The sequence below is a fragment of the Nymphaea colorata genome, unplaced genomic scaffold (assembly GCF_008831285.2).
Source record: "Nymphaea colorata isolate Beijing-Zhang1983 unplaced genomic scaffold, ASM883128v2 scaffold0001, whole genome shotgun sequence".
In the NCBI taxonomy this organism is placed as follows: Eukaryota; Viridiplantae; Streptophyta; class Magnoliopsida; order Nymphaeales; family Nymphaeaceae; genus Nymphaea; species Nymphaea colorata.
The window spans coordinates 974921-1044392 of NW_022204507.1; the positions used below are offsets into that span (position 1 = coordinate 974921).

The 69472-nt window shown below is 37.8% G+C and overlaps 1 protein-coding gene across 9 annotated transcripts; it reads left to right on the forward strand.

The window, feature by feature from the left end:
• The first annotated feature begins 22763 nt into the window (after positions 1–22763).
• On the forward strand, positions 22764–60746 carry LOC116267847 (senescence-induced receptor-like serine/threonine-protein kinase). Of its 9 annotated transcripts, none has more exons than XR_007572161.1 (9): positions 22764–25588; positions 25683–26039; positions 26111–26335; positions 27068–28100; positions 28182–28229; positions 28962–29094; positions 53728–53866; positions 60227–60287; positions 60403–60746. XR_007572161.1 is itself a non-coding variant. In XM_050075325.1 (7 exons), the coding sequence occupies exons 3-7, from the start codon at positions 26231–26233 to the stop codon at positions 28970–28972; spliced, it is 393 nt and encodes a 130-aa protein (XP_049931282.1). In that variant the 5' UTR covers positions 22764–25588; positions 25683–26039; positions 26111–26230; the 3' UTR covers positions 28973–29257. The 9 variants fall into 9 exon arrangements, 1 of the variants encoding a protein (XP_049931282.1); XR_007572157.1 differs by having other exon boundaries at positions 22764–24872; positions 25152–25588; positions 26111–28100; XR_007572158.1 differs by having other exon boundaries at positions 22764–24872; positions 25169–25588; positions 26111–28100.
• Positions 60747–69472: the final 8726 nt, after the last annotated feature.

A 69472-nucleotide genomic window follows, 5' to 3' on the forward strand; every position in this document is an offset into this window, starting at 1 on the left:
ATTTAACATCAAAGCTGGATTGTATCGGGTTCAGTGTGGTCGAAGTCCGACTGCGATTCGGTCCATTGACATCCTCGTTTTCCTGGGAGAAAGCATTATCAAGAGTGCAAACAGATCGGCTATCCGTTTTTCTCTTTGTTACCGATCCAATTGAGATCCAATTTTTTTATGGATTTGACTGATCCAAATCCCCCTTGTTTGATCCCCACAGGAGTAGGTTCCGAAGGGGAAGGAGCGTGTCTCGGAAGATAAAATAATTTCAAAAGAGAAACTTTTAGAAGCGGATTTTTTTTTTAATTTTCAAAAAATTAATAAACTAAAATTACTACGTAGTCCTTAACAGTGACACTCATAGCTTTGGATACGTCATTATACAAAAAAAAAAAAAAGGCAGTCTGCCCAAGGTTTTGAACTTTCCAAGCACCTGGTTTTAATGCATTCCTCAACTCCAACTTGCCTAGAAAAAAGTTAGGAAATATGTATATGAGAATAATTGTGCATACGTCCTTTTATTTCTTTTATATATATATATATACACACACAAAAGTTCATTAAAGGTTCGGCCCACGTAGGACGTGGGTTTTGCCAGGTCCTGTGGGCACTTCATCCCCCAACCTGGGATACACCAGTATTACCTAACGTCCTTTTTTTTAGAGAAACGAAAGATATTTGCAGTTCGTATGTCGAATATCTTCTTTTAGTCAAAAGTTAAACACGATCCACTTGGCTGAAGTTCTACATATTTCGAAAGTGAAAAATGAGATTAAAGAATATTATCTCAGGCAGTACTAGATCTTATTAGTTAATTTGAAAAAGATACATAACTTTCCTTGACGTGTGCGTCTCAATTTCATTGCATAATCCGAACTTTGGTACCATTTACAAAGTAGAACACTATTTATTGGTTTCTTACTAATTCGCATTTCACAAGTTTGGGACTCAAGAAGGGCTCCCAATTTCTCTATTATTATGTTTTAAATTAGGCTTTTTTTGCATTTTACGGATGTATTAATTGAAAATATTGCTGGCGGTAGAGTCTGATCTCGGTCACCTAATTAATGAAATGGTTATAGGATATCACTACAACATATATGAGCTTTAGAGGCATTTACAATGTGCCATAAATACCCTTAACGCGGAAAACACTGCGCTACATAGAGAATGTACGGACAGTGATTCTAGTCAGTACCGAAGTTTTTGAATGCCATAAATCGGCATCTGTTGTGGCACTTGAGTGGTGCTACTGAAAGGTTTTCAGTGACGCTTTTCCAATGCCTTCGTTAAGGGTGGCAACAGGGCGGCCCTAGAATTGGGCACCAGGCCTGCCCAATAAGTCTTCGGGCCAGGCCAGCCTGAGTCGGCTCGAGTCAACCCAATAATTTATTTCCTAAAATTATTGTGTATGACTGTAATATTGGAGATCGTCATGCCTGGAAGTATGAGAGAACACACTTTTGCTGATAGTGTATTCGATACTGAGTCATTCACAGCATTACTATACCTTTCTTATTCATTGCTGTCAAGAACTGGACACACGGCAGACCGTTGGCATGAGAAACCCACACATGCCGTTGTCAAGAGCTGGACCATGGCTGACCGCTGGCATGAGAGACACGATATACATGGAAATGCCATACATAGAAATTTTGTAATAAAAATCAATTCTTACCATTCTCAACCTAGTCGTTAACAATCTAAACGTTAACATTAGGGACGTTGGGAATTATTGTATATATTCAGTTTTACACTCTTTTGTAAAGTAATTCAAAATATTACAATCATTCAACGCCTTCCTCTATCGCCACTCTCCTTCTCTCACGGTGCTTGGCTTCTAACATGGTATCAGAGCATTGAAGCATGAACGTCGAAAGAGCAAAAATGAGCGATGCACTTCATGGTGACTCCACTGGTTCAGATTCACACCAGGTGATGTCTAATCCTTTTTACATTCACCATTCAGATAACCCTGGAAATATGTTGGTGCCGCAACCTCTCAATGAGGACAACTATGGTACATGGAGTAGGGCCATGTCTATGGCTATTTCGGCTAAAAACAAAACTGGTTTCATCGATGGTTCAATTACGAAACCTGTGAAAACAGACCCATTGTATCCGCATTGGGTTCGATGTAACCATCTTGTGTTATCGTGGATTTTAAACTCCATTAGCAAAGATATTGCAACCAGCATTATTTATGCTACCACAGCAAGAGAGGTCTGGCAAGATCTAAAAGAAAGGTTTAACAAACGTCTTGCCACTAGGATATATCAAATCCAAAGTTCCATCTCTCGTTTACAGCAAGAAACTATGTCGGTGACCTCATACTTCACCAAAATGAAAGCTTTGTGGGATGAGTTGGGATCGTATTCTCCACTTCTTGAATGCTCATGTGGGGCGATGAGAGTCTATTCAGACCAGATTCAAAGGGAAAAAAGTATTCAATTTTTGATGGGGTTAAATGACTCCTACAATGCCATTAGAGGGCAAATTCTTCTCTTAGACCCTTTGCCAAATGTGATGAGAATTTATGTGTTAATCTTGCAAGAAGAAAAGCAACGGGAAGCTAGGTTCTTGAGTACACCAAATGAAGGGACTGCTGCCTTAGCCGTTTCACAAACAACCCATGACAAGGTTGCCAATCGCGACACCACCAATTTCAGATTTCAGAAAGGTCGAGGAAGTCGGCAAGCTAGACCCACATGCAGTCATTGCGGTGGCATAGGTCATGTCAAAGAAAAATGTTTTAAGCTCATCGGATATCCTCCAGGACATCGATTCTATGATCCAAACTTTAACCTGTGGTGGCAGCCAATGTTACATCAAATCAAATGGCTCCCAACGAGAGCATACATGGGCCAAATAGCATTGGACAAAACCTTAAAGAGGCAGCCCCAGCTTTTACGATGGAGGAGTACCACAAACTGCTATCACTAGTCAAAAATCAGACACCAAACGTCAACTTTGCAGGTAACGCTACCACCTCAAAACTTGAATATTCTCCTTGGATCATTGACTCAGGAGCAAGTCAGCACATATGTACTGATCAATCTATTCTCAAAGAATTAAGACCTTGTGATACACCGGTGACACTACCAAACGGTAAGGTGGTTTCTGTTTGTCATATTGGTAAGGTGTTGCTACCTAATTTTGATATTAACAATGTGTTAAATATCCCATCATTCAAAGTGAATCTCTTGTTTGTTAGCGAGCTAACTAAAAACATGAATTGCTCTGTCACATTTTTTCCTAATTACTGTGTTATGCAGGACCTGGCGTCGAAGACGATGATTGGTAGAGGTGATGTAAGGGGAGGACTGTATATGCTTCAGCCAGAGACAATGGAACAAAACTCCTGCTTAGCTGTTTCCAGCCACGAGCTTTGGCACAAAAGGCTAGGACACCCTTCTTTGACGCGTTTAAAGTTAGTTAATGATTATCTTGATTTGAACCTTAAATTGAATGAACATTTTGTGTGTGATGCATGTCATCGTGCTAAACAGACTCGTTTAAAGTTTGATTTAAGTGAGATTTCGTCTACTCGCTCTTTTGATTTAATACATTGTGATATTTGGGGGCCGTATGCCCAAGCTTCTCTCTCAGGCGCGCATTATTTTGTAAGCATTGTAGATGACTTCTCTCGTGCAACATGGATTTTCCTAATGAGACACAAATACGAAACTTTGCATGTCATTAAAAGTTTCTTTTTCATGATCAAAACTCAATTTGATTGTCAAATAAAAACTTTACGTTCCGATAACGGATCTGAATTTTTTTCTCAAGAAATAAAAGATTTTCTGTGCCAACAAGGGACCGTTCACCAACATAGTTGTGTGGGAACACCACAACAAAATGGTGTTGTAGAACGTAAACATCGGCACTTACTTGAGGTAGCTAGGGCATTACGGTTTGAATCAAATCTTCCTTTTCGTTTTTGGGGAGAATGCATCTTGACCGCAACCTACTTAATTAATCGTATTCCAACACCCAACACAAATGGAAAGACGCCTTTTGAAATTCTTTTTAAAAGAAAACCGCCTTCCAAACACCTTCGTACTTTTGGCTCCCTTTGTTATGCTACCAAAATAAGTCCCAACAAAGATAAATTTGGGTCAAGGGCATATAAATGTATTTTTATAGGTTATCCGGATGGACAAAAGGCCTACAAAGTGTATGATTTAGAATCTGATAAAATTTTTACTAGTAGAGATATTGTTTTCTACGAGTATATATTTCCTTTTCATGAAACAAAGGACTGTGAGAGAGAAGTCGTCCTCCCTATGCCTTGTGATTTAGACGAAGATGCGTATGAACATCTTTCAAACTTACGAAACAACACACCTTTGGATAATGACCAAATCGATCATCAAGATCCTGATAGCCACCAAAATGATAGTAGACCAAATTCAGTTGAAAACACTTCTCCTCAACGGGTTCTGGATGTCGATAGAAATGAGATTCAAATTGCTCCACCAAGATCAGATCCCACCAACGTTGAGCCGGTTAGGAGGTCCACTAGAATCCGAAAATCCGTTCCATGGCTGAAAGATTTCCATTGTTCTCTTGTTCCATCACCATCAACCAATCACGTCTGCACGCCAGGACAAAAGAAAGGAACCAGGTATCCTATATCAAGTTACACCTCTTTTCAACACTTTTCTACTTAAACCCCTGCTAAATGAAGGAGAGAGAAAGAACAGGTGAAACAAACTGCTTCCTTTTTCTTAGCTTAAGAAGCCTTCTTATTTCGAGAATTTCTTCAATATGAGAGTCCCGATACTTGTTATTTTGTTCCTTGTTTATCAGCTTCTGAACAGACAGAGATGCTAAGGCCGATCGGCTTTACGAATCTTATTTCTCTCCATCCTTTTTTTCTCAGCTGAAACCATGAACGGCCCCAATCACCTTTACAATCATCCACAACTTGTCATTGCGAACCTCCAACTCCGCAATGATCTTAAATCTGCCTTTCTGAATTTTTCCCTTTCAGCCACACTTTTTTCCCTTTAACTTCATCCATTTTCATGATGCTAAACATTTATGCTATAATATGTTAATATTTTCTTTGGCATGTATATATAGTCTCTTTTTTAGTCGATGCCATTGCCATTTGTAATTTACTTATTCAGGGACAGCTCTCTCTCCGTGTCGGCATTTTTTTTTGCAATGTTTTTCCTTCTTCTGCTTTTCTCTCTCTCTCTCTCACACACACACACACATACACAACAACGACGAATAGTATATTTAGGAATTGTACCCTTTTGGAACAACTGGAAACCATTCCTAAAAATATAAGTGGTTGTTCCTAATATGTTCCTAAAAATGGCATTCCTAATTATTATTAAGAATGGTCACGACTGTTCCTATCAGAAACAATTTTTCATACGTGTTCCTAATAGAGAAATTTTCAACTACATTGCAACATGGATGTAGGACCAGTTACCTCGGTCGTTCTTATTACTTCATTAATCAATTTTAGAAACAACTCCAACTATATATATATATATATATATATATATATATATATATAGAGAGAGAGAGAGAGAGAGAGAGAGAGTTATTAAACAAAAAATTGTGCAAAAAGTTTAATTGATAATAATATTACCGGCGAAAGGCCGGAATTAACTTCTAGCCGGCAGAATTCGCTCGTTCTTGAATATTTTGTTCGTCTTTTTGAGGCGAATTCAATAGGCTGCTATTCAGAATCAGATCAAGGCCAGAGTGTATACTTTTCTGTAATTTTATGCTGCTGGACCGAGATACTAAGAGGAAGAGTCCGAGCCAATTGTTATTGATTTCCAAGGCTCTTCCATCGTAAGAACTTAATGAAACTTACTTAGATTAAGCCAAACGATTGAAAAGATGCTCCAAGACGTGTAAGAGCTGATCTAGGTTAGTTTTCACCGTGGATCTTCCGCCCTACTCTCGGGTATGCCGAGGGAAGAACAGGGATGAAGATGAATGCATCCCTAGACCTTTTCTTGTCGCAAACTTAAGAATCAAGAGGACTAACCTTTTCAGTCGTCGTTGTCGAAGCCGGTGGGGATCCAACGCCTTCAACCTTTCCTTCTCACGATTCGGCCTCTCAACTTCCTCGGGTTCAAGAAGAAGGTACCGAAACCTGGTTTTCTAAAATCAAGTGGGGGACTTACCGTGGACAAGAGGAGGGACCGCCGCCGGTAGGGGTGATCCGCCTAAAGCCTTCAACCTTGTACTGAGGCCTTCAATGACACCGGATCTTCAAGGTACGTTTGGAGGAAGTGGAGACGCCGCGGGAGCAAGGGGGCGCGAGGAGGAAGAAGACACAAGTCCGCTCGGGAGAGGGGAATTGAGGGAGACGAGAGGGAGAGACCTCGAGAGAGGAGAGAGAAGGAAAACGCCCAAATGGCCAAAATTCAATTCCATAGCATTATTTACATGATTAGAAACTGTTTGCATCCCCAAAATTTTCTTCTGGTTTGATTTTTCTAGTGCTCCAAAAAAATAATGTTTTATTTTGAAAATGAGAGAGAAAGAGACTCGCCCGTTGGTACGAAGATTGATTGTTCCCAGCGCCTTTGTCGGTGGTAATCTTTCCAAGGACTATGTTTATTTTTTATGCATTTCATTTTGACTTAAACATCTTTTTCATTCTATATGCGGTGTAGAAAAATATTGAAAGTTTGATGTTTCAAACTTTTGAAAAGGTTCTTGAAAAATTACTTGAGAATGTGAAATATTTCGGGAAAAACTAGAATTAGGAAATCTTTATAAATATCATTTGAAAAACTTGAAAAATCATTTTGAAGTCACTTTAGTGTTCTCTTAAGACTTTAAGTAGGTTTGAGGTTTTGCTCTAATTCGGTTACTACCTAATTAGAGCTCAATCTCATCTTACTTAAGTTCTTTGGAGTAGTGCTTGTAGTCATTTATGATGTTAAGTGAATGTGGATGCACGAATGCATTGATCCTATATGATTATAAGAGAAAATCATTTATTTATACCATAACATTCATCTACAAACATTCCTACCACAACATACATCTAAGATTTTTGTTTTAATAACTATCATATATAAGAAGGAAAAGTTTTTGAAAATGGATTAGGGTTGTAAACCATCAAGCATGAATGTAATATTGGGTCATTACTTGATTTTTGGTCTTAGTGAAATCGACAGATAAAAAGATCATGATAGGAAAATGCTAAAACGAATGGAAAAGATAAAATACTCTCATAAAAAAAAAGAGAGATAGAAAATGATGTACATATACGTGTACATACCATCACATATGTACACATATGAAAGTTTGTAACAAATGATATTGATTTGGATAGGAAGAGTGATTTTTAGATGAAAAGAAAAATACATATACATATGTATATGTGTATGAATATGAAAATTTGTAAGAGAAGATATTTGTCTTGAAAAGAGAAATAAAAGATTCTAGAAGGATAAAATAAAACACATATATACATGTATTCATATATATATGAAAATTTGAAAAATATGGAAACGCAGAGAGAGGAAAAATGAAATCATCATGTGCACATATATGTATATAATATGTACAAACATACATATCTTCATGAGATTAAAAATCAAGACATGATTTGAAATAACCGACTTCAAGTTTGATGTAGGCCGAAGGGGAGATTGGACTCATGTAAAAGTCTAAGCTAAGTCTCTAAAGCCACATTAGAGAGGGTTCTTCCAAAAATATTTTGAAAAACATGATTTCAAATATATGGACATAAAACATAGTTATTTCGTTGGTTACAAGGAAATATGTTTTTTCTACCATTGGGTATGGATAAAAATCGAACCACATGATAAGGTTCTCATTAGGGTTTTTAATCGGATGGTTAGAAAGGAAATTAGCGCAAAATGACATGAAAATGCATATTAACATATACATATTTGTGAGGGTTTTCACCGGGTTGGACAAGTTTCAACCTCAAAAATTAGCATAAGAATAAAGAGTCACAAACCACACTCTCATTCTCACTGTGCATTCACATATAAATGGAAAATCAAACAACTATGCATAGATAATATCCTAAAACAAAACAATATTCAAGAAATGAAAAAGAGTATGATTCAATCACAACATGAAATATCATCTCATTTTCTCATGCTCCCAGTGCACTCTAGCATAGCTTTTGACTCTAAAATAGAGATTTGAGAGCTATGTCATATGGCCATGTGGAGATGAAGAAGATAGAAAATGAGGAAACCAAAACAAGACCACATTCAATAGAAGTGAGAACAAGCTTCAATCATAAAATGAAATATCATCTCATCTTTTCATGCTTCCGGTGCACTCGAGCATAGCTTCTTGACTCTAAAATAGAGATTTGAAAACTATCTCTTATCGTCATGGGGAGATGAAGAAGAGAGAAACAATAGAAAGAATGGAGTGAGATGTTAGTTACATACCTCTAAAAAAATACAATTTGAGGGAAAAATGATTACCCTTGCTTCGAATGATCCTAGACTCACCTTGAATAGAGTCCAAGGTGATGAAAAAGAGGTCTCTAATAAATCTTTGTTGCTCCCTCGAAGAGTTGTAGCTTGATGAAGTTGCTCCATGTTGGAAAAGAAGAAAAAAAATGAAAAGGAAAAAAGAAGAAAGAAATGGATGAAGGGAGTTGAAAACTCTAAGTTCTCATGTGAGAATGCATTAGAGCTTCTCCAAGGGCTAACTCATTGCCCAAGAGGGGGATAATAGGGGTTTTTATGGAGAGTTTGGGAGTCAAAATTCAAAATTTGATTTTTTTGAATTTCATAGCATTTTCATACTAATTTCAAATAATTTTGAATTATTTTCAATTTTTTGAAAAAAAAATGTTTGTATTAAGTATAATTGGTAATTAGGCCTGCAAATTCATTTTTGAGGTGTAGGTAGGCTAATGCCCATTTAAAACATTCAAAAATGCCCTTCAACAGTTGATTGTTGAAGAAAATGGGGCCTGCGCACTAGGCAGGCCCAGAAGGTGTCTTGATAACAGGTGCGTGCAGGCAACGCATAGCGTGTTGCCATGCGAGCCCTGAGCGCGATCGCATGCTCACAAAAAGCGGTCGTGTGCTCGCAAAAAGCGATGCGCGATCGCACAATTGTTTGTTGCATGACTGCGCGTCGCGGGACGCGCAGATACCTTTTCTTTTTTAAAAAAGTATTATGAAATTAAGTGAAATAAAATAATAAAATGAGCATAAAACTCCTTTTCTTTTTTGTTTAATTTATTTAAAAAGTGTATAAAATTGGTTTTTTCGTTATAAAAGAGTGGTCGGCTTTCAAAAACATATTTTGGTGCGAGGACAAAGTGTAAAACAAGAGAGAGGTCTCTACACGCTCGCTCGATGCTTATAGCACCAGACTTTGTTGTTTTGAACTTAATTTTGGATTTTGAATTTCAAATGCTTGATTTAGATCTGAACTTGGGGTTTAGATCTAATTTGGATCCCAAAAATTGGGTTTTGTGTTTTCGTAAAAGAGTGTAGCATTTTGGAAAAATTTGGGGTGATTACAGATGCCCCTCTTTATTATTAAACTGGTGTTAGCCATACTTAGTGAAGCACCCTAGATTTTTCAAACAAAACATGTGTAGAGTGATGTTTCATCTTAAATTGCAGGTTTAACCCCTTACCTACATGAGTTTGCCATATATTGAATTCAGGTTTAACCCTCCTGAAATAAGTTGCTTTGGCTTGCATTGTAGGTTTCACCTCATACCTATGTGGGTTGCCCTCACATTGCAGGTTTTACCCTTTACCTGCATGGGTTTGCTCTCAAATCTTGATCGATAATTGAAAAAAATGTCTTAGTGTAATTGTCATGTTTTACGACTGGGAATAATTGAGATTGAATGGTAGATTGAATGTGAAAACATAAATATTTGACATTGATTGGAAAATGAATACAAGAGGACATGGCATAGAATTTCTTGAGGTAAAGGGCATTAACAGGATCGATAAGTTCCACCCAATCAGCATTAATTAGTCGATATGAATTACGGGGCAAGGCTTAATAACATACGGGCCTTCCTAGTTTGGTGCCTACTTACCACGTGGCCGTCCTTTGAGGTACACCACAGATTGTAAGACTAAGTCATTCACTTTGAACTGTCTCTCAATAACTAACTTGGCTAACTGTTTGGCCACCCTTTGGCGATAAGCTTCAGCGTGCTCAGCCGCTTTTAGCCTCTTTTTATCTAGCAAATCGAGCTGCATTAGCCTTTTTTACTGATATTGATTTAGAGGAAGCTCTATAAGAGAAGCAAACTTCAAAACAGGTTTCAACACATGTGATGGTAGAACCACTTCCGTTCCATAGACTAGTCCTACTGGAGTAGCATTTGTTGTTCGCATAGTGGTGCGATATGCCCATAGAACGTTATGCATCTTTTTATGCCAATCTCTTCTAGTTTCTACTATCCGTTTCGAGATACGGATCAGGATCTTGTTGGTAGCCTCCACTTGCCTATTGTCTTGGGGGTAATAAGGAGCTGAAAAGTGATGCATGATATGGTATTTGCTACACAACTGCCTCATCTTTTCATTCTTGAAATGAGTTCCGTTATCAGATACTATATTATGAGGGACCCCAAATCTGCAAAGAAGATTTTTGTGAATGAAGGACACTACATAACACATTTCCACTGTTTTGAGTGTGACGACTTCTACCCATTTGGTAAAATAGTCTGTTGCAGGAAGAAAATACTTATGGTCATTGGAAGCTGTAGGGGATATTGGTCCAACTACATTGAATGCACACATTGAAAATGGCCAAGGAGATGTCACAGAATGCAAGTGAGATGCTGAAACATAGATTACTGGAGCAAGCAGTTGACATTCTTTGTATCTTTTGACAAATTGGTAACAATCTTTTTGCATAGTTGGCCAATAATATCCTGCTGAAATTATCTATTTAGTGAGGGGTTTGTAACCAATATGGCCCCCACAGTCTCCTCGATATGACTCTTCGATCATGTCCTATGCCTCATCCTCATCAAGGCACTGAGAGTATTCAGTACTAAATCCACATCTATATAGTACCCTTGCAAGAATAAAGTACCTCGCTGACATACGTTGAATTGCTTTTTGTTCATTTTGGGCATTCTAGTCATAAATTCTTTGCTTTCAATGTACCTTTTAATGTCATTATACCAAGGCGTATTCCCCTCTTGGATATGATGAACATGCTTCACCATTTCAAAAACACTGTGTTCTAATCTTTCAATTTCAAAAGAACAATTTCAAAAGAACGGATTGCTTTATTGGTTTGAAAGGAGATGGTGGACCCTAGACTATCGAGACCATCCACAATAGAGTTACATTCTTTTTTTATGTGAGCCAGTTGTACTTCTTCAAACTGACGGATTAAGGAGGAAGCGATCTCTTGATATGGAACCAACTTTTCGTCTTTGACTTGCCATTCTCCATTCACCTGGTTGATGATAAGCTGAGAGTCACCAAAAACATGCACCCTTTTCACTTGAAAACTCAATAAACAACGAAGTCTTTGTATGAGGGCTTCATATTCAGCCATGTTATGGTACATGAAAAGTCAAGTTTCAAAGAATACGAGATCATTTCATCTTCTGAAGTGATGAGTAAAATGCCTATACTTGCTCCCATCACATTCTTGGATCCATCAAAGAACATCTTTCACACTGGGACTGATTTCAATCTTAAAACATGTTCATCCAAAAAGTCATCATTAGTTTTGATTTTCTCGTATTAGAGAAAGTCTGCTAACTGATCGACAATTGCTTGTCCTTTGATTGACTTTTGGGGCACATATTCAAGATCATATTGCATCAGCAAAACTTGCCATGTGGCAATGCGTCCATTAAGAAAGGGCTGTTTCAAGATGTACTTAAGAGGATTTAGCTTGAACAGTATCTTGACCTCACAAGCTAACAAATAATGTCTCAACTTCTGATACATCCAAACCAATGCGAAACAAGTTTTTTCAATCAAAGAGTATTTCTTCTCGTATTGGTGTTAATGTAATAAATTACATGCTCGATGCATCTCTCTTCCTCATATTGTACCAAAAGCCTGCCACATGTTGACTCATTCACTGTTATGTAAAATAGCCATGGTCTACCCAACACTGGGGGTTTTAGAATTAGCAAATTTAAGAGGTATTTCTTGATCTTTTCAAATGACTGTTGGCACTCAAAACCCCATTCAAACTTGACACCTTTCCTCAACAATTAGTTCAATGGTTCACATCTCATTGGTAGATTGGAAATGAATCGTCTAATGGACTGGATTCACCCTTGCAAACTTCGTAGTTCCTTGATATTGGTAGGTGGTGGCATATTGATGATTGTTTTACCTTTGGTGCGATCCATCTCGATCCCCCTCTTACTGACCATGAAACCCAAAAGTTTACCAGATTCAACTCCAAACACACATTTTTGAGGATTCAAACGGAGCTTGTACTATAAGAGTCTCTTAAACACCTGGGTGAGGGTCTCAATGTAGTCTTCTCTTACCTTGGATTTGATCAATATGTCATCGATATATGCATCTATGATTTTCTATATCTGGTAATGGAAGATAGTGGCCATGGCCCTTTGATAAGTTGCTTCAGCATTCTTTAACTCAAACAGCATCACCGTGTAACGAAAAGTGCCTCATGGTGTAGTAAAAGCGCTCTTAGGTTGATCCTTGACTGCTAATTTGAATTGGTTATATCTTGAATATCCATCCATAAAGGAGAACATGACATGACCTACAGTTGTGTCTACCAACAAATCAATATTCGGAAGTGAATAATCATCTTTCGGCATGGCCATGTTCATGCCTCGAAAGTCGATGCGTAATCTAACTTTGCCATTTTTCTTGGGGACCACTACAATTATTAGCCAACTATTCGGGATCATTGACGGCACGAATGAATTTTGCCTTTAGCTGGTCTTCTATCCTCTCTTTTACAGGTCATTCTAGTTGATGATCAAGCTTGCACAATTTTTGTTTAACTGGTTTGCAACTAGGATCTAAGAGCAAACGATGTTCAACCAACTGGGGGTCTAAGCCTAGCATATCTTCATAAGTCCAAGCAAAAGTTTCTTGGTTACTTATAATAAAGTCCACCAATCTTTTCTTCTTGTCTACTGACAAACTGGTACCAATTTAAAAGATTTTAGGATTCTCATTAGTTCCAATGTTAATCTCTTCAATTTGATAATTAACTAAGGATGAGGGAGGTTATTGTTTTTTAATCTGAGTGAATTCTGGTAATTCTGACTCGGGTACTGTTATAGATTCCATTTTACTAGATGCTTCTTTGACAAATGCTTTTTGAGGGAACTTCTGAGGAAAAAGAACAAATTGAGACATGTTGAGTTCCGACATCCTGTAAAGAGGAGGATAAAGGAAAGAATTGGACAAAATTACAATTGACAACAAAAGATTACTTGCATTCCATATAAAAAAAAAGTTCTTAGTTCATAGAAGGAGTCTTCTCATGAGACCAGACAAAAGAAGTTTAAGATTATAAAATTCACAGGAGGTTTTGAAACAAAGTTAAATACTATCAGCGCACAAGTTCTTCTTCAAATTTCTTCATGATATCCCAATCCTCTAGTGTTCATTTGAAAAGGGATACTAATCGGCTACAAGATGCCATTTTCGTTCTTCCCGAGACTAATAAATGGACGATAGCCACCTTTCAGAAGCAACTGAAATCCCTTAGGGTTTTTCATGAAATGAACATACAAGGGGTATTTCTGATAACTCAGATGACTACTTGAAACAGTATAAGCACTCGCGAATGATTCGCCTAGTTCCATGTTCTGCATTCATTATTCCAAAGGTCTGTCCTTCACTGTTCTTATGTTGGGCACATCCGCCGAATCAATTGGCCTAAGGATCATTGGTTGCACCAACATTTCAACTGGATCCTCAACACATTCGGTGATGATTGATGTGCCAAACTTCCATTTGAGGCATTAATGAAGAGTGGATGGGATTCCTCGTACTTGGTGGATCCAAGGTCGTCCCAGAAATAAGTTATATGATGGTGATACATCCACCACATGGAATACAATGCAATGACTGGTGTTTTCAATGATCACGTTTATGTCGAGGGTACCTTTGTTGTTCATGCCTCGACCATCGTATCCATAGATATTGATATCATCAGAGCGATATTTGTCTTCATGAAATCCTAAAGCTTTGGTCGTGAGATCAAGACAAATGTTTAAGTCACTTCCTCCTTCGATCAATACATGTGACACAGTCATCCCATTGACCTTAGACAACGATATAAAGAGCATCTACATGGTAATATCCCCATTTTGGGATGTCTTTTTCTAGAAAGATAATTGACTGGACCTTAGAGGCCCGAATCCAATCTCTCTCAACCATGCATTTTTTCAAGGGTTGGACCTCATCCCCTTAGGATGGATCTTCGTCTGAAGAGTCATCTGATGATTCATCATCGTCGCCTCGTAGAATAAAAGTCTTTGGGATTATGGAAAGTTTTTGGACTTTCTATCTTACCATTCATCATAGCAATAAAATCCAGAGGTTTCTTTCCATGATTTGTCATCATGACTTTGTGTGAACTGCTTCCATCACAAGGTCGGATGTGCTCCTATGGATGATCTGGTAGTGGAGTGTCTATGGTGATCATGGCTACTGTTGTCTTCCCATGATCATGAAATGGATTCTTGAATACCTCAGGGATGCTATCATCACCGATTTTGAGATCCTTGTCGATGAAGTCTTGGATAATGTTTTTGAGGACAAAACAATCCTCAGTGCCATGACCAGGGGCATGTTGAAACTTACATAATTTCTCTTTATCTTCTCTTATCATTTTCGAAGACTTTGATACTTTTGGCAAGACGATAGTTTCTTTGGCAAAGAGGTATTGCAGGATCTTTTCACGGAACTGACTGACGGAACTGACTGAGAGGAGTGAATTTCCGGTCATAACCCCAGCCTGGATGTTTGTTTTTCCTTTCATCATTGCCTTTGAGAAACTGCATGTTCTTCTTGTGATTGACTTCTTTTTCATGCTTATAACTGTTTTCGTTGTCCTTTTAAATGTCAACATTAGCAATGAAGTGTACAGGCAACTATGTCATTCCTCCTTTGTTTCCATCTTTCTTGTACTTAAGAACGATGATTCCATCAAAATCGCCTTCCTCAATTCTTTCTTCTATTGAATTTGTTTGCTCAATCAACTCGGCAAATGTCTTGATCGATGGAATAGACTTTTCAATGGCTGGGTAAGATTTTTTCTAATGAGTGACAAAGCTTGTGTTTCAGAAATTGGCTCCTTCATCTTGTTGCATTGAATTCTTCACTTGTGGATGAATTCTTGAGCCTTTTCTCCTTGTTTTTTATGGAGACTGCAGATGGTACTGAGGGTTGGAGCCATAGGAGCATTTTGCTCAAATCTTTCGATAAACATGTTAATTAATTTGTCAAATTCCTTTAGTTCGACTGAGTTGACATTTTCTTTGTACCATTATGCGGCGATGCCTTTAAGACTTCTTGAAAAATAGCGAAACAAAACTCTGTTATTTGTCCGAATTTTGTAGCAATCATTGAAGAAAGTTGAAAGATGAACGTGTGGGCAGGTGGTTCCATCATATTTGATGAACTCCTTGGGCAAGTCTTTCACGTCTTCGTCCCCTTCAATACCAAGGTAGTAATCCTAACATGAGTATGAGTGTTTTCCTTTTCTCCTGAGTTCAAGATTATTCATTCTTTTTTTCATTTCATAAAACATGCACTTAGTTAGACTTTCATCATCACTTGATTCGACTAATTATGACTTTGTCTTTTTCTTCTTTCAATTGATCTCTTTTACTTTATCTTTAGAACTGTCACTGTCGGAGCTACTGTTGAGGATGTGCTTCTTTGTCTTTTTGTCTTTTTTGATAGGCTTTCTCTTTCTTTTGGGTTTCTCCTCCAAACTTTCAGTGGTGACAGGGGCAGGTGAGTTACTTTTCAATGTAGTTTCTTTTCCCTTCTTGCTTTTCTTTGTTGTCTTTTTCTTCTTGAGAGTAAGCAGTTCGAGTTTTTCCTCCTTACTGGTTGCTGAATCTGAACCCAGATGATCTTCATCCTGATCTATAGGAGAAGATTTGTTGTTTTTCTTCTTTCTCTTATGCTTGGCAGTTTTTTCAATTTCTGATTTTGGAATAACCATCAGGGCCTTTTGTTCTTTTTGTTCCCTCATGAATCACTACATAAACATCTGGAACATATGGTAGCCTTCTGGTTTGATTGCTGGGATGCCAAATGTTTCTAGCCTAAGCTCGGAAGATGAAGTCTCGTTCTGAGGAGCCTGCTTAGCTTGTGATCTGGTCTCAACCATCATATTGGCTTTCAAGTATTCACCTTGTGAGACAGGAAAATGAGAGTCATTAGAGGGAAATGATGACAAAATGAAGGTTCATATTGCATTAAGAGTTTTTAAAAGTTACATCCAAAGAAAACACTAACAAAGATGACAACGATTGAAGACGACATAAGGAGTACAAAGTTGACAACATAAACTTTTCAGGAATGATGGATGGTGATCGGTTGGCATCGCACCACTCAGCATATTTCTTCTTTACCACTGGGCATGTGAACCAAGTGTATGATATTTGTGTCTTCCATTCTTATCGAACTCTGTAAACAATGCCGCCCATTGATGAGAACCGAGGTCGAATTTGGGAATAACTCCAATTGATGCATGCAAAGAAACCATCTTCTGTTTCAAAGAGTACTGTCTCATGCATCCATCAGCACAATAATCAACTATGAAATAAGGGCCCAAGAGTGTAGTACGATCATGATGATGGTGAGTGTATCAATGCGGACCATGACGACGATCACAATAGTCTCAAATTATCTCATCTCCGTCCAACTGCTTGATCAAACAGCGGTTGTTCTAAGATTGTCAATGATCCATCAATGTTTCTGAATAGACTGGCTTGGGATCCCACGTGCTTGAGAAACCATAATTGCAAAGCATATGTTCATCTTTTTATAAAGTCGGTATCTCCAATGGTGAAGCGGGTAAGTCCTTGGTAAAGAAAAACCAAAACTGTCATTGCTACTGACAAGTGTCAGGTCCTACTATGCCCCCATATCAGAAAGATTTGGGAATACGAACATCTAGGAGGTCACTTCCATCGGTGAAAAGTGTCACCCCCCTGTGCAGAGCATCATACAATGTTTAACTCTTCCTATGACTTTTCAAGGTAAAGTGGAGGGTTCAACATAGACTCCAAATTCTTCATACAAGTTTTTTAGGTTGATGTTTTGGCTCTCATGGTTTTCTACTAGGGGCCAAGTTTTTCGTGAAGTATAGTAAGCTATAAAATCATTTGCATTAACTTTGGTTGGATTCATGGGGAACTGTTTTTTTAATGGTTCATTTGGGTCACAAGTTGAGGTGGGAAGGTATAGTATTTCAGCAAATTCATTTAATAACACTATCATTTCTGTTCATGGAAACCAAAAAGAGAAGGTCCTTGGGTTCCATCGCTCAGCGATTGCATGCACCAAACTTCCATCCACTGTTTGCATTCCTCCGGTTGCCACTGTCTCTAGCCTACATTTTTCAAAGTATGAAGGAAACATCCGAGAGAAGGTGGGATGCCAAGACCGATACCATTCGGGAGTCAAAGGTTTAGACTCAAGAGATATGTAAGTAGACTGTTTAGGTCCTTCCCCAAAGAAGATGTGATCATAAAAGAAGGTGACACCACGTTGGAAAAAATACATCTTGAATAATGACTCAAAAGAGTAGAGATTAGATTAGTGAAAAAAATTGACTATGTTGATAAAGACAATATGAAGTAAAGGTATATAATATGGTTATAAAACATCACACAAGGTTTTATGTACATTCATATGTCATTTGAAATAGTTTTGGACAAAATGGATATAGGGACTTAATTGAAATAATTTTGTGACATAATAATCCAATGTCAAGTTATGCTTATATACTTTAAACGAATGACTCAATGTCAGCATAGATTCTTCCTTAAACAACTAAGGGTATGGTTCATCAACTTCTTCTTGATCACTCATCGATATACCACAAATTACCACTCATAGTACTAACGAGGGGGCTTTCCCGCCCAAAGTGTGGTCCAGTTGTAATGCCTAGTCTTGTGCTACTGCCTAAGACCAAGCCCGACAACATGATGACCGGAGCAAATAGGTATGAGGAATTTGGAAACATAAAAAATCATGCAAAATCAGTTGTCTTTAATGCAATGTTTCCTAAGATGATGATTAAAATAAATAGAAAAGCAAACATTATTTTCAAACAACTTTTACATTGAGGAGGGTTGTATTTGATACTAAATGTAAGTGAATATGATTGATTCTTCTCAATTAGTCTTAAATGCAAGAAAGCAAACACAGTCGCCAAACAATGTAATGAAATGCCGATGATGTCAAGGCCAAAGTAGGGGACATGCTTTATCATCGACAATATGTGAGATGTTCAAATAAATGGAAATACATCAATTATAAACATAGCCAAACGATGACGGATCCCATCACGGTCGCCATTTGTTCGCATCCCAAAATTTTCTTTGGGTTTGATTTTTGGTGTGCTCCAGAAAAAATGAGATTTAATTTTGAAAATGAGAGAGAAAGGGACTCGCCCGACGGTACGAGGATTGACCGTTCCCGATGCCTTTACCGGTGGTAATCAATCCAAGGGCTATATTTATTATTGATACATTTTATTTTGACTTAAACACCTTTTTTATTTTATATACGGTGTAGAAAAATATTGAAAGTTTAATGGTTCGAACTTTTGAAAAGGTTCTTGAAGAATTACTTGAGAATGTGAAACACTTTGGGAAAAACTAGAATTGAGAAATCTTTATAAATATCATTTGGAAAGCTTGAAAAATCATTTTGAAGTCACTTTAGTGTTCTCTTAAGACTTTAAGTAGGTTTGAGGTTTTGCTCTAATTCGGTTACTACCTAGTTAGAGCTTTATCTCATCTTACTTAAGTTTTTTGGAGTAGTGTATGTGGTTATTTGTGATGTTAGGTAAATGTGGATGCATGAATGCATTGATCCTATATGATTAGAAAAGAAAATCATTCATTCTTACCATAACATTCATCTACAAACATTTCTACCACAACATACATCTAAGATTTTTGTTTTGATAACTATCGTATATAAGAATGAAAAGTTTTTGAAAATGGATTAGGGTTGTAGACCATCAAGCATGAATCCAATATTGGGTCATTGCTTGATTTTTTGTCTTAGTGAAATCGGTAAATAAAAATATTATGACAGGAAAATGTTAAAACACATGGACAAGATGAAATGCTCTCATAAAAAGAAAGATAGAGAGAAAGAGAAATAGAAAATGATGTACATATACGTGTACATACCATCACATATGTACATATATGAAAGTTTCTAACAATGACATTGATTTGAATAGGAAGAAAGATTTTTAGAGGGAAAGAAAAATACATATATATACGTATATGTGAATGTATAAGAAAATTTGTAAGGGAAGATATTTGTCTTGAAAAGAGAAATAAAAGATTCTAGAAATAAAAAATAGAACACATACATACATGTACTCATATATATATATATATATATATATATATATATATATATATATATATATATATATATATATATATATAAATTTGTAAAATATGGAAACCTAAAAAGAGAGAAAAGAAAATCACCATGTGCACACACACACACATATACATATCTTCATGAGACTAAAAATCAAGACATGACTTGAAATAACCAACTTCAAGTTTGATGTAGGCTGGAGGGGAGCTTGGACTCATGTAAGGGTCTAATCTAAGTCTCCAAAGCCACATTAGAGAGAGTTCTTTCAAAAATATTTTGGAAAGCATGATTTCAAATATGTGGACATAAAACATAGTTATTTCATTGGTTACAATGGAATATGTTTCTTTCACCGTTGGATATGGAAGAAAATCGAACCACATAATAAGGTGATCATTAGGGTTCCTAATCGGATGGTTAAAAAGGAAACTAGCACAAAATGACATAAAAATGCATATTAGCATGTACATATTCGTGAGAGTTTTTACTAGGTTGGACAAGTCCCAAACTCAAAAATTAACATAAAAATAAAGAGTCTCAAACTACACTTTCATTCTCACCGTGCATTCACATATAAATGAAAAGTCAAACAACTATGCATGGATAATATCCTAAAACAAAACAATATTCAAGAAAAGAGAAAGAGCATGATTTCATCAGAACATGAAATATCATCTCATCTTCTCATGCTCTCGGTGCACTTGAGCATAACTTTTGACTCTAAAATAGAAATTTGAGAACTTTCTCATATGGCCATAGGGGGATGAAGAAGATAGAAAATGAGGAAACCAAAACAATGCCACATTTCATAAAGAGAGAACATGCTTCAATCGTAAAATGAAATATCATCTCGTCTTTTCATGCTTCCGGTGCACTCGAGCATAGTTTCTTCACTCTAAAATAGAGATTTGAAAGCTATCTCATATGGCCATGAGGAGATGAAAAAGAGAGAAACAATAGAAAGAATTGAGTGAGATGTTGGTTACATACCTCTAAAGAGAATGATTTGAAGGAAAAATGATCACCCTTGCTTCGAATGTTCCTAGACTCACCTTGAATAGAGCTCCAAGGTGATGAAGAATTGACCTCTAAGAAATCTTTGGTGTCCCTTCGAAGAGTTGTAGTTTGACGAAGCTTGCTCTAAGTTGGAGAAGAAGAAGAAGTGAGAATGCACTAAAACTTCTCCAAGGGCTGGCTAGTTCATTGCCCAAGATGGGGATAATGGGTGTTTTTATAGAGAGCTTTGGAGCAAAAACTCAAATTTTGATTTTTTTATTTCATAACATTTTTATACAAATTTTAAATAATTTTGAATTATTTTTAATTTTTTTGAAAAAGAAATAGGTTTGAAATGAGTATGATTGGCTATTAGGCCTGCAAATTCATTTTTGAGGTGTAGGTAGGGTTAATGTCCATTTAAAACATTCAAAAATGCCCTCCAATTGTTGATTTTTGAAGAAAAATGGGGCCTGTACACTAGGTAGGCCCTGGAAGGCATCTCGGCAGCGCGTGCGCGCAGCTCGTTATCGTGCGAGCACTGAGCGTGATCACACAAAAGGCGACCACGTGCTCGCAAAAAGTGACCGCACTCTCGCAAGCACGGTTGCGCGGTTGCTCGATGCGTGATTGCAAAAAGCGACCACACGCTCGCACACACGGTCATGCATTGCCCGATCGCACGCGCTTGTCGCGCAGTCACGCGACTACGCATCGCGTGACGCTCAGATACCTTTTCCTTTTTTTTAAAATATTATTAAATTAAGTGAAATAAAATAATGAAATGAGCATAAAACTCCTTTTCTTTTTCGTTAAATTTATTTAAAAAGTGTATAAAATTATTCTTTTCGTTATAAAAGAGTGGTCGGCTTTCAAAAACATATTTTGGTGCGAGGACGAAGCGTAAAACAAGGGAGAGGTCTGTGCACGTTCGCACGACTTTTTTAGCACAGACTTTGTTGTTTCGAACTCAATTCTGGATTTTGCGTTTCCAATGCTTGATTTAGGTCTGAACTTTGGTTTTAGATCTAATTTGGATCCCAAAAATTGGGTTTTGTGCTTTGATAAGAGTGTAGCATTTTGGAAAAATTAAGGGTGATTACGAAACCGATTGAATTAATCAAGATATACAAAAAAAATGATAACATCATCCAATTAGTTCTAGATATAGCTGGAGCTCCATCTACATCTTCATCTTCTTTAATGGCTTTGCACCCATAAATGCCGCTTGATAGCTTTTCACCTTGAACTCAAAAATAAATTTAAGTTGTTTATACCAATTACACATTTGTCTTGGCTACATCCCAGCAGGATAAATGTCTTAAGGACTTTAGAAGACTCGCTTCTGCGGAGAAAGGTTCCTGAAAACGGTAGCTGCAAAGCAGATGCCAGCAGTCATGCTGCAAAGTAGATGCCAGCAGTCAAGGTCAAGAAGGCCTGGAAGGATTCCAGCAACCTCACGACAATGCTGGTATGTCTTAAAAAAGGTATGTTTAATTGGCACGATGTAAATGAAACAGAAAATGCTTTCTTTTGCATATCTAATGATCTAAAGTTCTTTGTAACCTTCAAAAACTATCAAATCTGGATTTTCAAAACTAAAACAACTGAGATCTAATTCTTGATAATATTGGATTCTATCTCAAAAATATGAAAAAAGGAATGCATCTTCAATTTTCACATATCAAAGAGAATATGAGCTTAATCCCTTCAGCAAGTGCTAAAGGCGTGTACAGGACTGACAACTAATAGATAACACAGCAAAGACAACTTTGAGCACAGCAAATGTGGATCAACAGGGAGAGCTAAGCTGGGCTTAAGTATGATAAAAAAAAAAATCAGTAATTGATGGACCTGGTGAAGCATTGTCGCCATTCCAAATCCAGGGTTCAACTAAATAGATGCCAAAATGGTAGAATGTCAAAGCAAAAGCATTAATTTGTGGCATACAATTCCGACTTAATCAGGTTGAAGAGAGTTCTTTCAAAGTTCTCAAGGGAGAGTTGATTGGTTCAGGTTGATTTGGAATTTCTAGTTTCTTACCCTGAAAGCAGCCTGTGAAGATCAAGAACAATAGCTGCCTCATATTGACACCAGATTTCAAATTTTCTCAGTTAGTTCCTCCTCCCTTACAAAGTTTACTTAAACCCCTGCTAAATGGCGGAGAGAGAAAGAACAGGTGAAACAAACTGCTTCCTTTTTCTTAGCTTAAGAAGTCTTCTTATTTCGGGAATTTCTTCACTATGAGAGTCCCGATACTTATTATTTGTTCCTTGTTTATCAGCTTCTGAACAGACAGAGAAATGCTAAGGTCGATCGGCTTTACGAATCTTATTTCTCTCCATCCTTTTTTTCTCAGCTGAAACCATGAACGGCCCGAATCACCTTTACAATCGTCCACAACTTGTCATTGCGAACCTCCAACTCCGCAATGATCTTAAATCTGCCTTTCTGAATTTTTCCCTTTCAGCCACACTTTTTTCCCTTTAACTTCATCCATTTTCATGATGCTAAACATCTATGCTATAATATGTTAATATTTTCTTTGGCATGTATATATAGTCTCTTTTTTAGTTGATACCATTGCCATTTGTAATTGACATATTCAGGGACAGCTCTCTCTCTGTGTCGGCATTTTTTTGCAATGTTTCTTCTTCTTCTGCTTCTCTCTCTCTCTCTCTCTCACTCACACACACACACACAGAGTTGGGGTTTTCTTCATACCTTAGTCATATCTTAGTTAACAGATGTCCGTCTTTGACCAGCTTCTCGATGAAAGCAAAAGAACAAAGAAAACCTCGACAAAAGGGACCAACTTTAAGGGAACGAGATCAGGATTGTGCTTGGAAAATATCGACGGCATTGATTATTATTTGATATTTTTTCATTTATTCTTTATGTCCACTCTCATAGTGAATTGATCTTAAGTTATCTTTGTGGTAGCAATGTTAATTTGTGGGAATGTTGTCTGTCCTTTTTGTGCTCTCATATTTTACTTGGTTCTCTATTACATTTCTCTAAATTACAGTCATTCTTGCCATAGACCTGAAGCTGAAGTTAGTTCTCGGTGTCAACAAATTATTATTAACTGCAATTTCTTGTTGGAGCTAGAATCTTATCTTCAACTATTGATTCAGTAAATATAATTTTGCTGTTGTCCAATGATAGTGACTTAAAACCTTCTGATATGATTGCCAGTAAGGGCTTGCAGAGCACAGACTGAAATAACCAACACAACCAGGAAGATAATTATTTATGAAATTTTTTGATGTTTGCTCTGAAAAGAAAATGACAAGAAAAGGCTGCTGAAAGCAGTGGCTTGCCTAGAACTTTGTAGTACATAGTACATGAAGGTCGCATGCAGAGAACGCTGGTCTACATGAGGCAAGAAGCTGGAACTTTAGCTTAACTATCTTAATAGATGCAGAATTAAAAATAAGCTGGAACTTTAGGTGGATGTAAGTAACTAACTTGTGTATATGCAGATCAATCACTGCCAAGAACGTTCTGACAGCCATTAGAAGCCACCTGTTGGAGCACCATGAATCTTCCCCCATGCTGCTGGGAACAATTGCTTGCAGGAGCTGTGCATTACAAGATGGTTGAGGGGCATAGATGTTTGTTCAAATTTCATGGTGTCCACAGTATGTTACCCTAAGTTTAGACCTTAAGAACAGGTGGACTCCTGAAAATCATTTGGGACAGTTTTAACTCAGTGATATATATTTTCTGAAAAGAGTAAAAGCAGATAATTTCGTATCTCTTTATTTGGTTCAGAAAAGGAGTGAAATCAGAAGCAGATCATTATGAAGCGAGTATACAAAAATCCATTCTCAGTCTCATAAAATACATATAGATTATGTGAAAAGCCATAAACAAACAAACTCATACCATAGTGCATAGTGTATCAGACCACTTAAACAGGTGTTATCTTCTTTTATTTGAAACTACTTACCATGAAAATATATTTACCTACAATAAACATACAAAGAACATAATGATGCAATTAGATGACAGCAAGCAATCATGAATGCTGGTATAAAATGTTTGAGCTTAGAAAACAAAATAATATAGCTACCGACCTTCAAGCAATCGTGCCATTTCACTGTCTTTCCTTTCAAGTGCAGGCTTAAAATGATTCAATGAGTAAGTCATTTCCATCAGCTGTTCACCTGAACACTGCAAGTCTTTGTTCTTTTCATCTATTCTTAGTGCAGTAAGATTCACATCTCATGTGTCTACTTCTTGCAGGTTCTCCGCAATGAAGATGCAGAAACCTTGAGTCTCTAATTATTTTTTATGGTAAAAGAACGACTACTCCTTACAATATTCTAGCCAAATTAGAATTTTTTCTGAACACTCTTTTGTGCACTAGGTTTTATATCATATCCCAATTTTACAGCTGCCCTTGCTGATTCTTGAAATATAAGGGAAGGATGCTTAGATTTGTTGCATTGATACGATGATGCTGATCACTAATAATGGGTTGTTAACTTACATTATAATATAATGAATTGTATAGTTTATATATGTTGTGCATGATCTTGTGAATAAAATTCTTGTTACATTGATCTGTTGTAGTTATCATTTCAATGTAGGAATAATCATGAAGCAGTCCAGGAAGATGCAAAAAAGGAAACTACAACTTTTATGGTTTTAGTAATTGTTCAAAAGGATTTTTGTATGCCAAATCCTTGAAGGGTGCTCAGAAGTTAATTCAGTTTCCTAATTATGGTATTTGTTTACTTGTTTCTGCTTTAGATCCATGCCATATTACCTTTCGTGATGTAGCTCCATTTATTAATTGAAGTCATGGAATTTATTTGATCAAAATTTAATATGCCACCTATTACTATGATGGGGAAATGCAAAAGTTGATGTGTCTATGGCGCAATTAGCTGGTGTATGGAAAGCAAATGCAAAAGCATTAGCTGGTGTATGAAAAGCAAAAGCAAAAGCATGCTCTTCCAGGGTTCATTACTTCTTGGTGTTATCTGCAGATCAGTTCTTGGGTACAAGTATGTTTCTTATTCTTGATGCTTGCATGTGTAATTAGAGCACACAAATGTGTTCGCAGTATGAAAAATTCATTTTGTATGTATGTGTGAACAGGTTCCCACGTACATAGCAGAGATGACACCCAAAAATATGTGAGAAGCACTTACGACAGCAAATCAGGTATAGGGGATTATATTGTTTCTCTTTTCATCTTCGGTAAACAACAGACCAGACGTATCCTGTCTTCTTGTCATACCTTCAATCACAACGGCAGCAGTAAGTAGTTCTTAACAGAGCACCTTACCTGAGCTTGAGGGAGCTAGAGGTAATGGAGCAAGAGTCAGGCTTGGGGCGACAAGCTTGAGCTCAGGTCGGCTTCCTTAACCCAAGGACAGAGCTTGAGATTGGCTTGGATACGCTTCATTAGCTGAGCGTTGATCAGCATTTAACATACTGATCTAACCCAAAAAGGTCAATTTTTTTGTTCACAAACTTTCCTCTCTTAACTAATATTCTCTTGCTGAAGTCGATTTTTATTGCAGAGGCGCAGCTACCATCCACCTTGGCTTTGCCTTTGATCTTATGTCGCAGTTCATCCTGGACTCGCTTCATCAGCTCAAGTCTCCTCATCAACTCTGCCATTGCCCACACCACAGGAGCCGATGATGTATCAGACCCACCAAGGACTACATTCTGCAAATGGGCATTGGAGAAGAAGAAGAACACACTGTCAAGTTCTTGAAAACCAGCATTACCCAAGTTTTCAGGTATATGGAAGTATTATAGGCTTATAGCCAAGGGGCACATGATATTTCAAACAACTGCTATAAGTATCTTCGACACATACATATTTTCCTCTAGCCAGATGTTTGAATAGCAAAGATCTATGCTTTCTAAGGCCATTGATGCCCTTGTTTGTGCTTTTATGTATTTATTTTAATTAATGGTAGTAATTTAGATTTTATAGGAGTACTTGCAAAAACTTGAGCTTTTCTATTTATACTTTTCCTACTCATGCTAGATTTAAAAAAAAAAATTCTTACACGCCAGGCTCTAGGGAAAAAAAAAGGGCCGACACTTCGTAGTTTTTTTTTTTCTTTTGGCAGGATTATAGACCAAAATAAATTGGGAAGGCAAAAACCTAATTTGTTTGATTGTTTGTAGAAAGCAAATAAATTAAACATTCATCTGAAGAGGGCACTAAAATTGAAAGAGGCAACAGAGTCAAGATGCAGACAAAGAGTAAACTTTATGATCTTTGGGTGTTTTGTGGAAACATTCCTTTGAATTCTGGAAAACCATTCACATTGGACGTGTCACCAGGTCTATTTATCTCTCCATTACCACTGGTCATTTTTTGAGTGTTTGTCATGTATGTATATGGGTTGAATTACACTAGATAAGCAACCAATGGACAAGACTGCTAGACAAGTAGGGTCTTCAAATGGCTGTCAGGCATTCTCCCATGAGGAAGTGATAAAGATCACAAATGATTATAGTGGAAAAATTCGTGAAGGAGGTTATGGTCCAGTGCTCCATGGGTGTCTACAGAATGGACAAAACGTGGCAGTGAAGATGCTTTCTAGTAAGTCAAAGCAAGGATCCAAAGAATTCCAGACTGAGGTAGGTGAATTATATTCATTCTTTACAAATACAATATCTTTCTGAAGTTCTGAGGCAAGGAGGTTGTAGCTTAATTCCAAATAACCAATTCAGCATATCCTATGCTTTTGACTGTGATCCTCTTGGTTTAATAAATTGCTCTGAAGTTGTGGGAATCCTGTGGCACCTGCTGCACCGTTTTCTTTATCAATTTAGGATCCATGTGATTGCATTTGCTCTAGCAAGACCACTGTCCACTTGTTACAGTTTGTAAATTTTATCCAAATGGTAAGCACATGTTTGGATTTTTTTTTTTTTGGCTTTATTCTTCTAGCGTTTTTGAGTGAACTTTTTTAATTGAAGTAACTAAAATTCTCACGAGAGAACATATTTGCTCTCATGGTTCTAATTTAGATTGTTTGGATTGGACATAATTGTAGGCACATTCTTTCGATACTTGACACAGATGATTGGTGTATTCAAGTTCTCTAGGATCAAAATTCCATTTACTTAAGCAAAAAAAATATGCATGTTTGAATTTTGAAAGCATGCCTACATGCATGAACGATATATGAATCCTCCAAATTCTAACATAGAAACTGCTACAGTGTCATAACACAGAACTAGAAAAGAGTTAGCACCCAAACAGAAAGGTTTTTTTTTTTTCCAGTAGATAAGGCTACAGTTCAAATACTTGATTGGAAATTTGCCAGATTATTTTACCAAATAGAATCAGAATGGTAAATTATCAATTGGTCATGATTTTGGTAAATGTTCTTTAAGCCTTTCCTATTGCTGTAAAAGTGTCGGAAATATGATACTCTGGAACAAACATCAAACATTAAATATGACCTGCCTTCTTGATTTAGGCTGCTCACAACTGCTTGGATTGGAATCAGAGGTTTAAAGTGGCTTTCGGTGTTGCACAAGGTCAGTCCCTCTTGGCTGTGTTCTTTTTCTCTCCAATCTCATTCTTCATTATATGCATATTCTGAACAATGAATATTGCAGGCCTCGATTACCTACATTCTGGATGCTACCCTGAAATAATTCACAGAGGTATGAAAAGGTTGTAGGTAGTCATGGATATTTGGATCCAGAGTGAGTTTGTTGCTTTAAACGAAAGGAATTTAGTATGTATTCAAACTTTCACATGCAGAATACAGCACAAACTGATGCCCAATATCAGAAGGGTGCCTTATTTTTCAGCATTACCTTGTTATTGCTGGTACTTGATGGTGCTGGTGTTGTATGTTTCTGGGTCCTAGCACATATACATGTTAGGTACCATTGCCATATACCTTTGCTTGTCATACAAGCACCTGTCCATATGCATCCAATTATTTTACTGTTTCATATTAGTTTTAACTTTTATGCATGAACAAATTTATGTCTATTTGCAATTATGCATAATTCACATGCAGTGCATATATGAAGACACATCCAGCACCCCATTAGTCATTGCTATGCCATTTGAAATTATTCAAATTTTTAGAACTACAAAAAAAATTGTCATTAGCATCTCAGCAGAGTTCTGTTTCTTTTGGCTTTAGAATGATGAGATATGGAATATTTCTTTTCTACTGTAATCTGCAACACAAGGCAGGGACTCTTTCTGAGCCTACGCAGCGTGTAAAGCAAAAAACTGAGCGAAGCTTAAGTGTTGCTCATTTCTCTTAGGTGGATAGGATGAGTATTTGAGTCAATTCTAGCATTTCTGTTATTGTGTCCTAGCAGTATAAGTTTGCTGATATATGGCATTGGTTTTTTTTCTTTTTTTGTCTGTGACAGATATTACTTGACAAATCACCTTAATGGAAAGGGTGATGTCTACAGCTTTGGCATTCTTCTTCTTGAACTGATATCCGGCTTGCAGCCAATTACTGTTGAACCATCAGGAGAAAGGGTTTGTGTTGTTAATTGGGTAGGGATGCTTTCTAAAGTAATAATTTCTTTCAGTGTCTGGCGTCATTTTACTGTATTCATTTACAATGTTTCTCTCCTGTTGGAAATTCACCAAAGAGGAATATTAGACGGGTTGGGGTTAGTGCTACTTCCATGATGAAATCATGAATTTCTTTTCTATGCTTTTATTAATTCAGTCATGTAAACAATATACATAAAATGAATAAATTTGCATAATTTTTGTGCATGATGACTCTCTCTCTCTCTCTCTCTCTCTCTCTTACTTTCTCCATATGCCAGTTGGCCTGATTATATATTATTTCAAGAATTCTATATGGTTTATGTAAAAAAAAGTTATGAAAATTTAGATTAAAAAAAAAAGAAACGAAACCAATAGGTGATAAAAATTCACTGCTACATCATAGCCGGTGACATAGCAGTGAAACATTCACTGCTGTAGACTAATACCGGTTAAAGTTTTCACCGGCATATCTATTCTATGCGGTGACTACATGCACCGCCATACGTATGTACTGGTTATGTTAGCCTTTTCCGATGTTGTCGCAGTCGTGATGGTGGGGGACTGGGTGCCTATACCGGTGAAATGGATCACCGATCTAGACCTTTTTGTAATAAGCTGCTCGCTGCTTTCTTATCAACATCTTCCTCCCCCCATGAGTAACAATATCCACCATATAACACCTTGCTGAACCTTTTTCCCTTCACCTGTTTGTTCAGTGACAACGAAATTGAAAACTGTAGAACCTAACCAGAAAACAAATAGCACCACCAACCTCAAAGACTAAGTTGTTTCTCAAGAGTATATGTTTTAAAAACTGGAATTTGTCAGATTTTCAAAATGGCTACTTTTGCCTCATCCGAGTTGCCATCAAGTTACATCTGCAATAAACTAGATATGTGGATTCCTTGGAGGAAAAAGACAAGTTTAAATTCATCGTAGATTGGTCTAAGTTCTCACTATCTAGATATGTAAACTATGTTAATTAGAACAGATATAAATAAGAAAAAAGTAGATATTTAATTAGAACATAATTAGTAGTTCTAGTGGGATGTAGGCAAAAGAGTATGCGTTAGTAAGATATTCACATGTTATGATCTCCAAACAATAATCACTTATGGGGCTACTTAACACTCAAGAAAACTCTTGCAAAAAATTAGTAGATGAAAATTGAAATATGCTCATTTCCCTACTTAAATGGCCATCACTAGCATGGAAGTTACTGTTATATATAACAGAAAGCCTACAAGCACATGAAGTAGACCATATTAAAATGACATTAGATAGACATTAGGACATAAGGGGCACTTTCTATGCAGGTGTCAGAACTACCCTCTATCTAACCAGGTAAGTGGAAAACACTTTGGAAAAGGGCAGTATCGTAGAAGATGCTCCATCCATTCCTCTTATTGACAAAAGTTTTAATGGCTTGTTAAGTGAAATCATTTCTCCCATTTTCCTTGCAATAAAAGGAAAAAGTAAGCAGCATCAGGACCTGCATTAAGGATGGTCTAAATGATTATGAGCCATAGAAGAAACTGTTAAAATATAAATCCTTCACCAGCACATTGAAGAGGAGTCTCTTAGAATTCCACCTCCTTGTAGAATGTGTTAAGATATTTAATGTCCTTGTAACATGTGAAGAGTCTCCTAGGATTCTATGTTGTAGTTAATATCCTTGTAATATGTGAAGTCTCTTAGATTTCTATAATGTAATTAATATCCTTGAAGCTTGTAAAATCTCCTAGGATTCTACGATTGGAGACTCTTAGAATTCTGGAAATGGGATTATAAATAGAGGCCGTGCAAACCATTTTGGCTACGGCTTCTTCTCCTCAGCTTCTTCTTGTTTTCATTCTCTCTCTCTCTCTCTCTCTATATATATATATATCTTCCTGCATGAGTACTATTTTCTGGTTACAGATATTGGTGCTAGATTTCTATCATGGTATCAGAGCGCCAGGTTACGTTATCTCTACCAAACGAAATGCCCAAACAGGTCTGATCAGGTTAGAACTCTTTTCTCATCTTATTTCTATCCTTAATTTACTTTGCTCTTGCGTAATTCTTGTTCCTTTTTCTTCTTGCTTACCTAAGGACACATCTTGTTATATCGTGTCTTCTTTCCCTCTTATCTTCTACCTATATACCCTTCCTTTCTGCTGTCATGAAAAACCTTTCGCATTCTGGCATGTCCTCAAGTTTTCTTCCTCACCCTATCCCTGAAAAACTCAACCATGAGAATTATCTGATCTGGAAAAGGCAAATCATGCCTTTCATAAGAAGTCAAGGCCTCTTTGGACATCTCGATAGTCCAACAAAGGCTTCACCAATATCCATTTTGCAGGAAATAAAAAATGAGGCAGGAGAAGTTATTGTTGTTCATGAAGACAGCAATCCTGAACATGTTGTGTGGATGAGACGTGACCAAAGTCTGGTTGCGTATATTTTGTCCACTTTATCTCAACAAGTGTTACTTTCAGTTTCTGATGATTGTACTGCAGAAGAATTATGGGAAACCCTTGCTGATACCTTTTCCCAAATATCAAAAGCTCGAATTATGTACTTAAAGAAAGAATTTCAGAATTTGAGCAAAGGTTCAACGTCTATCATGGATTATTTGGGGCATATTAAGGCCGTCGCAGACCAACTTGCTACCTCAGGAAATAACATTTCTGATAAGGAAAAGTTGCAGCAAACCTTGAATGGACTTGGGCATGATTATCATGCTTTTATTACAGCTCTTGAGGTCCTTCCTGTTCTGCCTTCCTTCAACAAACTACAAGGTAAACTTCTCCAACACGAAATGAATATGAAAAGAATCATTGAAATGACTGATCAAGGGAACTCTCAAAATGTGTTGGCTATGAATGTAAAGTTTGGTAAGAGCCATGGGAACTCCAACCATGGTGGTCGTGGCATTCTACCAACACCACATAACCAAGGTATGTCTCCTTTGGATACTTCAAGAAAAATACCAATTTGTTTTAAGTGCAACAAGAAAGGGCACATGAAGGCACAGTGCTGGTTTAATCCTCAAAATAAAAACAAAGGGGTAAGACATGATTATGAACAAGGAGGACAAAGTTCTAAATCCACCGTTGAAGATATGCAACAGCTATTGATGACTGCATTCTCAAAGATGACTATAAAGCAAAATGAGCAGGGAGAATGGTTCTTAGATTCAGGTGCAGCTACCCATGTGACTGGAAATGCAGGTAAATTGACTAACTTATCCCCTCATTACAGTAGAAGTTGCGTTATAACAGGTGATGGAAAGTCTCATCTCATTACACATATTGGAAATGCACATATTCCATTGTCATCCTCGTCTCTATCACTGTCTAATGTTGTTCTTACTCCCAATATCAAAAAGAACATCATATCCATTTCTAAACTCATTGATGATACAAGCTCTTCTGTTGAATTCACACCTTCTTCTGTCTATGTCAAGGACCTCCAAACGAAGAAAATGGTCGCTAGAGGAGAGCGTCAAGGGAATATGTACGTCCTCAAGGAATGTCTACCCAAGGATTCATCCACTTTTGATATAGGATTGAAGACATTTTCACTTTCTCATAATGCGCCATTAGTGTCAAGTTCTTGTCATTTTCAATCAAAAGAAAGGGGCCCTAACCAATTTTTGGAGTCTGATCTGTGGCATAGTCGGCTAGGACACTGTGGTCGACATTTCATTGAAAAACTTGTCACAGATAGTCTCATTCCAAGATCAAGCTTACCTCTTACTTCAAGTGTCAAAAAATGTTCGAGTTGTGGACTTTGTAAGAGTCATGTTTTACCTTTCCATAATATAAATCAAATGGCTACCAAACCTTTTGAAACTATTTTTTCTGATGTATGGAGGCCAGCCCCTATTGATTCCATGTCTGGGTCAAAATATTATGTCTTATCCATTGACTCTTACTCACATTTCACCTAGATTTACTTCATGAAACACAAATCAGAATTACCCCACATATTTCGAAACTTCTATGTCATGATTCAAACCAAATTTTCATCCAATGTGGTGCATTTTGAATGTGATGGAGGGGGAAAATATTCTTTGCTTGATTTTATTGAATTTCTACGTGAACAATAGATAACTAGACAAATTTCATGTCCTTACACACCACAACAAAATGGTTTAGTTGAGCGGAAATATCGACATATAGTTGAAAGCGCCATGAGCATGATGCATGATACTAATGTGCCCATTTCCTTGTGGACTGAAGCCTTCCATATTGCTGTATACATAATAAATTGTTTGTCTATGACACTCTTGATATCTAAATTGCCATATTTTACACTCTTAGGCAAACAACCTGATTACAAGAACTTGAAGGTTTTTGGTTGTGTATGCTATGTTCACGTTGATGCTGCCTTGAGGAACAAGTTTCAAGACAAAGCTATTCAATGTAGATTCGTTGGATATGCTGATGATTATAAAGGTTTTCGATGCTATGATCCAACAACTAAACGTATCAAAACTTCAAGAAATGTCATTTTTCATGAACATAGTTTTGATGATACAAATGAAATGCCTATGACCATTGAATCTTATAATCCCTGGACCAGTACACAGTTATTCAATGCAGATCCTGTTATAGAAAATGATGTGCCTCAAAATGAAGATCCAGAGAGAGCAATACAACCATCGGATATGGCTCAAAGTAAAAATCAAGAAGATCCAACACAGTCATCATGTCATCACGAAAGCAATAATGAAGAACAGAGCAACGATGCACATCGGTATTTGGGTCTTATCTGCAATCGACTACTAAGGGACAAAGATGCTCACAGTGAAGAAGACAACACGCCCCACCTTAGAAGATCCCAACGCATTCGTCATCTCATTCACAGGTGGGTTAGCTATGATTCTTTATCACTTGATTTTCAGTTATTCATGACAAAAGTTGGCAAGGAGGAAGAACATACTTCATTTGATCAAGCATCAAAATCATATCATTGGAGAAAGGCTATGAAAGAAGAAATGGATGCCTTGCATGAATGTGGAACATGGGAGATCAAAAGAACGTAGTGGGCTCCAAATGGGTATACAAAATTAAATACAAACCTGACGGCAGCATAGAAAGACACAAAGCAAGGTTAGTAGCAAAAGGGTTTACACAAAAATATTGAGAAGATTATGATGAGACATTCAGCCTTGTGATCAAAATGGGAGCAATTCGCGTGATTATATCATTGGCAGTTGAATATGGATGGAGACTACATCAAATGGACGTGAAGAATGCTTTTCTTCATGGTGATTTAAGGGAGGAAGTATATATGGAACAACCTCCAGGATACACGAAAGGAGACTCTCATGCATGGGTTTGCAAACTAAGAAAATCTATTTATGGACTTAAACAGGCCTCACGTACGTGGTTTGACAGTTTCTCCTGCAAGATTCAAGAATGTGGTTTTCGGAGATGTCCTTTAGATCACTCTCTTTTCATTTATCGAAAGGAAAACATATTTACTTTACTTCTTATATATGTTCCTGATATTGTTATCACAGGCAATTCAGAAAAACACATAGAAGAAGCTAAAGTTTTGATGATGCAAAACTTCAAAATGAAAGAGCTTGGTGATTTACGATTCTTTCTTGGAGTGGAGATTGATAGGCACAATAATCGCCTCACATTGACACAATAGAAATACACGTTGGATTTGCTGAAAAAGTCAGGTATGTCTGACTGTAAGCCTGTTGGAACTCCTAGTGTTCTAAATCAAAGACTAAGTGCTCAGGATGGGGAGTTATATGAAGATCCTACGCAATATCGAAGTATTGTTGGGGCACTTCAATATCTTACATTTACTAGACCAGATATTATATATGTTGTGAATCAAGTATCTCAATTTATGCATGCACCTAGAGATACTCACATGGATGTTGTCAAAAGAATATTAAGATATCTTAAAGGGACAGCATGAGATGGCTTAGTTTTTATGGTAAGAGTGAAAATATAACTACTGGACATCAACTTATGACATTCACAGATGCAGATTCGGCTGAAGATCCCGATCAAAGAAAGCCCATTTCTGGTTTTTGTATTTTCATTGGACATAATCTTGTGTCTTGGAATTGTCGAAAGCAAAAGGCAGTAGCGAGATCCAGCACTGAAGCTGAATACAGATGCATGGCTGCAGGTACTGCTAAAGTTACATGGGTTAGACATTTGCTAGAAGACATTGGAGAAAAGATTAAAATGTCAATGTTAATGTGCGATAATCAAAGCGCTATTAACATTGCCTTTAATCTCATACAACATGGTCGAACAAAGCATATTGAAATTGATCAACACTTTGTTAGACAAAAGGTGGAAGACAAGTAGATTCAGCCTATTTATATTCGTACAGATGAACAGGTTGCAGACTTATTTACAAAAGGATTAACAAAAGAACAATTCTGGTTTCTAAAAGGCAAGTTGTACATGGTGCAAAACCATGCACAACTTGAGGGAGGGTGTTAAAATATAAATTCTTCACCAGCACGTTGAAGAGGAGCCTCTTAGGATTCCACCTCCTTGTAGAATGTGTTAAGATATTTAATGTCCTTGTAACATGTGAAGAGTCTCCTAGGATTCTATGTTGTAGTTAATATCCTTGTAATATGTGAAGTCTCTTAGGTTTCTATGATGTAATTAATGTCCTTGGAGCTTGTGAAATCTCCTAAGATTCTACGATTGGAGACTCTTAGAATTCTGGAAATGGGATTATAAATAGAGGCCGTGCAAACCATTTTGGCTACGGCTTCTTCTCCTCATCTTCTTTTTGTTTTCATTCTCTCTCTCTCTCTCTCTCTCTCTCTCTCTCTCTCTCTATCTTCCTGCGTGAGTACTGTTTTCTGGTTACAGATATTGGTGCTAGATTTCTATCAGAAACAGCTAACCAATTATATTTCACTTGAATGAAGGAATTTGCAGATGAGGAAAAAAGAATAATTTAAGAAGAAATTTGCAGGAAAATTAGGGAAAATACCTCTCAATATTAGAACACTGGGGCATATCTAATCTTATTTAAAAATTTTCACTAAGTGATTGCAAGTTTGGTTCAGCACATCTCTCGAAAAGAACGAGTCTCTTCAGTGATTGGCCTAGAGTGCTGCTGTACATTTCCACAAAAAAGGCCCATCTCGAGTGATTAGAAAGAGTAGTCATATATATATATATATATATATATATATATATATATATATATAGAGAGAGAGAGAGAGAGAGAGAGAGAGAGAGAGCATTCATGTTGCAAAAACTTCCACATACATCACATACCACATACACAAGAAAAAAGAGAAGTTCTAACTTTGGCAATTGTCATTCAATACACAAATGAGGTTGAACTAAAATTGTTTTTCTTTCAACAAAACAACATAATCATCCCAAAGGAAAAGAAAGAGTGAACTAACTAAATGGCATGAACTAAATGTGTTTTTCTTTCAATTAAAACAACATAGGCACTCTATCGAAAACGTAGAAAACAAAGTAGGTTGACATACTTGAGGAGGCCTCTTGTTTAGACACAAGCATGCAGCTTCTAGCTCCCTTGTTAGGAGACAATGGCCCTCTTCATCACTGGTATCAAATATCCACAACTAGAAATAAAAAAAAACTTGTTCCAGTTAATATACTTGAAAAATATAATATGACACAACTGTTAAACCATGAACATTGTTCACAAAAAATGTTTGGCTGCAAGCAATTGCCGCCTACAAGTGAGTCTCATGCCTACATGGACTCTATATCAACAATTATTGCGGATGGAAAGCATATGACAAACACATATAAGAAGGAAGTTCACTTTGATTGAGTTAGCAGCTGCAGAGCTCATAAGAACAGGCTCACTAGCAATGAAGTGCAGGAATGTAACAATAAGAGAGAAGCAAAAAATAATTACGGAAGCCGAATATAATTGATCTTCTTTCAAATGCAAGATGATCTTCATCACCCTTGCAAGGTTTTCGCTTGGGACATCCGAGTTTATGTGGTCGGCCCCTATCAACCTGTTAGCTTCACATGGTCATAACTCATAAGTACTTCCTGGCCACAGCAGAATACTTACCGAGTGGGTGGAAGTTGTCACTCTTCAAACTGCGTAAGGAATGCATGTGGTCTCCTTCATACAAAAAAACTTTCTTTTATGTTTGCAGTATCTCCTGATATCATGGCTGATAACAGCAGCCATTTTAAGAATTAACGAATGAGGGATTTCTGTGCCAAGTTTCGCACTAAATATCACTTGTTAGCTCTTTATTACCCTCAAGGCAATGGACAAGCTGAAGCCACAAACAAGATTCTCATCTGTATCTTGGAAAGAACAGTAGAAACAAGTAGAGATTGGCATTGAAAAATTTATGATGCACTCTGGACCTCTCACACCACCATCCAGACCCCCAATTAATAGTACACCATTAGAGTTACTATATGGCACAGATATAGTTTTACCTTTGCAAGTCTTGAAGTCGGCCTTCAAGTCTACAGCATTAATAGAATTTCTACTTGATCACTACCAACAACAAAGGCTGGAACAAGTTGATATGCTAGATGAGAGAAAGATGAAAAACAGCCAAACATGTAGAGTCATACAGTCAGCATATGGCTCGTCACTTGGCCAAGTTCATACTTGAAAAAAAGTTCAAAGTGAATGACTTGGTTCTCAAGTCAATTATTCCCTTAAAGGACATGTCTCATGGCAAATGAGCACCTAATTGAAAAGGTCTTCATGTAGTCAAGGAAGTTCTACCTAGAAACTCATATAGGCTGATGGTGTAGAACTTCTAGGTCCTATAAATGGTTTGCATCTCAAGAAATTCTACCCATGAATCATCCTTGTACTTCCAATTATAAACATATATAAATTCTTGAATTTCATCAAATTTTATCTTCATCAAATGGTGGCTAGATATTTTAACATTCTAATATCTAACCTCATATTTGGGCATCATCAAATTTGATTGCTACACTGGGGCATCTTTAGAGGATGAGAAACTCAAAATGTGCACCACTATGTTTTAGATCCACGCTATGTTACATAGGTACGGGTACCGGTGTGGGTGCAGGTACGGACCATTTTCAAAAAACTTGGGTGCGGGGATACGGCCGTACACACACAAGCGCACACACACACACACACACACACACACACATATATATATATATATATATATATATATATATATATATATATATATATATATATATATGTCAAAAAAATTCAAACAGAATAATACATTCGCACATATATATATCAAAAATTACAAACACAATAACATATATCATGATCCAAAATTTATCAGTCTTCATTCTCAAATACATCAACTTTCTTGATTTTCATTCTCCTCAGTCGCATAATTGACATACAAAATACATCAACTTTCTTGATTCTTGTTATCCTCAGTCACATCATCAAGATTAGAAGGAGCAACAGGTTCTGTAAGGTCCATATTAAGAGCATGCAAATCATGTTCTCCTTCAAGGTCCACGTCAATGTCCTCTGGATTAACATCCCAATACTTGGATGATCCTGAACTGCAAGTTGCAACAAAATCAAAATATGATTTAAGTTATAAGTTTTAAGTGAATATTAACTTTAAACAACCAACATAATATACAAATGTAATTAACTAATTATGTATACATATCAAAGATACAAAAAGAAAGAAATACCTATAAGCATCTGAAGTATTTGCAGGTTGGAGTGGACATAAACTAAATCTTCTGCTCGCTTGCTAGTTAGCTTATTTCTCTTGATATTGTGAATTTGAGAATAAGTGCTCCAATTTCTTTGACAACAAGAAGAAGTTGCAGGTTGAGATAATAACTTCAACGCAAGTTGCTGAAGATTTGGTGTTGCTGCTCCAAAACATAACCACAAATTAACAGGATCTTCTTCATCTCTTGCTATTGCAGCTTGTACTGAATCACTTCTTCCACCAGAGAAGCTCACAAACTCACTATTTATTATCTTCAACCGATGAGAATCAGAATATAGTCTTCCCAAACATATCTCCTTATTTTTTGATATTTCTGGATCTCGATTAGGAGAAACATGACCAGTGCCTCCTGCCAACCATGTTTGTCCGTAATATTTGGGATTTAAGGAGTGTGCCATACAATGCAAAGGGTTATTGCTTCTATTCCATCTTCTTACTAAAATTTTATGCATATGATCGAAAAACTCAGAATCATCAAGTGCAACATTCTTCTTCTCATGTCTAAAAATGATGTTTTGAATTTTTTCAATCATGTTATCCCACATATCATAAACTCTATGAAGGATGGGCCCTTCTTTGTCAACTTCTCTCAACATCTGCCAAATAGGCTCAGTAAACTGCAGAAAATATGAAATCTTATCCCACCATTCATCTTCTAAAATACATTTTTTAATTTGTTGAGCCTTCACAATGTCATCACTCTGATAAAACTCCCAATCATTGTCAGTGACCATAAGTGTTAATGCATGTTTCACATGTTTTATTCTTTTTATCATTACAATAATGGATGCAAAATGAGTCTCTGCTACCTTCAACAATTTCAAATCAGAATGTCTATTAAATATAGCAAGAACATTGTTGTGGTTTACAACAAAATTTCTGATGTTTCTGACATCATGCTCAAGCTCCTCAATCCATGAACACAATATACCAGCATTTGTATCATCTTTTGATGGGTTGCAAATACTTTTAAGAGCTAGATTTATACTGTGTACCACACAAGGAGTCCAGAATATATGACTATACTTGGGGTCACTTGCCAAATTCATCCATGCTCATTGGCAAACTGGAGCATTATCAGTAACAATTTGCACAACATTATCTTCACCTACTTCTTTGATGACTTCTATAAATAACTCCTTTAAATATTCAACATCTTTATACTCCCCAGATGCATCAACACATTTCAAGAAGATTGGTCCATCAAGCGAATAATCAATAAAATTTATCAGTGGCCGTCTTTGTATATCAGTCCACCCGTCAGAAACAATGGATACTCCGTATTGTCTCCATGAAAATTTCTTCTTCTCTAATAATTTTTCGATATTTGCCTTCTCTTCTGCAAGAATTACTGTTCTCAACTTTTCTGAACTCGGGAGTACATAACCACTCAAAATGCAATTAGCCAAACCTGTAACGACATCTTTCCAATAAGGACTTCTGGCTATATTAAAAGGAAGTGAACTTGCAAAAAAAAACCTTTCGATTCTTCTATCCATCTCTGCCCTTCCCATAGTTTGAATACTTGTTCTAATTTTTTGGTATCCCTGCTTGCCATGTTCATTTTTCTTTTCTTTGAAGCATCTTCACCTTCTTCAATAGCATAAAGAGGAACAGATAGTTCACTTGACTTGGCTGAAGATGGAACAAATAGTTCACTTGACTTGGCTGAAGATTTCTTCGTCTCAGCTGCATCGTGTTCTTTTTTGAGTTGCTTCATCGATTCTTTGCTAACTTTTTCACATGGTCGAATTCCAAAACAAGGGATATGCAATAAATGTGTCTTGCAACGTGTATAAGAGCCAGTGAACGTCTTATTACAGAAATTGCAAGAAAATATTATATTCCCACCGCCACCTACTGCTTTTTCAAGTTTTTTCACATACCGCCAAAGAGGTTGAGATGGATTATCCAACTCTAATTTTGTGGTATTAACACTACTACTGTTGCTTGCCATATTTCCACTTCCACTTGTAGGCATCGTTTCTTTTCCTTTATCAGCCATTACAACTTATATGAAAAGCACCTAGCAAGATAACATAATGGTATGCATAAGAATCTTGATAGTGGACATAGAAGGACAAAAGCATAACTAGAAGATATATGAAAAGTGAGAAGTTAATAGACTCTCAAAATGCCAATTAAGCAACGATCGAAAGTCCTAATCAAAAGAATATAGCGGAGATAGCAATCAAGACCCCCTATTCTGCCAATTAAAGGGACAAATCGAAAGCCCTAATCAAAAGAATAAAAGATAGACACCAAGCAAGAGGGGATGTGCACAAACAGATATGCAAGAGGGGATGTGTGCAGTGATCGTGGGTAGATTAATAGAGATTTGTACATTCATTCATAGACTATTTACTCTGTTTAAAATAAAAGAGGGAACAGAAAAGAAAATGTGTCGACAATAGAAGCATAAGCACAAGCACAAACAAAAGAGGGAATAGAAATGTGCTGACAACAGAAGCATAAGCACAGATGGTGGGCAGCGATGGAGTGGGCAGAGCCACTTTTCACTGGCTGAGATTGTGAGTGGTGAGATGAGAGATCAATAAATGTGCCGACAACATAAGCATAAGCACAAGCAAAAGAAAGACAGAGATTTCTACATTACATACAAAAGAGGGAACAGAAAAAAAACGAACAACAAAGAGGAACCGACTGCAGGCGACCAACATAAAAGATGATTCATAAAAAAAGAGACGATAGAAGGCTCAGCCAGTGAAAAGCACCGTCTGCCAGCACTAGAGACGATGGAAGTCTCAGAAGTTTGATAGAAAATGAGAAAAAAATGAAAAAAAGAGCAAATACTGTCGTCATTCACCTCCAGCCGTCGCCGGTCGCTGCTGCCATCGCCTGTCACTGACTTCCGCCGCCATTCGTCGCCTACAACCGCCAGTCGCCGCCCTGCCTTCGTCGGTGAGAGAAGAAAACGAAAGGGTTTCGAAAAAGGGAAAAAGGGTTTCGATAAAATTAACGTTACAATGGTTTAAAACGTTAAAATGAAAATAACAATGACATTTAAAATGGACAATTTTAGACTCGGTCAACTTTGACCGAGTCTAACAACGGTCGAAAATAAGCATAGTACGTTGACCGTTCCACGTGCGGTCAACGCTGCACCCCTGGCGTACCCACCAGCGTACCGGAACCGGTGTCGTACCGGTACAGTGCGGGTACCGTGTGACATAGGATGCATGAGATCAATCATCTTCGAAATGTTTTCCAAAAAGGTTTTAAAAAAAGGAACCTCTCCAAAAAGGATTTCCCCACTCTAGTTTAATATAAAAAATTAAAGATTAAATAAATAATGTTTCATTATGATATGTTCATTATTTTTAAATTATTTCCTCAAATTGAGCAAGAAAACAATTTCTTGTCTAGGTCTAGAATTTCTCATAGTCATATGAATTGTCTTCAAAACCACTTTTCAAGAACAACTGCACTTGAATTTTTAATTCCTTGCGAGAGTATCAATATGAAGTATAAAAGAAAAGTTAGAAAGTCATGTCAAAAAGATATACAATCTTATTGTTTGGAAAATGGTAACAAGGAATGCTACATGGCCCACGAAGATTTTTGCCTGCCCATCATACATATAGACTAGACAAATGCTCATTTGATGGGATTATAGAATTGATATGTACTTCTCCATTTGATGTACTAGAAGCAGTGGAATATGAACAATTGTTGTATAATTGAAAAAAGAAAAACATACTTTTTACTTTGCCATACTAAGACAATTTATTATATACCAACCTAAATGTAATGCATATAAAAAAAATGTGTCACAACCTAATTGGTACGTTGTTGAATCTAGAAAGAAAGTCAAAAGATCACTACAATTCTTATTTGTACCTACAAACAATGAATATAACACAATTACTTCATCCACAAAACTGTAAGCAAACCAGCAAGACCTTATTGTATGTTACATGTTTTACTATGACCAAAAAAGAACATGAATTTAAAAGTTACATATGGTTATGTGTCAAATATATCAAAGTGTGTACATACAAAGAGATATATGATCTCGGGTTAAAAATTGATGATTGTCATATGTTAATTCATCAATTCCTTCAATTAGCTTTATAAAGATCTTGACAAAAAAAATAAGTGCAGTGTTGATAGTGTCACACCCCGCCCTTTTAACCCTAAAACTTTTTTTTTTTCTAAACATAAAGCATCAAGGTGTGACTACGCAACAATTCAAAAAGACGATGAGCCAAACAATTCAAAACAATGGGGCGAACTTTCATTTATATAATAATTTTATTCCATACAAATTCACATCTATATGCATGACCAAAATGCCCCAAAATCATAACATTGATGCCTAACAAAAAGAAGACATCAATAAAACCAAAACATGATGCGCCGGCACTACAAACGACAATCCCAAAACCTCCCCAGTAGGACGTGAGTGCAGCCATCTGCTCAACCTGTTGCCCCGGGTCCGCCAAAACCTGAAAAAGAAAACAACTGAAGGCTCAGCCTTTGCAGTATGGCAACAAGCCAGGAAAATGTCAAACCCTCTCAAGTAAGGCTCAAATAAAAGAACAAATATCAACCCATCTATCGTCATGTCATGTCAGAGTACGACACATAAAAGCCACTTGATGGCCACACTAACACAACGTCAGTCACATGCGAAGCATGCTTAAACATAACACTTGCATTCATATCATTCACATATACGTCAGTCACATGCATTCTATCATACACATTACATTTTCATTAACTTTAGTGCATTAACAGTTCCTGTGGGTGCAACACAGGCACGTGTACACCGTGGGCGGCCTACAGCCGAGAGACAACCCCCTGTGGTGGCCCATAACAGTATGGATCCATTTTACCCGCTGCAGCGGTAGAGCACTCATCCCTGGATGTGTGAAGTCCAATGTGAGATACTCAGCCCTCCCTAGGACACCCAGGTTGAGAAGGCGGGAGCCCAACGCTCCAAGCACAACACACAACAGAACCCTGGGGCCTTGCACCGCCTGCGCTCTGACAGGCGAGACCAGATGCAGAAAAAAAAAGGGGACGTCACCCAAACACATAGCCACATCCCACTGGCCTCTCATCTCTTATCCTTTCGTTTTTTTTTTATCATTATCATTACTCATTCACAAAATGACTGGCTAGCACATGAGGTTAATACACCCTACGAGTGCACTTACACCTCCCAATGCCTCCACACCAGGTCTATACATACAGTAATAGTCATTGCTAGCCGTCATACAGTACGGGTACAACTACCCTCTATTTCATCCATTTGCATCGTTGCCCATGGCAATGCATATGCAACAACGTACACATTCATATCAATCATTACATCAATCACGTCAATCACCTCTTTGAAAAACTTAGCCAATCTACAGAGAGTAGTCTCGATCTGCGGTTGGCTCGTAGCTGTCTTATGTAGTTATCATTCTATGATGCTTTCTAATACACAATTAGAGTCGAGGAGACACTCGACTCGATACCCTGCCTCATCTGTCCTAAACAGATATCAATTCTAGCATGCACATGCCAATGTGTAACATTTTCAAAACAAATGACTAATAATCTTTCTAACCCATTCATATCATATAAGCAACATACATATACTCATTCACAAAGCAGTCAATCAATTAACATCACAATCCTAGGATCCCTTGATCCTAGGAGCAAACAATCACACATTTGCCTCAGGCAGGGATTTGCCTGGAATGTCGCCATACCTGTGGCGCGCTCACCAAATTCTTCAAAATGCCTCAAGCTTCGAACTCAAGGTCGACGGGACGTGCCCGGTGCACCTGCAAACATAAACAAGAATAAGGTTTCTACTAGATACCTACACAATTCAAACAAAAACAAACAAATACAAAATAAAATCCTTGAGGCACGTGTCGTCGCCTCAAGAGGGTGTCGACAGGTAGTGTCGACCAACAAGGTCTCCAATAGGCCTCCTCCTTTATGTCTTGACGTTGCCTCAAAATATCAAAACCCTCAACCATCAATCAATCCATCACTAATTCCTTCCTCAATAGCGTTCTTTAATTAAGACATCAACCCCAAAGTCACATCCAAATACGTATATTTTCCCTAATTAACTTCATGATACACCCGTTCATAGAAGTATGCGCTACACTCCCTAAGACGGTTCTAAATCTTCCCCACAACCTCACAATTTCTACCATGCTTCCCTCATGCTTCGAAAATTAATCCATCATGCTTAAACGATCATTAAATACATGAATCATTACTTTCCAACTCAAATCCTAAGTGTCCCCCAAAAACAAAATCACTAACATGCGTCCCAAAATCATCAATTCTAAGCTCTAGCATGCTCGAACAATAATTATACATGCTTTAGAAGATAATATTCATTACTTTGAGCTTGATTAGGTATCGCTCACCCCAAAACAAGCATCCAAACTGCTACAACCCTTCTAGCAACCACTTCACACGTCCGATCAAGTAACAATGCTCGAGATTGCTTGCTGCCACTGCTCACCACATGCCCTACTAGCTGGTAAGAGGGAAAAAACGTCCCTAAACTGCAATCCAACCCCAAAACGCCATAAAAAGAGTCAACACACGTCCAAATAAAGTTCAACACAAAATCTGTTGCTAGGAGAGACCCACGGTAGTAGTGGGAAAAGCTGAAATGAACAAGAGAAAAGGGATGCTGACTGAGAGGAGAGACAGAGAGAGGAGGGGTTCGGTCAAGGGGGAAAACGGCAGTGGGGGTGAGAAAAGAGAGAAAGAGCAGGTGGGGGAGTGCGGGTGAGTGAGAAGAGGGTCGAGTGGTAGAGAACCAGCGGAAAAGGGGAAAGAGAGTGGCGAGAGAGAAGAAGAGGGGACATGCGGCAGAGAAAAAAAACAAGAGGGCATGAGTGGCAGAGAAGGGAAAATCGCACGAGAGAGAGAGGGGGTTTACCAAGCCGCCGCCACCGTAGTCGCTGCTGCCACCTCCGTCGCCGTCGCCGTTCCAGCCACCACCACACCGACTGCCACTTCTTCTCCCTCTGCGCTGTCACGGGAGACCGCCAGGAGAACGACGAAGGAGGAAAATGGGAAAGGCGAGGGAGAAGGACCTCGCGTCGGGCTCCTTACACGAGTGGGGGTCGGGTCCGGGTCTGGACCCTAACTCGACCCGACTTGCCAAAACCAACGAGCGTTACATCCTACCCTCCTAAAAAAGAAAATTTTGTCCTCGAAATTTAGTTCATACCTCAATGCAAGAACAAGTGTGGATATTGCTTCCGCATGTCCTCCTCATGCTCCCATGTACTCTCTTTCAACCCATGGTACTGCCATTCCACTTTCACCAAAGGAATTATTTTAGTGCGAAGCACTTGCTCTCGATGATCCACAATTCTAATGGGTTGTTCTTCCATTGTCAAATCATCTTGTACTAGAATACCTTGAAAATCAATCACATGTGTCGGATCTGGTATGTATTTTTGAAGCATGGAAACATGGAAGACGTCATGAACGTGACTCAAATCTGGTGGTAACGCCAATCTGTATGCCACCTCTCCAATCTTCTCTAATATCTCAAAAGGTCCTATGAACCTCGAGCTCAATTTTCCCTTCGCACCAAAGCAAAAAACACCTTTAGTATGAGAAATCTTTAAAAACACTTGATCACCCACCTCAAAAGCCAATTCTCTACGACGAATGTCAGCATAACTTTTTTGTCTACTATGAGCAGTTAACTACTTCTTTCTTATCAATTTCACTTGGTCGGTGTAGTGTTGAAATACCAAAGGGTTTTCGATCTTGCCATCACCTAAATCGGTCCAACAAGCTGGAGATCTGCACGGCCTTCCATACAAATCCTCAAACGGTGCCATCCCAATACTAGAGTGGTAACTGTTATTATAAGTAAATTCTGCCAGTTTCATATGTTTGTCCCATTCTCCTTTCCACTCTAAGACACATGCACGCAACATGTCTTCTAAGGTTTGAATAGTCCTCTCTGATTGCCCATCAATGTGGGGATGGAATGCTGTGCTCATCTTAAGCTTGGTACCCAAAGCCCTCTGTAATTGCCCCCAAAACCTAGAGGTAAAACGCGGATCTCGATCCGAAATGATAGACTTTGGTACTCCATGCAATCTCACTATCTCGCCAATATACAACTCTGTGAGACTTTCCAATGATTGACTGATTCTGATTGGCAACCACAAAATCCATCGTAATATCTTCTCATTTCCACACTGGAATATCGATTCTTTGCAACAAGCCTCCTGGCCGCTGATGCTCTGCTTTTACCTGTTGGCAAACTAAGCACTTTGCCACATATTCTGCAATTTCACGCTTCATTCCAGGCCACCAAAAATTTCTTCTCATATCTTGAAACATCTTTGTACTGCTAGGGTGAATAGAAAACTTAGATTTGTGAGCTTCATCAAGCAACAGACGCTTCACCCCTTCATCTCTAGGAACCCATAATCTCTGCCGAAACCGCAATGACCCATCTTCATCTTGATGCCAAAGAGAATCTGTCTTCTTGCTTTCTTCCATGTTCTTAGCAAACTCTGGATCTTCCTTTTGTTTCATTACAAGTTCTTCCATCAAAGGATGCCGAATCAAGGTCGTCATCATTGCCTTGTTCTCATCACAAATGTAAGGCTGCCAAGCTATCACATCTTGCAATAATGTCCAAGAACGAGTCAACATACTGCACATTGCCACCTTGGCATGCCTGCTTAATGCATCTGTCACCACATTCGCCTTGCCTGGATGATACGATATGGTGAAATCATAATCCTTTAAATATTTGATCCATCTTCTTTGCCTCAAGTTGAGATCCCTTTGCGATGATATATACTTCAAGGACTTGTGATCTGTAAACACCTCCAATGTTGCACCATAAAGATAGTGTCTCCACATCTTCAATGCGAACACAACTGCTCCCAACTCCAAATCATGAGTGGGATAGTGTTGCTCATGGGCCTTCAACTGCCTTGATGCATAAGCCACTACATGGTCATGTTGCATCAACACACAACCATATCCGATCCCCGAAGCATCAGTGTACACCACAAAACCAGAATGACCTGATGGAAGCGTCAAAATAGGGGCAGTAGTAAGCTTGACCTTCAGAGTTTGAAAACTCTTCTCACACTCTTCATTCCACACAAACTTCACTCCTTTTCTCAATAGTTTAGTCATGGGCGTAGCTATTTTCGAAAAGTGTTGTATGAACCTGCGATAGTATCCTGCCAATCCCAAAAAGCTTCTAACCTCAGTTACACTGCAAGGTGTCCTCCAGTCCTGAACAGCTGACACCTTAGCCGGATCGACGGATACTCCATCCTTCGAGATCACATGACCCAGAAAGTTTACCTTCTCTAGCCAAAATTCACATTTTGAGTATTTGGCGTAAAGCTTATGCTTGCGCAAAAGACCCAACACACTTCTCAAGTGGTCTCTGTGCTCTGCCTCACTCTCTAAGTTCACCAAAATATCATCAACAAACACAATAACAAAACGATCTAAGAACTCTTGGAAAACCCGATTCATGAGGTCCATGAACGCTGCGAGAGCATTAGTCAACCCAAAAGGCATGACCCTGAATTCATAATGCCCATACCTGGTTCAAAAAGCAGTCTTAGAAACATCTTCATCTCGTATCAAGAGTTGATGGTAGCCTATCCTCAGATCGATCTTAGAGAAAACCTTTGCATTCTTAAGCTGATCAAACAAGTCTTCAATTCTTGGAAGCGGATACTTATTCTTGATGGTGACTTGATTCAACATGCGATAATGTATGCACAAGCACATAGTCCCATCTTTCTTTTTCACAAACAATACAGGTGCTCCCCAAGGTGACACACTAGGTCGGATGAAGCCCTTGTCTAAGAGCTCCTGCAGTTGCTTCTTCAACTCTTCTAACTCTGCTGGTGCCATACGGTAGGGTGCCTTAGAAATAGGAGTTGTCCCTGGTAACAACTCTATCTTGAACTCCACTTCTCGAGTTGGAGGCAAACTCGACAATTCCTCAGAAAACACATCAGGATACTCACTCACCACGGCAACATCCTGCAATTTCATCTGTTCAGCCTCATTGATCAACACATTGACCAAGAAGGCAACGCTTCCACTTTTTATTCATCGCTTAGCCTTCAATGCAGACACCATTATCTTATCAGTTCAACTGGCCCTACGAGCATGAAATTCCACAGGCTACATCTCATTAGTCAACATCTGTATCTGCTTCTTCCTGCAATCTATAATGGCATAATGCGCATACAACCAATCCATACCCAAAATCACATCAAACTCACTGAGACCTAGGATCACCAACTGTGCGGGTAGGTGAAGTTGATGGATTTCCACGTCCACATCAGGAAGATGCTCGCGACACGACTCTTGAGCATGCATCGGGCTAACAACTTTTAAAACATACGACATTCTTCTAGCCGACACTTCTAGTGAGGTAGCAAATCGACTAGATATAAAAGAATGCGTCGCTCCTGCATCAAATAACACTCTAGCAATATGAGAACTGACAAGTAAAGTACCTTCAACGAGGTCGTGTGCCTGGAGCTCCTCCACAGTAGTAGCATAGACACGTCCAGACGTCTGTCATGCGCTAGAAGAACCGGTTTCAGGCTTCTTCAATTCTCTTTCTTTCTTCAACGGGCAATCCTTGATGAAGTGTCTCATACCTCTGCAGTGTAAACAAGCCCCAGTCACCCGATAGCACGGCTTCCCGGGGTGCACACGAGAACAAGTGGGGCACTTCTGAGAAGTCGGAGTGGCCACTGACCCCTGTGTGGCCTCACTACGGGTAGGCTAGTTCCGTCTGAAAGTTCGGTCATCCCACCTCTCATAAGACCTTGTCCTGCCCGCAAAGTGTTGGCGCTTTACCCGTGTCCGTCCACCTTGTGAATGCTGGCCTGCTTTCTTCTGATGATCCTTCTGTGTCCTTACCCAATCTTCTTCTATGCATCGTGCCACTGTAACCGCCTCATCCAAGTCACGAGGTCTACTTGTCAACACTTTGCTTTGTAGTCCATCTCGCAGCCCACGCACAAACTTGCCCGCTCTGGTCTCATCTGTAGTGTAAAGGTGTGGGCAATAGACCTCCAAGTGCCGATATCTCGTAATGTACTCTTCTAAGCTCGACTGATTCTGTTGCAAATCTAGAAATTCTTGCATTTTCTTGTCTCTGGCATACACTAGAAAGTATGTGCTGAAGAAGGAATCTCTAAACTGCTTCCATGAGATTGACCCTTGGCCTGCGAACCAAATCTCACTAGTTGATTGCCACCAATTCTTGGCATCACCCTTCAACCAATAGGAGCCATAGTTCACTCTATCTTCTTCTGGCACCTTCAAAAACCCAAAAATACGTTCAACCTCTTCAATCCAGTCCTTTGCCTTGTCATGACTGCCCCCTCCTGAAAAGATAGGTGGCTGCATCGCCATAAACTGCTGATAAGACACTGTCGTTGCCTTCTCCCGAACTAGAGCACTGGTGTCCCCCAAAGGAGATGCATTACTCCTCTGATTACCGACTATCGACTACACTAACGTGGTCAGCAATATAGTCTGCTGATCCACTGGCGGAGTCTGTCTCGGTGGGGTTTGGGCACCCCCACCTAGCTGGGCATACTGGGCTCTGACGCACTGTCACCCCGCAGAGTATGCACATCAGAATGGGTTGGGCTGGGCTCTGTATGTGCCTCTGAAGACGGCCCAACTCGCTTCTTACCCCTACAATGATATTCCATCTGTACAAACAAGATCCTTTATTCTCAAATCACGACTAATACCAAACTCACAAGTCAAATCACAATGTGCATTAGCATGAAGTTCAAAACATAGATCACATCACATACTTATACTTGAAAAATCAAAACTACAATAACCAACTAATCAAACAAATGCATACCTAGGCAACACGGCTTCACAGATAGGCTTTAACTCACATCCATAATGGGGTTTGCCATGGCTCTGATACCAAAACTGTCACACCCTGCCCTTTTAACCCTCAAACTTTTTTTTTTCTAAACATAAAGCATCGAGGTGTGACTACCCAACAATTCAAAAAATGATGAGCCAAGCAATTCAAAACAATGGGGCGAACTTTCATTTATATAACCATTTTGGTTCATACAAATTCACATCTATGTGCATGACCAAAATGCCTCAAAATCATAACATTGATGCCTAACAAAAAGAAGACATCAATAAAACCAAAATGACACACCGCCACTACAAACGACAATCCCAAAACCTCCCCAGTAGGACGTGAGTGAAGCCATCTACTCAACCTGTTGCCCCGGGTCCGCCAAAACCTGAAAAAGAAAACAACTGAAGGCTCACCCTTCGCAGTATGGCAACAAGCCAGGAAAATGTCAAACCCTCTCAAGTAAGGCTCAAATAAAAGCCACTTGATGGCCACACTAACACAACATCAGTCACATGCGAAGCATGCTTAAACATAACACTTGCATTCATATCATTCACATATACATCAATCACATGCATTCTATCATACACATTACATTTTCATTAACTTTAGTGCATTAACAGTTCCTGTGGGTGCAACACAAGCACGTGCACACCGTGGGCGGCCTACAGCCGAGAGACAAACCCCCGTGGTGGCCCATAACAGTATGGATCCATTTTACCCGTTGCGGCGGTAGAGCACTCATCCCTAGATGTGTGAAGTCCAAGGTGAGATACTCAGCCTTCTCTAGGACACCCAGGTTGGGAAGGCGGGAGCCCAACGCTCCAAGCACAACACACAACAGAACCCTGAGGCCTTGCACCGCCTGCGCTCTGACAGGCGAGACCAGTTGCAGAAAAAAAAAGGGGACGTCACCCAAACACATAGCCACATTCCACTGGCCTCTCATCTCTTATCCTTTCGTTTTTTTTTTATCATTATCATTACTCATTCACAAAATGACTGGCTAGCACATGAGGTTAATATACCCTACGAGTGCACTTACACCTCCCAATGCCTCCACACAAGGTCTATACATACAGTAACAGTCATTGCTAGCCGTCATACAGTACGGGTACCACTACCCTCTATTTCATCCATTTGCATCGTTGCCCATGGCAATGCATATGCAACAACGTACACATTCATATCAATCATCACATCAATCACGTCAATCACCTCTTTGAAAAACATAGCCAATCTACAAAGAGTAGTCTCGATCTGCGGTTGGCTCGTAGCTGTCCTATGCAGTTATCATTCTATGATGCTTTCTAATGCACAATTGGGGTCGAGGAGACACTCGACTCGATACCCCGCCTCCTTCCTCAATAACGTTCTTTAATTAAGACATCAACCCCAAAGTCACATCCAAATACGTATATTTTCCCTAATTAACTTCATGATACACCCATTCACAGAAGTCTGCGCTACACTCCCTAAGACGGTTCTAAATCTTCCCCACAACCTCACAATCTCTACCATGCTTCCCTAATGCTTCGAAAATTAATCCATCATGCTTAAACGATCATTAAATACATGAATCATTACTTTCCAATGCAAATCCTAAGTTTCTCCCAAAAACAAAATCACTAACTTGCGTCTCAAAATCATCAATTCTAAGCTCTAGCATGCTCGAACAAAAATTATACATGCTTTAGAAGATAATATTCATTACTTTGAGCTTGATTAGGTATCGCACACCCCAAAACAAGCGTCCAAACTGCTACAACCCTTCTAGCAACCACTTCACACGTCCGATCAAGTGCCAATGCTCGAGATTGCTTGCTGCCGCTGCTCACCACACGCCCTACTAGCTGGTAAGAGGAGAAAAACGTCCCTAAACTGCAATCCAACCCCAAAACACCATAAAAAGAGTCAACACACGTCCAAATAAAGTTCAACACAAAATATGTTGCTAGGAGAGACCCACGGTAGTAGTGGGAAAAGCTGAAATGAACAAGAGAAAAGGGACACTGACAGAGAGGAGAGACAGAGAGAGGAGGGGTTCGGTCAAGGGGGAAAACGGCAGTGGGGGTGAGAAAAGAGAGAAAGAGCAGGTGGGGGAGTGCGGGTGAGTGAGAAGAGGGTCGAGCGGTAGAGAACCAGTGGAAAAGGGGAAAGAGAGTGGCGAGAGAGAAGAAGAGGGGACGTGCGGCAGAGAAAAAAAACAAGAGGGCATGAGTGGCAGAGAAGGGAAAATCGCACGAGAGAGAGAGGGGGTTTACCAAGCCGCCGCCACCATGGTCGCCGCTGCCACCTCCGTCGCCATCGCCGTTCCAGCCACCACCACACCGACCGCCACTTCTTCTCCCTCTGCGCTGTCACGGGAGACCGCCAGGAGAATGACGAAGGAGGAAAAAGGGAAAGGGGAGGGAGAAGGGCCTCGCGTCGGGCTCCTTACGCGAGTGGGGGTCGGGTCTGGGTCTGGACCCTAACTCGACCCGACCTGCCAAAACCAACGAGCGTTACAGATAGAGTTATGTATATCTTTTAAAAGTTTTGTGTACCAAAGTTGGAAAAGGAGATGATTTCAACCATTTGGAAAAGCAAATTATATTGACATTGTGTTGCATGAAAAAAAAAATTCCAAACATTTTTTTATCTTGTGATCTACTTACCTATTCACTTAGCCTATGAAGTTCTACTAAGTGGAACTATACAGTGCCTTGGATGAATTTGATCAAAGGGCAAGTGTAAACAATACTTTTTGTTGCTTTAATTTATAATTTTGTTAGCATATAGTTATTTGTGTGTGTGTGATTCAAGTAATAAAATTAAGAAATTTCATACACCAGTAACTTCATGTGGCTGCAGCATGATGTCATTGGCTTCACCAGGAAGTCACTTCATTCTTTGGGAAACAATTCTTCATCATGCACCTACATAGTTTCTGTGGCCCTTATTTGACTTTTAATTGTGATACCATTATGTATTGATATATCTTCACTCTTTGATGTAATTTCAGTTGCATACATGATGGTGCTGCATACTCATTGGAATGTATTGCAATGAGACATGTCTCGCCATGCTTGTCTTAAGGTGGTTGCATTTCAACATGTCTCTCTTTGCATTTTTAGTTCAGCACCACTACATGTATGCTGAAGGTAACTCAATATTCTCTTGATCTAACAACTTCATTGCATGGCAACGAAAAACTCCGTTAAATTCAAACTTTCTATAGGAGCATTGAAGCATGTTGCTTTCCACATTGTATGTAACAATGTCAACACCTACATCATATTTTTTACTATTGTTCTTGCAAAGGATTGATTCCATGTGAAAATTGATAGCTACAAGGGCTTTGGTTTTTGCTCATTCATACACTGTCGGTGCATATATGTTTGCGCCATGGATCAAGACCTTGATCCATCATCATAAGAACTATTAAAAATGTTTTGCAATCTTGTTCTAGCTCATTCTATCAAAGATTTTGCAAAACATTTCATATTGCTCAATAAACCGAACTATGATTAAACACGAATATAGTCTTCTAAGGATTGCATGCATACTCTCGATCCTTTGAGTGTTAATCATGTCTAAGCAAAAAGAAATACTATCAACCATATGCATGCACTTACTTTTCTTTGTTGTTGAACTATCTTTGCAACTATTAATAATTTTGTAATTGGTACATTTCCATGAAGATATGGATGACTCTTCATTCTTGACTCTAAGATGCACTTATTATAGAGCCACTTCCCTGCATTTTGAAGCATGTGCCACATGCAAAGGCGGTGATGTGCATTTGGTCACACGTGTGCTATGGCACCTACAATGGCATTTTCTCTATTCATTAACAACACATGTTTGAACCTCATTCATGGTCTCTCCAAACTGTGCAAACAGCCAGATAATCTTATCGATTGTCTAGTCATAAGAGAATGCACCACCACATATACAACTTTGCGGATGATGGTTGAAACCTATAAACTGCACAAAGGGCCATTGGTGAGTGCATGTTCACTATGGTGTCGAAGACAAAAACATCACTGAAGCACTTGTAGTTTAGTCATGAGCAAGCGTCCATCCAAAATATGTTTCCCCTTCCTTTCCATTCATTGGTCAGTCTGCAGAAATAGGTATTAGACCGTCCAAAATATGTTTGTTACATATACATCATCATTTAATTGAAGCACAGTATAAAAGTTGTGGTCAATGCTCCACTTTTTTTCGAGATACTTGACAACTGCATGCACTTCACTTTTCTTCATAACACTTTCTATCCTTCATTAAAGTTGGTTTTTTTATGTTAAAAGGTATAAAAAGTGCATTCTTGTGGCCACCATCCAACTTGCTAACATAGTTGTCAGCCTGTTTTGAAGCAATACCAGAATTAAACGTTAACCTTTCAATTGCTGCATGTGCATTTTATGTGAACTCAACATGGGGACAACTGGAAGAGATGGCAAGGAGTGGCTGTGATCAGCAATGAAAACCCTAACATAAAGTCTTCCATTTGGAAGCCTCCTAACTACCATCTTTGCATGACATCCAATCTCGAAATTCCCCTATTAGTTTGCTCATCCTTGTTATGAATCAAGAACCCTTTTTTGAACACACATAAGTCTTCCTCACAATAATTCCTTTGTGATTTTTTTCTTGACCCTCCTTCCTGATGCTAAACCCATGGTAAGTGCATAGTTGTTCTAATATTTGAAAGCATCTTCATTGTCACTAAATTTCATTCCTACACTTATAACATCAAACTCATAACTACCTTGTGCCTGCATATGTGTGTCAATTAGAATATTCTCTTTAGGTTCATGCTCATTAGAACTATACTTGCATGTACTAAAATCACCATTATTATGTTTGTGTATGCAATTTTGCAGATCCTCATGTGCATCAAACTCCCCAATGTGTTGTTTGTGCATGTATCAGCATGAACACTTTCCTTTGCCATGTGCAAATCAACACTATCTTTCTATGCATGATAACACTCACCACTACCTTGTTCCTACATGCGAGAAAATAATAAGATGCTATGATCTTCTACATATACATTTGACATATGACTTCCCTACTAAAAATCATCTTCAACCACAATTGCATCACTAGCATGCTTTTCATCCATTATATCATTTGTGCCATCATTGTTGTCCTTAACATTAATAACTACATTTACAACCCACAAATTTTTTAGATGTATATGTCCTCACAAAAGTAAAAATGTCCATAGAAGGTATAGTAACTTTACCCAAAAAAACTCTAGCATTTTGGATAGCACAATTAGCAGTGACAACATCATTTGATATTAAATACCCTATATCGCTTTCAAAAGCATATTGTGTATAGTATCTCTACATTGATAGCACTTATGTCAAATGGTAACAGATGCTAGCGAAATTCATGCAGCAACACTTTATTGATAGTATTTGTACTACAATTGTAACCGATACTGGCATAAGTGATGGTGTTTACATCAAATGGTAAGGGATTACTGAAACTGCATGAAATAATACTTTGCTGATAAAATTTGCGTCAAAATGTTAACAAGAATTGGCATAACTCCATGCAACAATGCTATGTTGACAGCATTTTTGTTAAAATGGTACTAGAGGCTGGCATAACTACATGCAGTCATGCTCTACTAATAGCGTTTATGTTATGATGGTAAAAGAGGCTCACGGTTTCACTAGCAAAAATGCAATATGCATAGCGTTTATGTAAAAACACTAATAGCTGCATGTTCTTAAAATTAATAAGTCAGATAAATGTATGTAATGTGGATAAAATTATAGTCAACATGTCTTCCATAACATTTTACACGCACATCAAGATAAAAAAAAATCTAGAATAATGACAGTGTTTTTATATATGTTGCTCGAGTTTTACATGATGTAGAGGATTACAAATGTGTAGATAGGTCAGGTGGTAATAACATGTTGTCCCTTTTATTGGTCGCAGTAGTACTCAATCAACATCTGTTCCAATCAACTTATGCTTCGCAGAATATCCTTCACTTTCCACTTTTCAAATGCCTTCCCTATAATGTGTAACAAGTCATGTAGCACCATAAACATTATCCCTTGTCAGTAGATGAACTACTTTCTACCCAAGCTCATTAGATGCTTGTATCAAATGGAAGTCACGTTAGATCTCTCTTCATCAAGTGGAAAATCTGAAGTTATTATTTCATAAACAATAATTTGCTGAAATAGTAGTGGTGGGTGTAAAAAGCAATTGGAGGCACATTTGAAATTTACGTTTTATTTTAGACGTAGATAAAGGGTGATTCTGAAATGCCTCTTTTGCGTTTGTTGCATCATTGCCAACTTAAGGGCATTTATGAAATGCCAACCTTTTAACTATTTTACACTAGCCACTTCATCGCATGATTTTCCATGGGTGCTTCCTGAATACTACCTTGTTATTTGTTGGTGTCAGAGCCTTCAGATTCTACTTGATCCAAAGGACTAGATATCCACTGTGCTCCCATTAAAAATTGAGTCGATTCACCCAACTCAGCTAGATATGGGGTGCCATATGTTATATAGTGTTTACTATTTGATTATTTTAAAACATTTAAGTGTCATGAGCCTACTTTCAATCTATGGTGATGGCCCACTTTCTATCGTGATCCTAGGGAGAAAGTGCATATGAAAATGACTTAAAGAACATAAAGTGTATAAAGAGAACAAAAATATGTCATGAAAAATGTAATCAAGGAGAATTAAACTTGACTTTACTCGTAGGGTAGCCAAAGGCTCATAGAAGATTCTGCCTGCCGAACACCCAAAGCAAGAAAATGCATACATACAAGCTTTCCAATGAGAGGGTGCTCACTAAAAAGTGAACAAGGGATGCACAAATGGATACTACATATGAGAAAAGTAGATATAGTTACATTCATAGGGGGAATAGGGTCCACTTCCCCACCAACCCCACCCCACAACTTTTAAGTCTATTGTAGTCTCTGACAGCAACTACTGCTTTGTATGCCATGACTTCCTCAAAATAGTAGTTCTTCAGTCTCAACGTATAGTTCTACTTTCACTCACGTTTGTTTGTGCACTTCACAAAACACTTCTTCAACTCACTTCAATAGTTGATTGTGTGCTAAAGTTCACTTTGAGTGCCCATTGATACAATCCTTTCGTCCATCACAACCCAATACTTTTAACATTTTTTTAAAAATGACAAACAACTTTATCATTTTTCTCCATAGGGCATTCTATTGATGTTTGGATCAAACAATATTCTTAGAGAATCTATGGATCACTATAAAGATGATGTTGAACTGTATACCTTCAATAATTTCACAATGAAGTCTAGGGAAATGTTTTTATGCAAGAGCTTTAGAACAAGAAGAGGCTAAAGGAGGCTGATAGTCTTCTGATTTTTCCCAGTTTTTTGTTGGAAGATAGAGCAAGTCTTACATAGACTTCAAATCATCTTGCATCTGGGGACAATAATATCTACATGCAAGGAGTGCTAGTGTCCACTCTTGGTTAGGATGGTCTGCTTATAATGTCTCCTGACACTCCTTAAGAAGCTCATGCCAAAGTTCCTTCAGCTTCACACAAACATGCACCAACTTTTAATATGAACAAGTTTCTCTAAACCAAAATCTGAGTCTTCCATGCTTCTACCAAAGTCATCAAGTGTTACGCTATTGCATCTTGTTGCATCCCTTTACGAACATGTTTGAAGAGTTCACCCTTGTTCTGCATCCCAAATTTTATTTTGGTTTTGTCAAATAGAATTTGTTTTGAAAATAGAAAGAAAGGGGGCCTACCATCTATACGAGGCTTAGTCATACCCGACGCGTTGCCTGGGGATAACTAAACTAAGCGCTACATTAATTCTCAAAGTATTATCATATTCACTTTGAAAATGAGTTAGTAAATCATTTTGATTTGAGAAAATCCTTTTAAAATGAGAATCCTTTGAAATATTTTGAAAATAAAGAAAACTAGCTTTGGTTTCTGAAAACTCTTTCCAAATATGCAATCGACTAGTGTGTCCCTTTGAATGTTAAGTAGGTTCAATATATTGCTCTAATTTAGTTACTACCTATTTAGAACTCCACTTCGTCTTACTTAAGCTCCTTAGAGTATTGCTTGTAAGCATTCGTGAATCTCATGATTGGTTGTGCATGATTGTATAAATTCTATAAGCTTGAAAATAAATCATTTATTCCTACTAAAACATTCATCTAAAAGCATTCCTACCATTACAAGCATCTAAATTTTCATTCATTTGAGAGATACTTTTAATTAGAAACTTTGTTATCATTAAATGTTTCAAAATAAAAGTTTTGAAAATAGATATGGTTTATAGGCCACCAAGTATAGCTCCAATATTGGATACATGACTTTGGCTTTTACTTTGTTGAAGTCCATAGGTCTTTAAGCCAAAGAGAATATGAGTTTAAAATATAGAATGAAAAATAAATAAAAAGGGAAAGATGTTTAGAAAGAAAGAGATTCACGTTTGCTGGGCTGGAAATGTACTATTCAACAGGAAAAAAATTGCAAATTTTTAAAATTTTTCCATTCCATCAAACAAAGAAAAATTTTTTTGCCCGTTGGATGGGTTTTCCTAAAAATATTTCCGGAAGTAAAAAAAAAATGCCCGTTGGGCGTGCGTCTCGTGCGAGAGGAAAAAAGAGGGATAAAGAGGGGACACCATGAGAGGAAGAAACAGGGGGAAAGAGGGGATGCCATCACTCGCAGCAGCTCCCTCTCCTGCAAGAGGAAGAAAGAAGGGGAAACAGGGAACGCCCTTCCAATTCCCCGCACGCGAAACAGCAAGGAGGGGATCACTTCGCCTCTTCTCATGGCTTTTGTCCCCTCTTGGGCATTTCGGTTAGATGGTTACTTGAAAAGTAAGTTTCTGGAGTGATTGTTGGAGAGAATGGTTGAAGAATGGCCTAATGGCAGTGAATTTGATCACAGTTGTGGGGGCTTGATGCTTGTTTGTTGCTGTAGATAGATTGCATCTTGCCATTCTATACTTCTTTGTTTGTGTCATTACTTGCTTGTTTTGTTCTTTTGTGGAGTCTTAGAAATTTGTATGCCTGGAGAATTTTGTGCCCTGGACATGGATTGAAGCTCTTGCTGTAGCATTTCTTTTTTTTCCTGCTTCTTGTTGCTGATTTTAGGCATTTGAAATGTTGGCTTCTCACTTCTCAGATAGTGTAAATGCTCCGGTGTCTATGTTGCTTGGTGTGGTAAAGACATTTCAGAAGTATGCAAAATGTGTTTAAGTAATAGCCCTTCAGTGCAATGGAAGTTCAAACATCATTTATTGACGTTGATTCGAAAAATTGTGTCATTTTTCAGTGAATTCCAATAAACAAACTGGAGTTTTTTTTTACTGTGGCTTGAATATGAGGCGAGTACACATGCTATGTGAATGCAGAATTCTTGTAAAAATGATGCTTTTGCACTCGATGATCGGTCTTTTTTGTTATATCTCCAAACTTAGATATCTCTTGCTGTGTGACTTTTTGGTTGCAGATATATAGACTGGTGGCCATTTCAGCATCTGCTTTTCAATTCCATAGCTTTGCAAAACCAGGTTATAAACTTACTCTTGATATGAAGTTGTTAACAACATAACTCTGAGAACTAATTTTTTGAGAATTATATAGTAACTGCCATCAGGGAGTAAGGTATGGTTTTGTCAATTCTAGCACAGAAGAAGTGTCAATCAGATGGAAGTGATCCTGGAGAAGACAAGATGTCTGAGAAAGAACTGGCTCTTCAGCAGGCCTTGGACCAAATAGCTTCTTCCTTTGAAAAAGAAGCAATTATGTGGCTTGGTCATTGTGCTGGTCATTGAGTCGTTTAGTTCAAACAATGGTTTGACATTTTGTCAAATGTATGTGGCCATGTCTCCAAATCTGATGCATGTCAGCCCTCACCTTTTGAGGTTACATGCTGCTTGCTGGGGATGCTGAAAGCATCTGCAGTTGTAGCTAATGTTTGAATTTTGTTGTTGGACATATTGTGATTATTTACCACAAAGTGGTGGCATTCATTGGGATCCTTGCATCTATTTCAAAGTTGTTAGACTGGGAACAAAACCACTGAGCAATATAGAATTGAAATCTGAAAATGTACATGCTCAAATTTCAGAAGCAAGAAACAGGAAGTACGGCATGTTGGCAGTCAATTGGAGATTGAACCACAGATGACGTAGAAGGTGGGCTGGAATTGGTAAGCAAACTAGAAGGGAAGAATCAAGGAAGAAGCTAAACGGATTCAATTGGAGGCAAATGAACACCAAGAACCAGATGCATCCCACTAAACCTGGAAATATATTTCTTTTTCATCAAACTAAAAAATAAATTTCTGGAAACATATTTCTCAATGATCACACACACATCAAAATGAGAATCAGAGTGATTTTTCCCAATCTTTTTTTTTTTAGGAAATATATTTTCAGAAATATTTTCCCAATTCCAGATTTCCAGGCCATCAAACGCTACCTAAGCAGAGAAAGAGATATTAGCAAGATATATATATATATATATATATATAAAGTGAGAAGTATATAAAAAGAGAAGGAGAGAGATTAAAATGAGAAATAGTGACTAATAAAAGAGAGAGAGAAAAAACAAAAATGAAAGGGAAAAATATTAAAAGAGAGAAAGATTAAAAAGAGAGATAGAGAGAAAAATTAAAAGAAGAAAGATGTATTAATGAAAAGAGAGATATATATATTAAAAAAAAGAAAGAGAGATTAATAAAGAGTGAAATAAAAGGAGAGAAAGAGATGTTAATAAGGAGAAATATATATATTAAAAGAGACAGAGAGAAAAGAGAGAGAAAGACAATTAAAAAATGACAAAGAGATATCAATAAAGAGAGAGAGAGAGAGAGAGCGAAATTAAAAGAGAGAAAGTGATATTATTAAAAAAGAAAGATATATATACTAAAAAAGGGAGAAAAAATTAATAAAGAGAGAAACTAAAAGCAAGAAAGATATATTAAAAAAAGGAAGAAAGAGATATATATTAAAAGAGGGAAGTATAGGTTAATAAAGAGTTGTTTTAAGAGAGTAAAGAGAGAGAGAGAGAGAGAGAGAGAAATAGAGAATCTAAGAGAGAGAGAAAATAAAAAGAGAAAAAGTTTTAATAACAAGATATCTTAATTTTTAAAAAAATTAAGGTTTAAAAGTTAATTTTAAAAATTTTGACTTCATTATTTCTATGTATGTTGCAGAGGAACTTGGGCTCGTAGGAGAGCTTAGGCTAAGTCTTCAAAACCTTTTTAGACTCTTTTTTTTGAAATATTTTTGAACTTGGTAAATATTTCACTTAACCTTATATGTTGCAAAAAAAATTATCTCTCACACTGTTGGGTATGGGAGAATGACTAGACTTTAAATAAGAAACGCCTATTCTTAAGGAAATCAATGAAGAAAGCTCCGTTTGTGCTCCATTCCTTTGAAGAGGCACGTCTCAAGGAAAATCACCCTTTTTGAACTACTAATAAAATGGCCAACTAGTGATTTACCAAATGAATTAGGATTAGAAAGTGGATAAAGATGTGGTTAAAACTAATCATAGGGATGATGTGGAAATACATATTAACATGTACACATTCATAGGGTTTTCCACAAGTTTGACAAGCTCCAACCTCAAAAATCAACATAAAAGAAAATCTCATTTTAGAGCTCTCATCCTCATCATTCATTCACCTACGATTCCAATATTCAGCCATCCATACATGCACACCATATATTTAGTAGAGATGCAAGCAAGCATATATTCAATAAAAGATAGAAAGAAAGGAATACATATTGTACCTACTGGAATTGATTAAAAAAAAAACAAGGGCTTAGCTTCACCCTGTTCTTTCCCTAGTTGCACCCAAGGTGGCTCTTGGCTCCGCATAGTAAATTTCAAAAGCCTTCTTGCATGACCATCTAGATAAAACTAAGGAGAAAGGAAACAAAAAAAAAAAAGAGGCTACATACTTCAAGATAGTGTAATCAAAGAAGAGATGACTTCTTCATTTCCATGAGATGGTAAGAGCCAAATGAGAACTTTGATTGGTTGAAGAAAATCTCCAAGGATCTTCAATCTCCAAGGGCCTTCCACGTGCTCCCCTTTGTGCTCCTTGAATGTTAAAGTTAGAAAAAAAAGAAAAAAAAAAAAAGAAAAAAGAAGAAGCCCAAGGTTGAAGAGGAATTGTTGAAGAGAGAGAGTAAAGTAGAGGAAAAAAAGAAAGAGAGGGGGATCTAAGAAGGCTCAAGAACTCTAGTTGGAGGGCCCAAGGGGTTCTCCAAGAGCTAGCACACATCCAAAGATGAAGATTTAGGATATTTATAGAGAGAAATGGAGCCAAAATTCAAAATTTGAATGTTTTTTTAATTTCCAAAGAATGATTGGAAATTTCTCAACTTTTGAAATTTTTTTTATTTTTTTATTTTGTAGGTTTTGACTCATAGCGATTAGCCCTCAGGCCTACCAAAACCCTTTAGAGGGGGTTGGTAGGGCTAAAGCCCACCCAAGGAGACCAAAGCGGCCCTTAGGGGCCAATTTTTGCCAAAAATAAGCCATGTTGGGCTGGCAAGCCCCTGCTGGGCTCAGTGCACTACGCATTGCTCGGAGCAATGTTGAGCGCTCTCCACTAGAGCTCTTAGCAGCATACAGAATGCTGCCATGGACTAGTGCGAGCGGGCAGTCTGCCCCCCATTGGTGTCATTGCCCCTGCTACCCCCAAGTGGGTCCCACATGGCTCTCACCTTAAAAGAAATCAAAAATTAATAATTTTTTTCAAGGGTGAAATAGTCCTTTTTTCAAAACAGGTTCGTCTCCATTTGTTGTTGTTTTAGGCTTGTTTTTATGCAGATCTTTTTTTTTTTTTGATGGGGAAGGGCCTAGATCGACATCAAGGGTTTGGATCATCAATTGGATATGTGTTTCAGCTGAAAATCTGGAGTGCAGGTCCAATTTTGTGTTTTATAGAGCATAATTGAGTTGAAAAGTGAGGGGGAGCTTCTGCACGCACCTGGGCTTGTGCCCGGTGTCCTAATTGAAATATGATGCTCAAAATTGATTCTCGGGCTCAATTTCAATTATTTGAATCTGAATTTTGAGTTTGGATGCAGATTTTGGTTTAGGATCTAACTGGGGTCTGATAGCGGTTTTATAGATCTATTTTTTGGTTTTGAGTCTAAATTTTGATTTCGAGCCCAGTGATAGGTTTAGGAACAATTTTTGGATCGAGGGTATGATTTTGGATCTGAAACTTGGATTTGGATCAGAATTTAAATTCAATGTATGATTTTGGATCTAAGAAACGGATTTAGGATCCGGGTCTGGATCTAAGGTTTGACTTTGGATCTGGATCTTAAATTTATATATAGATCAGGATATAGGGATGTAAGGCTTAGTCTTAGATCTACAATTCGGTTTTTGTTGCATATCAGGGTCTAGGGATTTGTTTTTAATCTAGAGTTGGGATTTGGATCCAGATTTAAATCTAAGGATTGGTTTTACATCTAGAGCTAGGATTTGGATCCATACTAGGTTCATGTTCCCCATAGTCTCCTTAGTGGGCCTCCTCCATGACTTCTTTGGCTTCATCCTTTCGAGGTATCAAGAGTATTCATTGCTAAAACGCATTCTATACAATACTCTTGTGAGAATGAAGTATCTCATCGACATGCATTGGGAGCCCTTTGCCCTTTTCAAGGCATTCCACCTGGGAAGTCTTTAGTCCTAATGTAGCTCTTGATATCATGGTACCAAGGAGCTTTTCTATCTCAGACATGGTTTTTTATAGTTTCAAAAGCAGGCACTTTAGCTTCCTAATTTCAAAAGAGTGGATTAATTCCTCATTCACTCTAAATGAGATAGTAAATCCCAAACTTGCTAAACCATCAGTGATGGGGTTGCTATCCCTTTCACATGAACGAACTTTACTTCTTGAAACTAGCCGACCAACAAGGTAATAATCTATTTATATGGCACCGGTTTCTCAACGTTGACTTGCCACTCCATGTTCACTTGCGTGCATGAAAAGTCAAGTTTCCCATTACATTTTTGGATCCATTGAAAAACATTCTCCATGTTGGTGCAGCTTTCGATACCAACACGTTCACTAGGAAGTCATTATCTACTTCGATTTCCTCATGATGGAAAAGGTCTACTAATTGGTCTGCTCTTGCTTGCCTTTTTATTAACTTTTGAGATACATGCAGAAGGCTATAATGCATTATTAATACTTGCCATTTTACAATGTGTCCATTAAAGAATGTCCATTCTAAAATTAGCTTGGAGAGTACCTTAACTTCGTCAGTTAACAACTAGTGTCTTAGCTTTTGACACATCCATCTCAGCGCCAGGAAACTTTTCTCTATGGGATGTTATTTCTTCTCGTATTTGACAAAGGTTTTGTTGATGTAATTAATTGCATCTTCAATATGTCTTCCTTCTTCATATTTTGTCAAGAAACCACCATTGGTTGACTCATTTATTGTGATATAAAGCATCAAAAGTTTTTCAACATTAGACATTTCAAGATTGGTGGGTTCAAGAGGTACTTCCGCACTTGAATTTGACATTTTTTCTCAACAACTAATTGAATGGTTCATATCTTATGGCAATATCGGAGATGAATAATCTAATAGCTTGAATACCTCCTCAGAAACTCCATAGCTCTTTGACATTAGTTGGTGGCGACAAATTAATGATCACTTTACCTTTTGCAAGGTCCACCTTTCGTCCCCTTCTTACTACCCATGAAGCCAATAATTTGCTCTATTCAACTCTGGACACACACTTTTGAGGATTCAGATGAAGCTTATAGTCTAACATTTGCTCAAACACTTGGGCAAGAGTTTCAACATTATCTTCCCTTGTCTTAGATTTAATTAAATGTTATCTATATAAGTGCTCATAATCATGTATATTTGGTCAAAATGGAAGATGATGGTCATAGCTCTTTGGTAAGTTGTCAATGCACTCTTTTACCCAAATTGCATTACTGTGTAACAGAAAGTACTTCATGTTGTCGTAAAGGAGGTTTTGGGCTAATCTTTGATTGCTAGTTTAATATGATCATATTCCAAATATTCATCCATGAAGGAGAACATAGTATGGCATGTTATATTGTCTATCAATAAATCAATGTTTATGAGAGATAATAATCTTTCAGTGTGACTTTGTTTACATCTCAAAAGTCAATACACAACCTAACTTTACCATTTTTCTTTGAGAGAACCACGATGTTAACCAACCATTCAGGATAATCAATTGTGGGGATGAATTTGGCATTCAACAACTCCTCTAGTCCATCTTTTGCTGGTTTTCTTCTAGCATGTGATCTAGTTTGCACAGTTTTTGTTTCACGGGCTTGCAATCAGGACTACGGGACAGACAATGTTCTGCCATCTTAGGATCTTGGTCAGGCATGTCCTTAAAAGTACATGCAAAAAATTCTTGACAATTTATGGAGAAATTTATCAATTTTTTTCTTTCTTCTACTGATAGACTAGTGTCAATTTGAAGGATCTTAGAGTTTTTGTTGGTTCCAACGTTAATTTCTTCGATCATGTCTTTCACCAAGGGTGACAGATATTCTTGCTTTTGAATTTGGGTAAACTCTGGTCATTCGGACTCGAATATCTCCATAGGCTCTGTTTCATCAACTGTGTTTGCTAGATGTTTTCTAGAGGGTCTTCTAAAGAAAAAAAAAACTAAAACATTGAGTTTTGACATCTTTCGAAGAGGATGATAAGAGAAAACTAATTGAAATTTAAGATAGATAAACATAAGCAAAGATCATGTCCATTGCACATGAAAAAGTTATTGTATACAAGAAAGGGCCTCCTGTGAAACTAATTGGGGGCAAGACAAGTCCTCAAAATTCATAAAAGGATTCCCAAATAAAAAAGAAAAATGAGTATTATTGGCCAATAGGGCCTTCTTCAAACTTTCTAAAAGTATCTCAGATCCTTGCTATTCCTCTAAGAAGGGATAGTGACTGACTGCAAGATGTCATCTTCTTTCTTGTCGAGACCAGTGAATGAGCAATCACCATTTCTCAAAAGTAACTGAAGTCCCTTAAATTTTTTCACAAATTGAGCATATAAGTGATGTTGTTGATAGTTCAGGCAACTACTCAAGACAAAATTTGCACCCCTATCTCTAGGTTTTGCAAACACTCCTTTAGGGAGGCTTCATTTGTTGTCCTGATATTAGGCACATCAACAAAGACAGACAATCTATGGAACAATGGTTGCACCAGCATCTCAGCTGGATCCTCAACATGCAAGCTAACAGCAGATGGTCCAAAGTTCCACTTAATGCACCGATAGAGGGTGGAATTGGTTCTGCACAAAGCATATATCCATGGACGTCCCAAAAGCATGTTGTAAGAGGTGGGTAAATCTACCACATGGAAATAGATATAATGATGGTATGTTCGATGGTCACATTCATGTAGAGGAGCCCTCTGTTATTCATGCTTTGGCTATAGTATGGATAAATCTTGATGTAATTGGAGTATTATTCTTCTTCATGGAAACCTAAGGCCTTGGTCGTGAGATCAGGGCAGATGTTTAGGCTGCTTCCTCCATTGATCAAGGCATGTAGCATGGTAATCTTGTTGACCTTGATAACAATATAGAGTGTGTCCTCGTGATAATATCCCCACTTTGGGAGATCATGTTTTATGAAAGTGATTGACTTGTTCTCTAAACCACAAATCCAACCTTCGTTAGTGAAGTGCTCTTGTAAGAGAGGGACTATCTCTAAAAAAGATGGTTTTTCACTTGATTATTCGTCAAGTGACTCATCATTTTGCATGAGGAAGGATCTAGGAATTATTGTTGGATTACTTGAACTAGATAGATTCTTTGATTTATTGGTGATCATATTAATGAAATCTAGGGGTTGCATTCCCCGATTGATGACCATAACTTGACAAGATTCTTCTTCATCACATGGTCGCATGTGCTCCTATGGGTGGTAAGGAATTCATGAGGACAAAGCAATTGTCAATGTCATAGCCAGGACATTGATTGTTGCCTTTCTATGATTGAAAAAAATGGTTTTTTTGAAAATATTATTATCATCTACCTTAAGATCCTTGTCAATGAAGTCTTGAATAATATTCATGAGGACAAAGAAATTGTCAATGTCATAGCCAGGACCAAGATGAAACTTGCAAAACTTACTGTCATTTTCCATCATTCTTGGTAGATTTGAAACTTTAGGCAAGACGATAGTTCCCTTGGAAAGGAAGTATCCTAGAATCTTTTCATGAGGTTGGATAAGGAAGTAAGCTTTTGGTCATAGCTGCAGCCCACGTGTTTATTCTTCAGTTCATCATTTCCATTACATGGCTACATGTTTTTCTTAGGATTCACCTCTTTGTCAGATTTACAGTTGTTATTGTCATCTTTTTAGACACCTATATTTGGGGTGAGGAGTTGTGTCTTACCTCTTTTCTTGACCTTTTCCTTGCATTAAATTGTAATTATTCCAACAAAATCACCTTCCTCAATCCTTTCTGCTATCAAATATGTCTGCTTGATCAAATTTACAAAGTTCTTTATTAGAGCATTACCATGAAACTCTTCAAAGGTTGAGCAAGACATTATGCCTCTTCACAAACATGTTGAACAATTTGTTGAATTCTTTCAATTAGAAAATATTAACCACTATGCAGCAATGCCTTCAAGACTCATAAGGATGCAACAAAAAAATGCTCTATTGTTAATTCGGATCTTGTAGTAGTCATTGATGAATGTTGAGAGATAAACATGCAGGTAGGTGATTCCATCATATTTGACAAACTCCTTAGGCAAACCTTTTACATCTTCATTCCCTTCAATGCTCAAATAGTGGTATTCACAGGAATACAAGTGTTTTCCTTTTTCCTTGAGCTTGAGGTTGTTGATTTTTTTCTGCATTTCATGAAATTTGCATTGGATAGGACTTTTGTCATCACTTGTGTTATCACCCTAAATATTTTCTTAAAACAAGAAGACTATATTTTATTTTCACCCAAACGAAATTATCAGTCATTTGGATTTAAATTTTTTGACCCTAAGCAGAATCCTAGACCCAAAACAAATTCGCAACTATTCAATCTAAAATGAATTTGTAAACCCTTGTTTGAACCCAAACACAAAATTCAAATTCAAAACCCAACTTTAGACATGAGATTTAAATCCAAATCTTGGATCTGAATTAGATCTAAAACAAAATTTTAGATATAAATCGAGAATTTCAAACTCAAAATCCTAAGCCGAGATCAAAACGATAAAATTTGATGCTATGAGTGCCGCACGTGCATGCATGAGTACTGCACGTGCATGCACAGACCTTTCCTCTGTTTTATGTTTCATTCTCGCGCCAAGACATGTTTTTCAGCATAAATCACTCACTAGAATGCATCGGTGACCAATTAAACCCAATCTGGATTTAAAACGAGCCTGAAATCATTTAAAACAAAGTCAGCTCTGTTTGTAACAAAAACTATTTTTACCTCTTTTAAATATATATTTAAAATATATTTTTACATTCTTTTTATTATTTTTATTCCTTGAATGACTCCCGAGAGGCTAGGGAGGTGAAATCCACCCTTTATTGGTCCATACGAGACAATAAGGGGGCATTTTGTGCTCCTTTATGCGAACTCGGCAGTAGGGTTGTGCCAACATGCTGGTGCGTGCAATCACATGCTCGCGCGCTTGAGACAGGGCCCGGGTGTTGTGCAGACCCCTTTCTTAGCTATAAT

Bases quoted from the DNA above. Each gene is read 5' to 3' on its own strand.
- LOC116267847 (XM_050075325.1), top strand. From the start codon at position 26,231: ATGATGTATCAGACCCACCAAGGACTACATTCTGCAAATGGGCATTGG. The intron at 26,336-27,023 runs GTATATGGAAGT...AATGGCTGTCAG, and splicing joins AGCATTACCCAAGTTTTCAG to GCATTCTCCCATGAGGAAGT. The intron at 28,101-28,181 runs GTCAGTCCCTCT...TGAATATTGCAG, and splicing joins GGCTTTCGGTGTTGCACAAG to GCCTCGATTACCTACATTCT.